The sequence below is a fragment of the Phoenix dactylifera genome, chromosome 7 (assembly GCF_009389715.1).
Source record: "Phoenix dactylifera cultivar Barhee BC4 chromosome 7, palm_55x_up_171113_PBpolish2nd_filt_p, whole genome shotgun sequence".
NCBI classification, from domain to species: domain Eukaryota; kingdom Viridiplantae; phylum Streptophyta; class Magnoliopsida; order Arecales; family Arecaceae; genus Phoenix; species Phoenix dactylifera.
This window is the reverse complement of record NC_052398.1, coordinates 12,112,658-12,183,191: the sequence shown is the minus strand read 5'-3', so window position 1 is coordinate 12,183,191 and position 70,534 is coordinate 12,112,658. Positions and strand designations below refer to the sequence as shown.

General features: G+C 39.3%; 7 protein-coding genes and 1 non-coding gene across 15 annotated transcripts in view; 5 read left to right on the top strand and 3 right to left on the bottom strand.

Moving 5' to 3' along the window:
- The first annotated feature begins 2,268 nt into the window (after window positions 1-2,268).
- On the top strand, window positions 2,269-3,627 carry LOC103717184 (leucine-rich repeat extensin-like protein 3). The gene has a single exon (XM_008805473.4). The coding sequence runs from the start codon at window positions 2,472-2,474 to the stop codon at window positions 3,279-3,281; it is 810 nt and encodes a 269-aa protein (XP_008803695.2). The 5' UTR covers window positions 2,269-2,471; the 3' UTR covers window positions 3,282-3,627.
- Window positions 3,628-6,173: 2,546 nt separating this feature from the next.
- Window positions 6,174-8,037, bottom strand: LOC120111428 (chromatin assembly factor 1 subunit FAS2 homolog). Its single transcript, XM_039128485.1, has 2 exons — window positions 7,745-8,037; window positions 6,174-6,641 (listed from the first exon to the last, which is right to left on the bottom strand). The coding sequence occupies exons 1-2, from the start codon at window positions 7,856-7,858 to the stop codon at window positions 6,438-6,440; spliced, it is 318 nt and encodes a 105-aa protein (XP_038984413.1). The 5' UTR covers window positions 7,859-8,037; the 3' UTR covers window positions 6,174-6,437.
- Window positions 8,038-9,442: 1,405 nt separating this feature from the next.
- LOC103717185 (cell wall / vacuolar inhibitor of fructosidase 2-like) lies at window positions 9,443-10,539 on the bottom strand. The gene has a single exon (XM_008805474.4). It carries the CDS (start codon window positions 10,291-10,293, stop codon window positions 9,769-9,771), a length of 525 nt encoding a protein of 174 aa, XP_008803696.1. The 5' UTR covers window positions 10,294-10,539; the 3' UTR covers window positions 9,443-9,768.
- Window positions 10,540-15,867: 5,328 nt separating this feature from the next.
- Window positions 15,868-35,231, top strand: LOC103717170 (probable ubiquitin-like-specific protease 2A). 8 transcript variants are annotated; one of them, XR_005512568.1, is made up of 10 exons: window positions 15,868-16,144; window positions 28,410-28,602; window positions 28,682-28,850; window positions 28,954-29,085; window positions 29,185-29,266; window positions 29,340-29,450; window positions 29,568-29,635; window positions 32,851-32,942; window positions 33,133-33,549; window positions 34,037-35,231. XR_005512568.1 is itself a non-coding variant. In XM_039128322.1 (9 exons), the coding sequence occupies exons 1-8, from the start codon at window positions 16,048-16,050 to the stop codon at window positions 32,876-32,878; spliced, it is 876 nt and encodes a 291-aa protein (XP_038984250.1). In that variant the 5' UTR covers window positions 15,868-16,047; the 3' UTR covers window positions 32,879-32,942; window positions 33,133-33,563. The 8 variants fall into 8 exon arrangements, 1 of the variants encoding a protein (XP_038984250.1); XR_005512572.1 differs by lacking the exon at window positions 34,037-35,231 and adding an exon at window positions 19,503-20,094 and having other exon boundaries at window positions 33,133-33,563; XR_005512571.1 differs by lacking the exon at window positions 34,037-35,231 and having other exon boundaries at window positions 29,165-29,266; window positions 33,133-33,563.
- A 1,008-nt stretch (window positions 35,232-36,239) lies between these two features.
- Window positions 36,240-36,311, top strand: TRNAT-UGU. Its single transcript has one exon. It is a non-coding gene; the product is annotated as a tRNA-Thr (tRNA).
- Window positions 36,312-40,165: 3,854 nt separating this feature from the next.
- LOC103717186 (pentatricopeptide repeat-containing protein At3g21470) lies at window positions 40,166-42,570 on the bottom strand. The gene has a single exon (XM_008805475.3). The coding sequence runs from the start codon at window positions 42,543-42,545 to the stop codon at window positions 40,860-40,862; it is 1,686 nt and encodes a 561-aa protein (XP_008803697.3). The 5' UTR covers window positions 42,546-42,570; the 3' UTR covers window positions 40,166-40,859.
- Window positions 42,571-51,263: 8,693 nt separating this feature from the next.
- LOC103717172 (lysine--tRNA ligase) lies at window positions 51,264-63,945 on the top strand. Its single transcript, XM_008805460.4, has 17 exons — window positions 51,264-51,540; window positions 51,635-51,710; window positions 51,897-51,965; window positions 52,114-52,279; window positions 52,389-52,482; window positions 54,145-54,230; window positions 56,719-56,837; window positions 56,955-57,035; window positions 59,626-59,751; window positions 59,844-60,126; window positions 60,365-60,461; window positions 60,559-60,715; window positions 61,114-61,257; window positions 61,349-61,417; window positions 61,572-61,715; window positions 61,823-61,874; window positions 63,666-63,945. Exons 1-17 carry the CDS (start codon window positions 51,458-51,460, stop codon window positions 63,668-63,670), a joined length of 1,851 nt encoding a protein of 616 aa, XP_008803682.1. The 5' UTR covers window positions 51,264-51,457; the 3' UTR covers window positions 63,671-63,945.
- An 836-nt stretch (window positions 63,946-64,781) lies between these two features.
- LOC103717173 (GDP-L-galactose phosphorylase 1-like) overlaps window positions 64,782-70,534 on the top strand; it is a 6,721-nt gene continuing 968 nt past the window's right edge. The window contains exons 1-5 of the mRNA XM_008805461.4: window positions 64,782-67,727; window positions 67,857-67,972; window positions 68,080-68,382; window positions 68,472-68,657; window positions 68,781-69,038. Coding sequence (XP_008803683.2) covers window positions 67,622-67,727; window positions 67,857-67,972; window positions 68,080-68,382; window positions 68,472-68,657; window positions 68,781-69,038 — 969 coding nt within the window. The 5' untranslated portion in view covers window positions 64,782-67,621. The remainder of the gene's footprint in view (window positions 67,728-67,856; window positions 67,973-68,079; window positions 68,383-68,471; window positions 68,658-68,780; window positions 69,039-70,534) is intronic.

Sequence of the window (70,534 nt, the reverse complement as noted above, 5' to 3'; positions counted from 1 at the left end):
AGAAGGGGAAGCAGAGGTGGCGTAAGTCACGTCCAATGGTTAACAAAATTGGTGGCAAGCCCTTTCCCATCCCACGTGCATGGCCTCGTGAATTTAAACATACCGAATACTGGATACCCAACCTATACCACCGTGCGAAGTTTCCCGGTTGTTTCCTTCGTATATAGAAAAATGAGTTTCGCTGCATGGCTTTCTAAAATCCATTCAAAATAATTTTTTATACGGATAATTAATTTTCCATCCTCCATAAGACCGTCGTATAACAAAAAGTCCCCGTTGATCATAACTTAAATCTTCGATCCAACAACTTCACTAAATTTATTTTCTAATCCTTGAGAACATTTTATTTTAAATAAAATACCGAAAATGCCTCTGCTCCTACAATGAGGAGGTGCTAATCCCCTCATTCTCACAAAAAAAGAGGAAGAAAAAGAGGGTCCGTCGCAACGGCCAGGCTGCAGCTGCCGTGGCTGTCGCAAGCGTCGCTGGCCAGCCACGGTCAATGTTGGCCATGGCCTGGCCCTCTCTCGAGCACTTCGACGAGAGAAGTTCTCCCTTGAGTCACGGATAAAGGAATTAAAGAGAAAATGAAAAGAAAAGAAGAAGAGAAGAAGAAGGGAGGCCGGGTCGCTTTCGCCGCGGCTGCCGCAGGCGCCACTAGCTAGCCATGGCCCAGCCCCCTCCTGGGCCCTCTTCCGTGGCCGCCGCAGTTGCCGCAGGCATCGCTGGCCTCACGGTAGGAGAAGAAAGGAGGGGAAGCACGGCTGCCGCAGGCACTGCTGTCTAGCCGCGGATTTCGCATGCGCCACCGGCCAGCCGTGGCTACCGCATGCGCCACCAACCTCACGAGAGGAGAAGAAAGGAGGGAAAGCGCGGCTGCCACAAGCACCGCTGGCTAGCCGCGGTCGCTGCCGGCCACGGCCTGGCCCTCTTCCAACGCCACTAGCCTCGCCCCTTCCGACGCCGCCGGCCTAACGGGAAGAGAGAAAGGAGAAGAAGCGCGGCTGTCGCAAGCGTCGCTGGCCGGCCGCTGCTGGCCACCTTCCGGCCTTCTCTCGGACCTCCTCCCGCGGCCGCCATGGCCTGGCTCCTTTCGGCGCCGCCGGCCTCGCGAGAGGAGAATAAAGGAGAAAAAAGAAGAAGGAAAGAAGAGAAGAAAAAAGAAAAGAAAAAAGAAAAGATAAATAAGAAGAAAAAGAAAGAAAAAAGAAGAAAAAAAAAAAGAAAGCAAAGGAATATATATATATATATATATTTCAATGAAATAAAAAAAATTACATTGGCCAATAAAATTACTTTTTTTAATTCATGCATAAATTATTTTCTGATTCCTTAAGTTTTAACTTTGAAAAATATATATCTTTAACTCAAAGATCATCAACGAAACCCTCAAAGATTTGATTATAATGAAACAGACAGCAACAAGTTGTTGGGTGACTTGAGCCGAAGCCTACTAAGATTTTAAGAGATTTTAACATTTTGTCTGCCATGCTAGAGTCAGGCATACTTGGATCAACCTACTAGAAATGCAAATTAGACCTAAAAAACATTAAAATTTAAGAGCCATGAGTTCGGCATAAATCTCAAATTAAGACCCGATCCCAATCATATCATAAAATTGCACTTGACCCAATGAAACCCAAATGGGCTGAATTCAGTATGATAGAAATTAGCCTAAAAGTTTATGTGTAGTGTCTTAAACTTAGTCATGAACCAGATATAAGGTGAAAATAGATGAAACCCAATTGAACCCTACTGAGTGATGGGTTGGATTTGAATCTAAATTTTAGAATAAATCTAATTTAAGCCAGGTTTAGGTCAGACTAGGGCCAGACCCGACCCTATCTCACCCCATTTATGGGTTTAGGTGCGTATCCTTGGCACGAAAGAATGAATATTTTTTTTTTATGCAGCATCAATTATTGGATTATGCTTTGTATAGATCTCAAAACAATCTGAACTCTCTCTTCCTATGCATGCAGACATCGCGGCTCTTTAGCAATCAACAACTCATCTACTTATTCTACTTTTTCTTCCCTTTTTTTTTTGACAAAAGCTTTTTTTTTTTCTTCTGACAAAGGGGAGGAGTAGGCATTCCAAAGCCCTACAACTCATCCCTGCAGATCAGGCAATCGAGAGTTTAGGTGGAATCCCATGCAAATCTCCATATTGACCTTGTGTTTTTTTTAAAAAAGAAATAAAATTCGATGATTCTAAGTAGAGGGGCATGCTCCAGCTCCAAGTCAGCTCTACTCCAAGGCTGCTAAAATTGCTGGACCAAACAAGAAAGTCCTCATTCCAAGCAACACATTGTTTGGAGGTAACCCTCTAAAAGCCTTAGCATGGGAGCCAAGTCATTTGCAACCTAACACAGTCACCATCCCATCCCTGCAATACAAATACCCACTCTGTTCCCATCTTCTCCATCCCTCCAACTCCTGTCTTCAGCAGCTGAATCCCTTCGAAACACAATGTCTAACATCCCCTCTCCCCAGAGCTTTGGCTTTCCACCGTTCTTCCCCCCACCACTCCCTCCGAAGGTAGTGGCTCGACCCACACCACCTTCATTCCATCCTCACCGCTCCTCCCCGCCTCCTCCAAAGGTGCCTCCACCCGCACCATCATCCCCACCACCTCGCCGCTCCCCGCCTGCACCCAAGATGCCACCACCCACACCGTCACCGCCACCTCGCCGCGCCCCGCCTCCACCTGCACCATCACTACCACCTCCCCGCACTCCGCCGCCACCCTCACCTTCGAAGCTCGCACCGCCACCGCCACGAAAGATGGCTCCACCTCCAACAACGCCAGCTTCTCCGCCTCCTCGCCCCTTGCCACCACCAATTTCGCCACCACTTATCCCACCGCCACCACCACCACACGTCGCTCCACCGCCGCCTCCCTCACCAATCCCCCACCACACCGTCATCATCATTGTGTTCGCCTCTCTCGGCAGCATGCTCTTCCTCGCATTCCTCGTAGCAGCCCTCTGCTGTTCCCTCAAGAAGAAGAAGAAGGAGATGGCTCAAGAGACAGAAGTTGTGAACGTCGAGGACAACATCCACGTCCACGAAACCATCATCCCAGGCCCCCATGGCCAACAAGTGGTGGCCATGTCGGTCGACGAAGATATAAAAGTTCAGGAAGTGATGAAGAAGAACGAATTGGTCGAAGAAGCCTCGGGCACCAAGCTAGGGTTGCAGCCACCTCAAACAAGCGATGGAGATGCTGCAGTTCCTATTGGCTCCAAGCACCACCACCTTCTTGAGCACAAGGGCTAGCAGGGATACATGCTTGCTACTGCTTGCCGAGGGACGATACGTTGCTGTAACAAGGATCGGCTGTTCAAATACGTGCATGGAGTACTCATCAAGAAAAAGAAGTGCATGGAGAGTGTTTGTGGAGTGTTCTTCTAATTTCTTCACTTAATTAAAATAAGATGCCTTTGTAGTTGCATTCTACTGCAAAGGATTTGATTTAATGTACCCAAGTGTTTAACGTGCTCTTGCTCTGAAGTCTGAATCACCAATGACTGCATTATTACAAAGTTTTCATCCCAAGGCCGTCCAAGTGGACTATGTTAGGATTATATATTGTTATTTAATTGATGCTCCTTTTTTTTTTTAATCCAGATCCAGCACATACAAATAAATATTGATCTTGGGACTTCTTGTTGAATGGAGTGGCATAACAAATGACTGCCTAAGATAGTGTAACTGCAATTTTAATGTTAGGGAAGATGTTTTTCAGAAGAGGTATATATATATATGATTAATTATTTGGAGAAACAGAATATATGAGATACAAAATTTCAATACTTCTGGCTAAGTACATTTTAGACTGGAGACCACCTCATCTGTGCCGAGTCATGCATGTAAACAAATTGAAGAATTAGAGCGCAGAGGACTGAGGAGGCAAAAAGGTAACTTTCCATGTATCATTTTGGTCTTTGATAGGTATCATCAACCCCAAAGACAAACCATAAAAGGACTTAAGATAGCCCTTTTGTATGCCTGACAAATTCCATGCATCATGAATTGGAGTTATGTTGATCCCACAACAACTACAATATATCTGAAATTTTTGTATCTACTGTCTATGCGTAATGGAAACATTCTATGGTGGTATGATCAGGTATCTAATAGCTTCGAAGAACTTGCAGTGAAATTAAATGGCCTATATCTAAACAAAACCATTGTGCAAACCGAACAGCAAACTGTACAACTGTCACTAGATATTTTCACGAATGTACCTTTTTTACTAAATGCATTTTGTAAGGATTCGTGCAAGCATTTGTGTAATCCTATATTAACTCTATACTATGTAGATCTTGGGTACTTGTACATAGCAAAGAAACCCAAATAATATCTTAAAACTAACTTTTTTAGATAAAGTCCTAGGTTATTACAAAAGTATCATAGTGGACTTAAAACATAGTCATGTGGACTAGAAGACTGCAGCACGCACTTATTTGAGCCGACAATGTGTTGATCGTGGTATTAATTTGTAATTAGATTTATAATATTTGTTATTGGATTTGACCCTTAGCCTAGTGAGGATGCTAGAATTTAAATAGAGATAGTATATAAACATCCATGAGGGCATGTATTTAGTCCCACGTCAACTATATATTGAGTATATCTTGAATACGCATATAAGGCCAAAAAATCCAAATAATACTTTTTGGCTAGTTTTTTGGATAAGGTCTTGGATTGTTATGTACTTGCCTGAACTTAGCACACTTATCCATTTTTTTTTAGAGAGAGAAATTAAAAAAATAATGTAGCAATGAGATACCGGATGCACAACTATTTTTTTGATATATATAATCCTCAAAATATCTTGAAACCATGAAGTTACAACCATCTCGTCCTGCTTCCTCCTGTGCATTACAGATACTTGCTGCTGTTTGGATCATAGCATGTCAATTGGATGCATGTATTGTGGCTAGATTAAAATATGGGTGACAGCAACAATTCATGTCCTCAAATATTTCATGGATAGATCATGCATAATTCATGAATGTTTTAAAAATTATATGTACTGTTACATGCACATGCCACTAGTATTAGATGAATATATTAACATTAAGAACTAGAAAAATTTTAGGATTTGGCAAAACTTTTGGGATTACTGTACTGCTTAGCATGGTAAATTTTTACATCTGTTTACTAGGTATCCATGGGCCAAACCAGCCAAAGTGGCTTACAGGAATGAACAAAGAAAATTCAGGCCTGGACTTAAGTGTCAGGCTGTAAAATCCAGCTGGCCCCAATTTGAGCCCATGCTAGCCAAATAAAATGCACAGATTCCGGCACGATTGGTCTGGCACCCTTAGTCCAGTTTTTGAACCAGGCTGGCCTTCCTTTAGACATCTATAGGAGATATTCCCTCCTCTTTGTACTATTTACTTTCTCGTGATCTGGCAGGATGTACTCACTTTAGAGCTATATAATTTGCCGTTTTTACTAAAAAAAAAAAAAAAAAACAGGTTGGCCTCAAGAATGGGGTTTAACACCGCATCAAAATCAGGCCCTGGCTTACATTCTCCTTTTATGGAATATGTACATATTGCCTTCTAGAGTGCTATAAATACAATTGAACAACCAGACCATGCATATCAAAAATCTTGGTAGATTGACACAATGATTAAACCCTTCATATTCCCATCCTCATTATTATGCAAAGATAACTGGATAATGGGAGAAGCAATTGTGATGAAACAAGAAGACATGATAACAAGCATCAGAACTTTGCAACACAATTAACTATAGCACATAAAATATTTCCACACAAAGATTTACTTAAGCTGTAAAATCCTACTGGCGCAATTTGATTCCATTCTAGCCCAATAAAATGCACAGACTCGGGCAGTCTGGCAGTCTGGTATCCTCAGTCCAGTTTTGAGCCAGGCTGGCTCAAGAATGGGGTTTAACGCCATGCCAAGGCCTTGGCTTGACCTAGCCCGTTGATTTCTCTAGTGCTACACATTCCCTTTTTAATCAAATAAGTATATATGGTCTTCTAGAGCGCTATAAATACAATTGAACAACTAGACCGCACATATAACAGTTATTGAACCTTTCATGTGCCAATCTTCATTGTTATGCAAAGGTAACTGAATAATGGGAGAAGCAATAGTGATGGAACAAGGAGACATGATAACAACTATCAGAATTTTGCAACACAATTTAACATAGCATATACAATAATTACACACCATGATCTATATTTGTGCATCAATTTTTTTCTGAAGTTGGCTCACATGAGCAGATACATCCACTGCAATAATATGCATTTATTTGGTCTAAGCATAAAATTGTACACAGAATCTGTTAAACCAAAGAAAAGGAAACTACTTTTTTGAGAAGAAAATGCAAAAGTTGTGCAGACTGCAGAAAAGGATTGACTAACAAAAACAATTCCATACATATATATTAAGCATTCTGGCTTGAAACTTCATTCTCTATAACAATGTTGTTAACCAGATTTTGAATTCTATCAGGCAGGCCAAGCAGAAATTTCTCACCAGAAAGAGAGAACCGCAAAACATTTACAGCAGAACTATGATAAGAAAGGCTGTTTTGATAGGAAACTGCTGGAAGTTTCTTTTGTGATTCATCTGAGGTTACAACCCAAAGCTGCAGATAAAATATGAACACATCCATTAAAGGTCAATAGGACAAATAACAATGTGTTGATCAAAGATTTAAAAAAAATGATGGCAATATTTTAGCAAGAGTAAGCAGCCTTTCTTTCACCAATATAAATATGAACGAACTATAAGCTGAAATATCAGAAAACATAAAAGGAACCGTAAAAGGGAAAGGCAAGTCCCAAGCTACATTGTTACTTTTGAGGTAGAAACTATCATTTAAAACAAGGTTTTCCCTTAAAATGGAAGCTCACATTTGGGTGTCATTTTTTTTTTAATGACTCATATTTGTTTTTTATTATATTTACTTGAGGATCAAAACAATCACAAGGAGATTATGAATCAAAAAGTTCTCCACAAGTAACCACATAGAGAGAGATCTTGATAAACTGGGCATACAAAAAAAAGTCGCCATAACTCTCTCAGTACAAAACAGTTCGTAACTATGCCCTTAACCTGATGAACATGGTGGCATCTTTTCTGGTTCAACGTTAAAGTTGGGAGCTTTTATATTTCACAATTTAAGAGAATCGAGAATAAGTATTACAGGATTGCTGGATCTTTACAAAGATAAAAAGGTTATACTTTAAATATAGTCCTGGTCTCATCGCTACAATTCAATTTAATTCATCATAATACATGCAGTCAACGAGTCAAACAGTCTTCTAGGATCAAATCGCTAGTTAAAACTTTTAGTTATTAAACTTTCACAACCATTTTGCACCAGCTCTTCGCACTGATATATTTACTTGTAAATATTTCACCATTCCAAACACTACGAAATTGTAGATTAAATGAATCACTCCTGGTGAAACAGTGGCAGGTTGAGCCTAATATTTTTTTAAAAAAAATAACCATATGTTTTCGGTTTTTCATCATTTCACGTGACCAACCAAGTTGGGGGAGAAAACAACCAATGTAGCCTCCGGCAGTGAACAATTAGGGAAAATGAACCTATAAAATCCATCTAATCACCCAATTACCTCAATTGTTGCACGATTAGTGAAGCGCATTTGTTGGAATCGATCAAAATCCCATCTTTTCGAGAGCAGAGTAAAGTCAGAGCAAGGAGGAGGAAGAGATTTGTACCTTGATGTCGTGATTGGCCCCGCCGGTGGCGAGAAGACGAGTTGTGGGGTGGACATCTAGGGTTAGGACAGGCTGGGTGTCGTGCCAGTTGATACGAACCGTCCCTCCTCTCATCTTCCACTGGATTTCCTAAGGTTTCTCTCTCTTTCTTTCCCCCAATCTCTTCTCTCCGTCGAAGAACCCTAAAGAAACAGGGTTGGGAATTGGGAAGAGAAAGATACGGCGCGGCGTTGGTTATTTAAAGGCGGGAAACCGAGGACTGAGATGAAAATACTGCTACCGAGACCAGTGCACGTGTGATGCATGTGAATTTCTTATGATGGCTTTTTAGGGGAAAAAAGAGGGGGCTGGGGGGGGATCTAGACTGATATCAAGGCAACAATGTGCTTGGTGACAAGAAAATGTCTGAAAATTTATTATTCTAAAAAAATTATTTATTTATTTTAATAATTGTGAAGAATTTATTTTTAGATTCTTGAAGAAAAATAATATACTCTCTTCTTCATGGATTCTCTAACCACCAAATATATCCTCAACGTAGCCTCGGTAGTTTTATTTAGAAACTAAGAGAGACTTATTAATGACATAGACTAAAGGCCATTACACTGCTTTACAAACCAAAGCATATTATGGCTAATTTTGATATGTTAGGTCAAGAAAAATTTTCTTGATGCAGCTAATAAAAAATATACTATCTTAGGTGTTTGTCCACCCAATCTTTGCAATTCAAAACAGGGGACATGACATGGTCAATGGACATTAAGGAGAAAAATAAATATATTTATAGGGAAAATTAATATATTTATCAATCAGAAGTGGTGTAGTAGGTTGATATAACAATTTGTTTCCATTTTTAGAGGATTGTTGAAGCTCATTTCCTTAAGTATAGTCCTCGAGCATAATTCATTCTAAGTATTTTATTTGATTTCTCAAAGAAAATCACATCAGTGATCATATATGTCAAGGTTAATTTTTATCTTAGCTGGAAATACATATCACTATATCAATATCAACACCCGCGAATATAATACAGATATCAATCCAATCTCTTAATCAATCTTTTACCTTTCTTGAAATTATTTTTAATATTAAATACTCAAATTTATGTTTTAACTCATGGTTAATTTTAAATTTACAATGTTTAATGTTAAGATTTCCAAAATAATAATAATAATAATAAAAGCAAGGGTTGGTCTAGCAAGCTGGAAGAAATCCTTAAAAGTAGTACTCCAGATGTCATGCATGATTCCCCTCACCAATTTGAGCCTTCCCCCCCTCTCGCAATATCCCATCCCTAGTGAATATCTTAAATCATGCATTAAAACTTGATTGCATGGCCAATGTGTTATCTCAAGGAATTAGACTACATACTTCTCCAGCCACATACGTTCTGTTCATGATTCACTAAAACAAATTCCAGCCACCTGTATGATGATAAATTTTGCAGGAAAGATCTGCAAGGGATTTTGTAGGAGGAATAATTCCACAAACATATTTAATATCAAAATTCTTAATGAATTTAATATATATATATATATATAGAGAGAGAGAGAGAGAGAGAGAGAGAGAGAGAGAGCCAATTAATAAAAATTAAGAAGCCATTTTCCAAAAACAAGGGCAATCACCTCAAGGACTCCCACGTTTCCCTAATTTCAGACATTTATCTGCTCGGATATTTCAGCAACCACAGTCTAGCTTCTTCATACTCCATCTACCATGCATTTCATTACTAGTTAATCAAACATAGCAAATAAGCCATCCTAGAGCCATTTAGGAACAGAATGCACTTCTCCAACATGTAGACATTAAGCATCCAAGACATCAAACCTCTCTAAAGCATAGAAACCTCTAAACCGAGAAAGACAAAGGCTACCCTATCTTTACAAGCCGAAGAGGCTAGCCACAAAAGCTGAAAGGACCACCCAATCCATAGACCATACAAGGAAGGAAAACCCATGTATGAGGCCCAGTTAGGCCCAGTTAGGCTAGCCACAAAAGCTGAAAGGCCCATATATGTTTCTATATCAGCCAAGAAGCGATATAATTTCCAAAGCTATGGTGCACAAGTGCTCCAACACCTCCTCCCTCCTTGCCATCTCTACCGGGTACGGCAGCCGGGGGTACTGCCGGAACAAGACACGGCAGACGTTGGGATACTCGGCGGCGGCGCTCACGTGGACAAAGGCATAGTCGTAGGACTCGGTCGACAAGGCGTCGAGCGACCATTGCAGCGCCTCGCCGGCGTTGCTGTACTTGGCGGCGCACTCCCGGAGGACGGCCCGGAGCGAGGGGTCGGCGGCGGAACGGGCGAGGGTGGTGGTGTAGGAGGAGGTGTTGGTGGCATTGGAGATAGCGAGGTGGATGGCGATGGTGGAGAGGCCCCTGACGTCGGCCTTGGGGCTCTCAGGGTCGGACTGGAGAGAAGAGACGCAGAAGTCGTAGTAGGTTGTGGTGCTGCACGTCTTTTGGATGAGGGTGGGGGTTCGGGTGGAGAGGGAGAGCGCGAGGAGAGAGAGGAGCAGGAGGAGGTGAGGAAGAGTGGAAGCCATGGAGTTCGGAGAGAGAAGAGAGAGGGAGAGAGAGGGTGGCGAGGTGATGGGGGATGGGTTTGGTTTGGAGGCTGTGGTGGACCGTGGAATGGTGCGGAATATTTCTATGGTGGTTTTGATTGTTTATGAGACTGTGCGTGTGAGTTCAAACTTTTTTGGGCTCATTGTCCTTCGCTAACACGTGAACGGGCCCCGCAGTGGGTCCATTTTTGTCTCTCGTTGGAAGGGTCAAGACGGGTCACGTGCTGCCGATGTCTGGCACGGTTGGACCTCAGTAGTAAAGTGGATGAAAGGGGAATTTTACTCGAAATTCAGAGTATCTTGTTAAATGGGCCGAGGTTATAAAATATTATTAAATAATATCAATTTTAAAATTACACTTTTTATTGTTTGTTATAGTATTATTAAAGTTTAACCATTATTATAATAATCATTATTTTAATACTAAAATTTTGAAATCACATGCAAAAGCAGCCTATATAATCATCGGAAATGTCAACGTTTTTTTTTTATTTCAGAACAACCATAAAGGCCACATATATATACAACTCGCAACCTTACATGATATGACCCAGATAGATCATGAATAGAAATGTTATTGAAATTCTTCAGGTCTCCTAATATACTACAATCACCTTCGCTATCCCGCCAATGAACCAACCACTTGGGAACATAGATCCTTCTATGTTAATCTTGAACCAAGTAGGAGGTGAAGGTTCAAGGAAGGGCATCAAAGGGCAATCCAAAGAAGGCCTGTGAGCGACATGTGTCCGGTTTACCCATGGCCACAGGTCGATTGTAGTGAAGGCGTCTGTTAAAGCTATAATCATTGGAAAAAATTCTGACACTATCCGCCATGCCCAAGTTCTAGTTTATGACGACGCATGTTTGCGTCGGAAAAACACCATACGCCGACGCTTTACTTGGCATCGGTAAAGCTATACCGACGCTTTTGCGACGCTTTCATTAGCGTCGACGGTCTTTTTACCGACGCTTATAAGCGTCGGCAAAGGCTATAAAAAATGTCGAAAAAAACTTATTTTTCTGTAATTGTTACCTGGCAGCAAAGATGGCCTATAGGAATGGCCACATGAGTTCCATGTATCCCCATGTCGGTTGTAGCATAAATTGCCTGCAGACTACAGTAGCCTTCTCGTAACGTGATTGTTGGATCCGATGCATCCAAGGATGCCTCATAAATAAATAAATAAATAAATAAATAAATAAATAAATATATATATATATATATATATATATATATATATATATATATATATATATATATATATATATATATATATAATAAGTGCCCCAAAATGAGGAGGTTCTTGGTATTAGAGCAAACCTGAATTTGAGCCCTACTCTGATCCTATTCTACCGGCTAAACGAAGGTCACAAAAAGGCACGACGATCACAAGTCAGTTGCAGTGGAATGTGCCTATTCTCTGGCAGCATAGATCGACTGTAGTAATGGCCATATGAGTTCTGCATATTACCATATTGTTTGCAGCATAGATTGCCTGCAATAGCCTCCTCGTTGTGTGACCGTTGGATAGAATGCATCCAAGGATGCCTTAGAGATAAAAACAGAAATAATAAGTGCCCTAAAATGAGGAGGTTCTTGATAGTAGAGCATAAGTAAATTATAGCGTATATTGCTTAACTCTTTACAGTATGATTTCTCAAAAATTTTGGCAAATTAAAGCGTATATTGCTTGATGAAGTAGTTTAATGATTTCTGCATTTGTCTGATTTAGATAGCCAATCATGTTACTTTTTATCTCGAAAGATGATATAAGAACTAAAAATGGATTTTATATTCTGAAAAAAAGTTATTCTAAACACATGACATGTTGAAAATGAATTTTGAAGGTATCATGTGAAAATTACTTTTACAATTATATGTTTAGAATGACTATGATCTGATTTGGCCCGCCAATGGAGATAATACACTGGTCCTATCAACTTGCAATATAAAAAACTAGTTTTGGAAATAGTGGTTATTTGAGGATCTGTTATCTATTATCTAATTAGATATCTGTTATCCGACCCATGCTACTAAGTCATGTGGCCATAGCTAAATGTTAGAATTAGTATCATTTCATGAAAAGTATGCTTTTGAAAAGAAAAAGAGTTGTTATTCTCTGATATTTGATAAGTATAAGATTTTGCCTAGTTAATGATATGCATTTGATTTGTTGTGTTAGCACACTCTGACCCATTTTGAAATGTTTCATCACTTACTCGGCTGGCCAGCTCACTGTTCTTCTTATTTTTCTTTGCTTTCAGATTCTAAACTGTGATTGCATGTGGGACTTTGGGAAGCGCTCTAGTTTGCTTGTGAGCATTTTGTAAATTTTAGTTGTTTTGGTTATGATCCGTTCAGAGAGAAAAAGAAACATGGGAGGATCTAAAGTTTTCTCAAAGTGATTAGAGGGCTAGACTCTAAGTTTGTTGTTGCAGGAGAATCTCAATTATTTAAAATCACTGTTCCTAGTGCAGAACTGAGAGAAACATGGGAGGATCTCAAGTTTGCAAGGGTAGTCCAGAGAGCAAGTCACATTTACCTTGAAGGTGATTTCTCCACTGTGATTAAGTGAGTGTTAAAATAGGCTTAGCAAGTAGACAGTCAACCCCCTTTGATGGGTATATGGAGATTAGTTAGTCAGCGTGTTTCTTTTCGATGCTAGGCATGTCTATCAGAAAACAAATAGCATGATAGATTGGATAGCTTCATATGTTACAGGTCACTCTAGTGGCATGTTTTGGATATATTCTTCTAATTTACTTTTACAGTTTCATAATGTTTTATTTTCTGATTTATGGGATGTATTCATACTAGATATATGTGATCCATCCCAAAAAAAAAAGAGAGAAAAATTGTTTTGCACATTAAGCCTGACCTTGATATTACCTATTATGTATCAACTACATGAAAAATTGAAAACAAATCATATAAGGCATGCACCAAAGAAGAAAATATGGGGTAGACTTTCTATTTTTCCATGTTTCCCTTAGAGCCCATTTTAAAGAAGAAATTTAAAAGTTAGAAACTCCTACCAATAGAAATGCCAATCCCATGATTAAGAAAATAATAAAAAAAGGAAAATCGCACACAACATCTTCTTTCTTTCTCATTCTAGAATATATTTTTTATCGGTATATACTACATGACCAGGTAATACACTATAAGCAAATTAGTTATCTAGCAAGCTAATATACACCTCTAAGTAAATCGATACATAGTTTTTAGAACATGTTGTTCCCCAATACATAGTATATTGCTAGGTGATACATACTTAGCAGATAAGTTAGCAAGTCAATGCACACCTCTAAGCAAATTGATACATAATTTCTAAAACATTATGTTCACTAATACACATTACATGGTCAGATGATATATATTCATCGACTTTCTGATATATACTACAAACTTCTTTGATACATATCCAGTAGTGATATAATACACATCTCTAGATAAATTGATAATTAATTTTTAAAATATACTTTTTACTAGTACACAATACATGACCAAGTGATATACACCAAACAAATTAGTCATCTGACAAACCAATACACACCTCTAGATTAAATTAATACATAGTTTTAAGAACATAGTATCCATCAATACCAATACATAATGCACAGTTTCTTAGGTTTGTCTAACATGGAAAATTATATATATATATATATATATTATTCTTTAAATATTATGATTTCTTAAATGCAAAGATCGTAAAAAAAAGAGTAGAATTTGAAAAAGTATTATTCTTTAAATATTATGAATTCTTAAATGCAAAGATCGTAAAAAAAGAGTAGAATTTGAAAAAGGAGAATAAGAAATTATATATATATATATTATTCATTTGATTTAATGAATTTTTATATGCAAAGATTCTAGAAAAGAAAAAAGAATCGGAAGGAAGAGAATAAGAAATTATATATATACTTGTTGTGGTTCAAACTGGCCTGAGGGTGACCACACCGGAGGAATTGAAGGAGCTGCCGGAGTACAGAGGACGACGAGGGGAGCCACCTCCCGCGACAGATTGGGGGTTCCTGCATAAAGCCTTATCGGTGTTTCCGATGAGGACCCTCCGACGATCAAGTTAGAGTGGATTTTAGTAGGTTCAGCCAAAAGTTCCTTCAATATTACCTGTCGGGAGTTTTTATAGTCCCGGTAGGGATACTCAAGTAGCGGAGGCATGGCCCGTTCCCATCATGAGGGAGAGTGGCGCGCAGCCAGAGCTTGCTTGTGGCGCGCGGTGGAGTCCGTTCCTGGGAACGGTGAGGCGTTGACAGTCGTAGCAGGGTATGGCCGGAGTAGCATGGTGTTGTCCTTGAACTGCCGAGGGCCAGCAAGAAAAGTGTGGCGTAGTGGCGTCGCGATGTACGGCCACGTAGGAGGGCATGGGCACGCACATGGGTGCTGCCATCGGTAAGGTCGAACTTGCTGAGAGGTCGTATCATGCATTTGGCGAGGTTGGCTTGACAAGTACCGAGGTGTGCCCGGCGAGGTGCCCCAAACTCAGGGGTCGGGGCGTGTAATTGGAGAGGGCGCCCCAAGCTCGGTTGGGGGCGCGTTGGCAAATAAGGAGGGCGCCCCAAACTTAGCCGAGGCACGTCGGCGAATATCCGAAGTTGGAGGAGCTTTTGGTGAAGTCCGAGGTCGGGCTGATTCTAGGGCGAACCGAGGATACGTCTGGTCGACGTTGGTATCTGTTGGGCCGAAATTAGGTGGCTCTTTTGTTATGGGTTGGATGATCCATTTCTCCCCCCATTAATATTTTTTTAAAGATTTTATGAACTCTTAGGTGTAAAGATTCTAAAAAAAGGAGAGGAATTTGAAGAATGAGAAAAAAAATCTAGACAAAGAAAGATGTCACGAATGAAAGAGATGGTTTGATAAAAAAATGGATAAAGGCTACCGAGGTGGTAGCTCAATGGGAGCGTGATCTTACTTCCAACCAAGTGGTTCCAAGTTCGAAACGCACGGGCGTCGATTAAATTGTAGAGACCGGATGCTCCCTGCTCGGACATGGGGTATGGAAGGGCGTATCGCTCTGTTGGTAACCTCGGTAGTGCCAGGTGTGACGTACTCACACGTGGTATTTGTACCGGAGCCCAGAAGGGTAACCGAGCCGGCCCATGGGTGGGGAGGGTATGAGTAAAACCGGCCCGGATGCCCAACATACGGTCATTTCTGTCCACATCGAACATTCTCCTTGCGGGGTGGGGGCCCAGTGGGTGCTGCTACGCGGGGGTGGGCTTGTTCCTTCCTCCCCCTTCCTCTTTTTTTTAGCAAAAAAAAAAGATGAAGAAACTTGACGAGAAAGAAAAAGAATGCCGCATATATATATATATATATATATATATATATATATATATATATATATATATATATATATATATTAGTTTTTTTTTTTTATCACAGGTCTGATAACTCCGAGTATTTAATTTTTGGATTTTTTTTCCAGATACGGTAAAATAGAAAATCATCTAATGTTTTTCCAAAAAAAATAAATTATTAAATAAGGGACCAACTCAGGCTTGTAACCCACGTGGCACGTCGTCATCGATCTCGCATTAAACGCTCTCCCTCCCAATGGAGATCGAGTGAAGCCCTAAGCCTCTCTCCTCTTTTGCCTCGTCCTCCGACTCCCCGGAAGCTGACCTCCGCCGGCCGGCGACGGCGATATCGCCGCCGACCTCTTCCTCCTCCGCCATTCGCTAGCCCTCCTCGCTTCCGCCGGCATGAAACCCACCGACCATCGTTCCTCCAGCAACATCGCCGACCGGCTCCGCCTCCGACCATCCAAGCTGACGGTCGCCTCGGATGACCACCGACGAGGTAGGTTCCTCGCTCATTCTCTATATCTCTCTGGGATCTTTCCTACTACTAGCATGATCTTTGACAAATCTTGTTCAGAGATTAAGAAGACATCTAAATTTAGAAATAATCAAGGAATCGACCTTTTCTTTTCTTCTTCAAGAACCTAAAATTGATTGGTGATCTTTCATTCTGTATTCTGCCCACGGGACATAGATCAAGCTGTTGCTTCAATTGGAATTAGAAATGTCCTCTGATCCTGATTTTTTCAGATCTATTAGCCAAATGTCCAATCTGACATACTGGGAACTAACAACAACTTTTCAACAAATACATGTAATTAAGATTGGCCTCACCCTCGCAAAAGATCACCATAATTTCATCAGTAAGTACAAAAACTCATTAGATTACACAACATGATATATAAATTTATTTCGGAACCACTTTCAAAATGAACCTATAAAGACTAGCAGAAGATGGTTTCCAGATCAGTTCTGCTTGTGGTGTGTAATTTGATTGGTCAAAGAGCTCTTCACAACTTAGTTTGTTATCAGATTGACATAACTCAAGATTTTTTCCAAAAAGACTAGCTAGAAGGTATTATTTGGATTTCTTAGTCAAGATGTTATATGAATTCCTTTATTCTGTATAAATACTTATGGTACTGCATAAGTACTCAAAATCTGTCTAGAGCATAGCTGATGGGGGACTAAATATTCACTCGTCTGGGTCCTCACTCCTCCCACTTCCTCATCCCCCTCGGTCCATGTTTAAGCCCTAGTATCCTCACCAAATTAATGGTCTAAACCCATTCAAATCCAATCACAAACACAATGATTAGCCCATGTTCAACCTAAATGGGTCCATGTTGCAGTATTTTCTAGTCTATATGTGCTATGGGGCCGATTCGCTCTGATACCATTTATCAGAACCAAGTACGTCACTCAAAAAAGCTAGTTAAAATGTGTTCTTTGGGTTCTTTGGTCTTATATAAGTACCTAAGATCTATCTAATGCATAGCCGATGTGTGACTAAATATATATCCGCTCAATCCTCATGCAATTAGTTGTTATATTTTGTTTAAATGCAATGTTACATATGAGTATAATTGTTCTTGTAAATGGAGAAACAAATGCAATTTGACAGATGAGCATAATTGTTCCCGTAAATGGAGAAACTATGTAATGACTGTGAATTGATGGACTAAGCATGCTTGAAGTTCCTAAAGGACAAGTGCAAGCTCTCCCTAGAATTTAGCTTCTAGGACCTGATACTTATGAAGAAGAAATAAAATCTTGAGTCCAAATCAAAAAGGGATAATTTTCATAACATAACAACTTGTTGATCGCCACCATTGATTTTTGAAAATTGCAAAGGAAATGTTGTTGCTAAGAATTAATTGGCCCTAGGCACCACGGCGAGAAGCGTGACGATGCTGGAGAGCTCGATGGTCGGCAGCTCTGGTCGAAATTGGAGGAGGCGAGCGACGCTCGGTCGCTGCAGCCGAGGTCCTTGTCGGATGGCAACCCTCCGACCTAAAACAACATAGACCAAAGAAGTCCTCTAACTGTAATGTATCCGGTGGGGGACCCTTTGATGTCTAAGTCAGTGTGGTAATTAGAAAATAGGAAGATGTTATTTTTAATCTTTTAGGGCATTCTTCTCCTTGCTTACCTTCTCTGCCCCCCTGTTTTATGTATATCTGGTGGAGGAGCCTACCTATCACCAAAGAATTAGCACATATGGATCGACCAGAAGTGATTGGCTCGAGTACGATCTGAACATTGGGCGATGCTTCACGTGCGGATGACGTCCTGCTTGTCACATCAGTGGGATCTCGATGATTACTAGGTCCTCTGGTTAAGATGTGGACAACTATGGAGAGCTTCTGATATGCAAGCTCGGCGGTATGGCGCTCGGCCCGCCCAATGGCCACTCCCGATCTACCACATATTGGCGTTGTGGTGTGTTTTAATTGGCCAAACTTTCTGGTGAGTTGTAGCTGGTTTGGAGGTGTATCATTTTTTTCCACTTCTGCAACCAAGCTGAGCTATCCTAGTCTGGCCGCGGAAGTAGTTTTTCTAGAAAGGTCGCTTTGATGAAGATCGCCGAGGAGCCTTTTCATTGAAAAAACGAAGATTTTCTAAGTCTCATATTTATGAAGGGTGTGGCATTGCTGTCCTTCCCGAAGCGGCGTCATCATGGGTGAGGTGTTCGTGAATTTAATAGGCGTCTGGGTCTCGACGACGATCCGAATGGGCCATCTTGGGGCGAACGCCCAAGAGACACGCGTCCAAGGCTAGATGAAGCGTCGCCTCGGAGGAACTTGCTTAAACCCTCGATGAATAGGGAAGCCTGTAGCTATAGCCCATTCACCTCGTTCTTTTACTCTCCAGAATCTGGAGAGAGAATGTGTGAAGTTGCAGGGCATGACTTGTATGCTTTCGTTGCAAGGTTCTTGTCCCGACTAGAACCTTGTCTTTGTTTCTTGGTGGGTTGTTTTGCTTCTTCTCCCATGTTGTCTTCTTCTCCTCGTCTTTTTTTTGTTTAAAGGATATTTATGGACCCATCCACTAGAGGTCGGTCTTCCGACGATGAGATAATAGGTCTGGGTTCTCCTGACCAGGTCTCTGTGGCCTCGAAGAAAGTTCTTCCTGAGGTACCTTTAGGTCCAAATACTGAGATAAGCCTTATGGAAAAGGCTGACCTTGATCGGATTCGGATGGCATTTTTTATTTCCAAGGACTTTGTCCTTGAGCGCCTCGGTCCTTTGGATCGAGTGACTTCGCTTAGGGAGAACCGGATAGTCCTGTATAAGTTCTTAAAAGTGGGACTAAGGCTCCTGATTCCGTCGGTTATCATCGACCGTTGGCCTAGTACCAACTTGTCCCCACACATCATTCCCAATGCTTGGAGGATGATTATGGGCTTTTTTTGCTTTGTTCGGCTTCAAGGGATCACCCCTACATCAGAGACGCTTCGGGCCTTCTTTCAAGGGAAGGCTCATTCTCGAAATAAGGGGTGGTGGTATCTTTCTAGTAGGAAGGGTTACAACGTCCTTCCTCCTGTTCCTTCGTCCATCTAAAGGGTCAGTATTTTTGTATGTTTTCGGCAATTTCTTGGGGTTTTCCGATCCCGTGGAGGACACCCAGGAGGCAAGCCTTGAGCCTCTTTTCGTTTTTGTCAGATGAAGAGCTGAGCCCATTAATCTTTTTCGTCTGATGAAAGCTCCATCTTTGGTCGAGTTATTTTGGCAGTTGGCCTTGGTTGATGCTAGCTCGAGTCCTGTTCCGTTTGTCGGTATATTTTCTTATCTTATTCTGTTTCTCTTTTGTCGATCTGAATCTATGACTAACTCATTCCTCTCCCGTTCTTGCAGCCATGAAGTTTGAGGTGGAAGAACTCTTCCGCTCCTTAAGGAAGAGGTAATCCGGCAATAGCCATTCTTCCTCAGATAAAAGGGGCGTACATGTGGGACCAGTTATTAAAATCAAAGAGGAGCCCGTCAGGGGACTATCATCGGAGGTGGAAGTGATTATTGCCCTCTCCATTAATGTATCATCATCTGCTCCAGCGGCCGCTTTGGTTTTTGGGATAGCTTCTGCGACTGTTCTAGTTTTGTCGGCTGCACTAGAGGCTTTTGATCCTTCTTCAGCTCCGACAGAGGGACCGCATTCTTCCATCGATTGCGTCCCCACTGGGCTACCGACCGAAGTGTTCGAGCCATCCTTCAACCCTCCTGCTAAGGGTGCGCGAGCGCCGACATCTTCACTCCAGCCAGTTCCACAGAGCACAGAGTCGGGACCTTTGTACCGAATTGGTCGGTGAGGGTCTCCGACTCAGTACTACACCAAGGCGATCCCCAGGTGATGTGGGAGATCGTCCATGGGTTCATGGTCCCTGGTGATGAGAAGCTGCAGCGGAGACCACTGGAGAGCGTGATCAACTTGTCCTACCGCACCATCGTTGAGGTAATCAGACTGGTTCTTCCATTTATTTGTTTTTTTTGAATAATCAATCTTTTCTTTGTTTTTGTAAGGAGTGTACGCCACCTGCGTACTTATTAAGATCATCCACTCCCATTAGTGGAGGTTGGAGGTCTTTGACCGCCTCCTTCGAGAGGCGGAGAGTAGCAAGGCCTATGCCGAGGCGGAGGCCGAGAAGAGAAGAGAGCAAGCCGAGGCGTAGACTCGCTTTCTTCGCTCCAAAGCCGAGAGTTCCCAAAGGGAGTTGGGACAGATAGCCGCTCGGCTGCGGGAGATGCAGCAGACCATCAACGAGGAAGGGACCCATGCGAGGAAGAAGGTTGACCTGAGGGACGCGATTGCTGCAGCTGAGCTTCGAGCCTCCCAAGTTGAGGAGAGGTTTACTTGGGCAGAGGATAGTGCTGCCCAGTCCAAGAAGAGGGCCGACCTCGCAACCAAAGAGGTTGTTTGGGCAAAGGAGGCCTCCCGTGCCGAAGAGAGGGCCCAACACGCTGTTGCGGATTACAAGGTTTCTGTAGAGTTCCGCAACGAGATGCTGGAGGCTGCCAAGAACTCCTTCAAGAAGGGATTTACCATCTGCTGGGGAAGAATCCATAAGGTGGCCCCTAAACTTAACCTCAGCTAGGTCACCTTCTCAGGCGAAGTGCTCGGACGAGGAGGCCAAGGAGTAGGGAGCAAGGCCAAGGAGTAGGTAGCGAGGCCAAGGAAGAAGAAGAGGATAAGGAGGAAGAATAGGAAGAAGAGGAGAGGAGAGACGAATGATTGTATTCGCCATTGTTGGTCTATTTTTTTCTTCTTCTCTCTTCTTTGTTTTTGTTTGTGTTGGCTCGGCGATGAGCCATTATTCTGTACTTCTCTTTCTTTTCCCGATGAATGAAATGAAAGTTTGCTCGTCTTTTTGTTTACTTGATGGCTCCATTTGAATCGATGTACTTTTCGTCTGAAAGGTTATTCGATTAGGTATAGGGATGCTCGGTAATCTTGCTATTATGCCCTTTGTTTCTCGGGATGATTGTCGAGGTTCCCACCTTGGTGACATAGCGGTTCCTGCTTGGTAGTTGCCTTTCATTGCTCGGGATGGTTGTCGAGGTTCCCACCTCGGTGACGCGATGGTTCCTATTCAGTAGTTGTTGTAGGGTAGGGTCCACTGTTTTCTTGGAAAGCTGTGCGTCATCATGTTGACCTATGGCCAGGGTCCAATGCGTCTTTCCTTAGCAAGGCTCGAACTTCAGTGAGGCAATAATCCCAAATGTTGCGGAGGCAAGTAAGGGCTCTTAGGAAATCCCATAATTGAATGTGGCCTGGCTAAAGGTTAGACACACATCCTTTAATCGGAGCTTAAATGCTTCGATTCCTGCAGTGGATCTTGTCTATAAATGGAATGAGATCAGTCTTTTAATTCTGTACCGAGGCAGGTACTTTGCTATTGGCCTTCACTCAGCTCTGGAGAGGTTGTAGCTTGGGCTCGTAGGAGTTCTCCACTAGCGGCTGGCCATCGATCCGGTGAGGATGGAGGCAGAGTCGAGAGTAGGAGCGACCTAGGGTGCGGAGCTGCATCATAACCTCCTTGGGTCAACAGTGGGATCGGAAAGTATGTCTCCGTGCACATTGGAGGACGAGGGCAAGGCTGCTTCTTCCTTAAGACACGGGTCTTCTACTATCACAAGACGTGAAAAGGTCGAGTCCTCGCTAAAGGACTTCGGTCGGGGACCATCGTGCCATCCTTCGAGAGAGCTGTGGCGGAAAGCAGTGGTTAGACTCCTTCTGGATGTTCTAGTCCGCAAAAAGTTCGGTCACCATCAGATTGCCCATGCTCTTGTATAGATAACCCGATTTTTATTTTTGTGTAAACACGCCTCCAGTTGGTTTGTGGCCTCCACTATAACTAGAATAATGAATAAAGACTCTCTTTTGCTTCGTCCTCCTTTTTTTGTTTTCATTCCTGTTTGCGCTTATAGTGCTTCTATGTATAGTGATTGTGTCCACTGTTGAATGGTTCTCTGCCATTTTGGTGCGCCGTCTTTGTCAATCAAGACATCAAGCTGTCCAGATGGGAGATCGCTCGCAGGACTGGTGCTGCGATTTTAACAACTTCTCAGGGCTTCTCCCATTTTCGACCTTTGGTGCAAGGGCTGGCCTTTTGCTAGGGTCGTTGTCAACCTAGAGAAATCGATTAGCATGCCGAGCGTTCGACGCAGAGGCCAGTCTCCTACTCGTGCCGTTTTAGACCTAGAGAGGTCAGTTGACACATCGAGCTTTCAGCACTGGGGCCGGTCTTCTACTTAGGCTGCTTTCAATCTAGAGAGGTCAGTTGGCACGCCAAGCCTTTAGCATGGGGGTCGACCTTGTACTTGTGTCGTTTTCGACCTAGAGAGATCGGTTGGCACACCAAATCTTCGATGCAGGATCCGGTCTTCTGCTTGGGTCGTTTTTGACCTAGAGAGGTTGGTTGGCATGCCAAACCATTGGCGTGGGGGGCCGGCCTTTTGCTCAGGCCGTTTTTGACCTAGAGAGGTCGGTTGGCACATCGAGCTTTCGACACGGGGGTCGGTCTTCTGCTTGGGTTGTTTTCGATCTAAAAAGGTCGGTTGGCACGCTAAGCCTTCGACGCGGGGGCTGATTTTTTGCTTTGGCCATTTTCGACCTAGAGAAGCCGATTGGCATGCCAAGCCTTCGACGCTGGTGTCGGTCTTCTGCTTGGGCTGTTTGCAACTTAGAGAGGTCGGTTTGTACGCCAAGCCTTCGAAGTAGAGGCTGGTCTTCTGCTTAAGTCGTTTTTGGCCTAGAGAGGTCGGTTGGCACGCCAAGTTTTTGGCATGAGGGTCGGTCTTTTGCTTGGGTCATTTTAATGTAGAGAGGTTGGTTAACACACCAAGCCTTCGGCGCAGGGGTTGATCTTCTACTATAGCCGTTTTCGACTTAAAGAGGTTGGTTGGCATGCCAAGTCTTCGGCGCGGGGGTCAGTCTTCTGCTTGGGCCATTTTCGATCTAAAGAGATCAGTTAGCACGCCAAGCCTTTGGCATAGGGGGCGGCCTTCTATTCGGACCGTTTTTGACATAGATAGGTCGGTTGGCGCATCGAGACTTCGGCGTAGAGGTCGGGCTTTTGCTTGGGCTATTTTTGACCTAGAGAGGTCGGTTGGCACGCCAAGCCTTCGGCGCGGGCCAGCCTTCTGGCAACCACCATGAAATGCTTCCTTCCAGGGTGACAGAGTAAGCGATCTTATTAGATAATTTCAACTTACAAGATCGCTTCGTCAAGCTTTATTGATGGTACATCCAGAGGTTGGCAGAATTCTATGTTCGGGGAATGGTTGTTCCCTTCAAATGTTCGAGGTGATAAGCTCCAGGTCAGACGACTTCAAATATTTTGTGGTCTCTCACAATTAGGTGAGAGTTTGGCTCTCTCGGTTGGCTGGGAGACTTCGGCCCTCCTTAATACCAGGTCCCTAGGTTGGAAGAGTTTAGATTTCACCCAAGAATTGTAATATCGGGCTACTCGATGCTAGTAGGCAGCCATGCGGATCTGAGCTCGTTGTTTGGTTTCCTCCAGCATGTCGAAGTTGACTCATATATGCTCTAAGTTCTGCTGAACCTCTAGGAAGTCGACCCGGTGCAATGGTAGTCCAATCTCCACTGGGATCACAACCTCGACTCAATACGTGAGTGCTAAAGGCGTCTCTCTTATCGAGGTTCAGGGTGTGGTCCAGTAGGCCTAGAGGATGTTGTAGAGCTCGTCAGCTCAGAATCCTTTAGCCCTTTCCAGCCGTGTCTTCAGGCCTTTTTATAGAGCTTTTCCTCCAGCAAGACATAGCGTGCGACCTGACTCTTTAGTCGTTGTGCCTCTCGCCACTCCTGCGGAAGTTTGTCGTCTCGGAGGTTGTCCACAATCGCGTCCATCCAGCTGGGCTCAAGCTCGGCCTGCAGTATAGAAATTCGTTCCTCAATGCTCAGGCAATCAAGCACCTCAAGGTAGGTGGCTTGATGGAGGTCAGGGTAGTCCAAGGTAGCCCACTTTGATAACAGGTCGGCTTGGGCACTTTCTAACCTCGAGATTTGCAAAATCTCAAGCGCTTCAAAGGCTGAGGAGGCTTTTTGGACTTTCTGCAAGTATCTTTCCATAATCTGGGACCTTGCTTCGAAATCTCCTCGAACTTGCTCCACTACTAGTTGGGAATTGGTGAAGACTTTCAAGCATTGAACCCGAAGCTTTTGGGCGAGCTTTAATCTGGTCAGAAGAGCCTCATACTTTACCTCATTGTTCGAGGCTTTGAACCCGAAGTATAGTGCGTATTCGTCTACGACCCCTTCCGGGCTAGTTAAGGTCAATCCTACCTCACTTTTGTTGACGTTGGAGGATCCATTCACGTGAAGCGTCCACGAATCCCCCAACTCATGGGGCGTCATTCATGCTGGGCTCCCCAGATGCTCGGGGACTAAGCACTTAGAAAGTTTGCGATTGGCAGGTTAAGAAAGTAAAAAATTTTGGTAGTTATGGATTTTATTATGGTTTTTTTCTCAGAGGGAGATGAGAGAAGGGGTGGTCTTTGGTGAGTGATTGGGGTGGTGATGGTCACTAAAAAAATAAGTACTCTCAGAGGCTTAGGAAAGAACATGGGAAGGTGGCTTTTAATTGCTGCTGTTTTACTTTGATTCATGTGATTTGTAGAGATTATTTAGTATGGAGTAGAATGTTGAATTTTTTAAAAAAATTAGAGTCTTTTATATAATAAAACTTTGTATAGTTTGATTACCTCCTAATAATCAATAAGAACGTGATTATGTTGCAGAAAACTATAACATAGTGTGGCATTTGCTAGTTAGAAAGTTGTTTCTTTTATTCTAACTGAGAGAATATTAGCATAGTTGATATAGCATCAATCACTGTAGTCTGTGCGATTTTATTAAGACCTTTTCAAGCTTAGTATGTATGCATGAAGGTCCAACCTTGGGCTAATTAAGCCTATGAAGGCTTGCTGATATGAGGAAATTTCTGTTTCTGAAAAATGACAAGCTTATTTCTATGTCTATCAAAATTGAATGGAGTTCCAACCTTGAGCTAAGTTAGATGTATACCCTTTTATTTTTGGGTTTTTTACGTACATACCCTCCTAAATATTAGAATCTGCGTAAATACCCTCCCAAAGCTTTGCGTACAAGCTTATTTCTATGTCTATCAAAATTGAATACCCTTTTATTCATGCTGCAATACTTTGAATAGTGACTGGCGCCTAAAGCTTTTCATTTAGGAGCATGGAATGCCGTACCGGCCGGTACGGGCTGGTACGTACCGGTCCGGTCCTAGACCGGTACCGGAACGGCAAAAAAACCGGTATTTTCCGGTTTTTTATCCGTACCGGCCGGTTCGGGCCCGTACCGGCCTCGTACCGGTGCGAACCGGCCGGTTCGCACCGGTACGAGGCCGGTTCGGTACGATTTTTTTTTTTTTTAGAACCACAGCGCCGCGCGCTGTGGTTTTTGAAACCACCGCGTACCGTACCGGTACCGGACCGGTACGTACCGGTCCGGCCGGCCACCGGTACGGCGACCGGTACCGGTACGGCGGACCTTGTTTAGGAGTTATAGTTTGGGTCCAGAAAGTTTCCCAGTTGGCATTTCTTAGATAAAGATTAGATCCTAATTTTAAGTGATTTTAGTTGGAGGCAAATTAGTGAGAAAAAAAGAAGGGTGATTGTTGATTTGCTTAGGAGATTCATTTTCCAAAAGTGCTTGTTGGAAATAGGTAAGTTGAGAGTCCTTTTTTGAGTACGAAGTAATGTTTTCTTGTTGTTTTGGCCTTTTTAATTAAGGATATATATAAAGTGAAGAATTTGAAAGTTGTAGTGTTATTTGTTTGAAGAAAAATATTTTAGCAAGGTTTAGCCTTGTCATTTTCTCTGTCTCCCCTTCTTAACTCTGAATCTCTTCTGTCTATGATTTGCTAAATGTGTGATCTCTTTTCTTTACTTTAATTGCACTATATCCAATATATTGATATAGAGAACTTGCTGTGTGCCTATTTTGCTTTTAATTTGATCGAAAAACTGATGTTATTTGATTCTTTTTTATCATAACTTACAAAACTTCGCCCCCTGTCCTATTTCTGCAAATTGGACTGGAAGCTGAATGTTTGTTCGTCTGATCTTCCATGCATATGTAGTCTATTCCTAAGTGTCACCTTTTTTTGGCTGCTAGAGTTTCATAAAGCTGAGTTTTGCAATATTATCTTGATAATTACAATTTGGTATTTGCCGTGATGAACCCTTATGCAAAGATAGAGTTGTATTCAAGGATATCATGGTAAAGCAATAATAATACTTATGGTTTGAATAAAGAAAGTCTCTGGCATTCTAGCAAGAGATAGCAAAGTTAAGGATTTTGCTGGACTTGATATAATGTAGACTGAATTATTAAATGAGAATTAATGGATCATAAGCTCTGTGGGAAAAGCTCAATCTGAAGAATGATTTGCAATATATTGAGACAGTGGCATTCTTACAAGGGAAGGATGAGGCCTGCCAAGCTAGAAATATTCTTTCATTTTGTGTTGTTCCTCCAATGTAATTTATGTTCGCTTGTGGTTTGATACTTGAAGTTAGTTGACTTCAGTTGGTTTAATGCCATATAGTTATCAACTTCTAAGGTGTATTTTTTAAAAAATCCAAAACCCTGATTCTTCTCTTTTTCTTTATTCAATATTTTTCAATTAATAGAGTTGAGATTTTACAAAATATCATGCAAACATAGAAATTTAGAATCCCATGCTTCTACGATTACATTGAATATGATTTTACATTTTTTACTTTTGTTTAATCATTACTTGTAATTTCAAAAGCAAAAAATTAGAAGTACGTAATCATCACATATCATGATTTTGTAATACTTCCAAATGTACCCTCATTTGTAGTGCCTGTAAATCATAATCAGTATGCTTTAGTTATCTTCATCAACACCAAAATACATTTAATTTATTGATCTATTGATCTTATGATGTGATTCATTTGATCTGTTGATCTTATGATGTGATTCATTTGATCTATTGATCTTGTCGTTTAGGTATTTTTTTTTTAATCTCATTAGTTTCTGATTGTATAGTCAGTAGAAATAACCTTGCATCAGAAGCTGGGACCTTTCAGAGAATCTGCCGTCATATCTGTGCGACATGTTCCTCATGGGTGGGACTTGGGAGGGATTGATAACATGAGACGAGAGGTTGGTGAATCAGGAGGGAAAAGGCAGGCCAATCTTCAAGTTCAAGGCTTTTAAGATGCTGGAAAGCACCTTTATTGGGACATAATGGTACCCAAAGTAGTGAAATTTGCAGGATTGATGGCCTTCCTAATCCAGCTTGCTTCTCCATCTTCTTGCCTCACTGCCTCAGCCCTTGCCACTTCAAAGGGACATATTGCAAGAAATTTAGATAGGCCCTAGAGTCTAAATATCCCTTTGTCCTGGCCATTCACAAAATTGCTCATCTTTCTGTACCAGAGCATGCCTGTATGAAGAACATGGTGCAATATTGTTCATATTCTTTGTAATTGGACATGTTGATGATGCCATACATCCTTGGGTCCAATAAAGTATGATGTGGAAGTTGCATGAAAAACGTAAGACACAACTTAATGGACATTGGTGAATGATAAGAGAGTCACTGGTTGATGGAAAAAGTAGGCCTAGATAGGAACAACTGGTCAACTCATAAAATTCAATGTCAAAAGCATGGGTAATGCTATTTTGGTAATACCCATGGTTATTTGGTGTAACCCTAATTCTTCATCAAGTTATAGCTTGGCATTCCCTCATCCATGATCTTAATTTTTTTACAATGGCCTACATCAGAACTAAATTTGGTTAACATATTGTGAAGAAAGCCAACATATTTATGCCTTCCATTCCATAAATTCAAAGATAAGATTTCATCAGTTGCTATTCAATTTTTAGTTTGTTCCTTCTCTTACCAGAGTGCTGGGATCTCAAGATTTGTGATTTTCTGCTCAATAAATTTAGCAAAATAGAAAGATTAACATTTCTTATTTTATTGTTAAAAAAGCATTAGCATATCTTGATAGCAATTTCATTTTTTATAGCAATGCTGAGATGCCTTTTTTTTGTTTCTGTGTGATCTCATGTTTGCAAATGTTCTTATCAGAAAACTGACATATAGGTTTGAACCTAGTGAACTGTTTTATCTATAAGGATATATGAGGGAAGTCCCCATTTGAGATTAGTTCACCCTTTAAGGCAAAACAGTGCGGCACATTCTAATGATGTCTGTGTATGTCATTCTTTTGTTGTTGCAGTATGTAATCGGAGCCGTTCCAAGATCATAACAAGGCAAGCAGCTAAAATGTTAGAAAGCTCCGAAAATTCCAAAGAGTCTTTCTATGATTCCCTTCCTCAATACAGGAGGTCCCGAAGACTTAAAAATGTTAGCCGGACCAACTCCAGCAATGACAAGAAGCTAGATACCAATGTGTTTGAGTCCTACTTAGAGTGAGTTCCACATCCGTAACAGAAGCAGCTTGTGCATGATATCCACCTTTCTGTAAAAATGTTGTTTTTTCCTGTCTAGGGATCTATGGAGCAGGATATCAGAAGAGAAGAGGAGCTCCTGTACATATATTGATTGTTTATGGTTTTCTTTGTACAAGGATAAAATGACAAAAGAAAAGGTGCTTAGGTGGATTAAGAGGAAACAGATCTTTTCAAGGAAATACGTTTTTGTCCCCATTGTTTTGTTGGTGGGTTTTGCTTTCTTATAAATATTTCTTTCTTATTCACTAAAAAAAAGTTCTTTCTTTTAAAACTAGTAAAAACAATTAATATTTCTTGACATTTTAATAGGAGACACTGGAGTCTTCTTATTTTATGTAACTTTGGAGAAAAAAAACAATCAAAAACAAAAAAACCGTGCATGTTGTTGCTTGATTCACTTCAAAGTACGGAACCAAAGAGGTTGGAGCCACACATAAGAAGGTTTGCTTTTGTGCTCTATTTTTGCTCCTTCAGACACCATAAATAATTGAAATTGTTCTTTATCTCTCTCTAGTGTTAGTCTTCTTCTTGTTCTTTCAGGTTTGTGCTCGACATTTATAAATCAGAGGGAAGAAAAGAGGGGGATGATTTTATATCAAAAATTCCTCTCTTAATTCCTAAGGTAATGATGCCACATTATGGTCTTTTATGGTAGTTTATGGTTTCCCAATCATTGTCACACAAGTGCTTTGCAGGTGCCACAACAGACAAATGGTGAAGAATGTGGCACATTTGTACTTTATTTTATATACCTCTTTCTCCAAAATGCTCCTGAGAATTTCAATCAAGAGGGATACCCTTACTTTGTAAGTTATACTTTAAACATCTCCTTACACTTTAAACATCTCCTTACTTGGTACATTGTCTTGTGCATAGATTAGAGCAAGTTTGTATCTTATTTTTTTTCTTTCTTTATCCTTCAGCTAACAGAAGAGTGGTTTTGTTTGGAAGACTTGGAGATCTTCCGTAAAGAAATTTATTCAGTTTGGATGTAAGTTTGGAGTTTGTCATCTAGAGATTTAACATGTATAGGAATTGTTGATTTGTTAGCATGCATAGTTTCCGTGGTTATCAGCAACTTGTAGTCTATTAAACACATGGAGTATTTATATCAGCAACTTGTACTGCCATTAATTTAGACTACTTCAAGTCAGCTGTCTTATTATAAGTAGCTAGAAGAACAGTTCAGCTTGGTTAGTTGCTTGCTTTAAATGCCTGACTTAATTTTCTTTTTTGCTGAACTATATACTAAACATTAAATCTTAAGTAAAAGATCTGATAGTTCTAAATAAAAAATGGGTCATCTAGATCTGAGGTGCTCACTATTGATGTTGATACACAGCTTCAAAAATGCCAAGAAAAGTCTTATCTTTTGGAAATCTCTAAGCTATGCATCAAGCAGGTGCAAGAATGGATGATGTCCATTGTGTTGGTGTGCTAAAACATATGATAAGGCATTTAAATTGAGAATCCTTTTTGTTTTAATCATGATCTATATTTTTTTTTTTTGACGAAAATGATCCATGCATCTTGAAACAAGTATAAATTGGAAAAAAGAGGAAAAATTACCGGAACACCCCCTCAACTTAGGATCATTTTCACTTAGTACCCCTTGAGTTTTAATTTGGTCTTTGAAATTAGTTAAGTGGTTCTATGTGGTCACTCCATTTATCTCTATTTATTTGAGCTCATTGGATTCCATCAAGTGATGGTCATATGACATATTTAGGGCTAAAATGCCCTTGAAGCTATTATCCACATAGAGGAGGAGGAAGCCCAAAATCCAAGAAAAAGATAGCAACAAGAACAAGAAGAGGAAGAGGAAGAAAAATCCTACTAGAAGCCGACCTAGGAAAAGAATCCCTTGCTTGTCATTGTCTTCTCCTTTCGATCTAACAATGGTTACAAGTAGATTGAGGACAGAGCTGGCTTCCTTCTAGAAGTCGACCTAGAAAAAAAAATCCTACTAGAAACCAACCTAGGAAAAATTCCCTCCCTTGTTTTCCTCCGTGATCAGGTTGGTGAGGACCTTGAGGGTACAACGGAGATGGCCCACATGGAGTGTCTTGTGGGAAGGATCAAGGGTGACAAGGAGAATCTCGAGTGCTTTCACTGTCGGATTTGGTCGATCCCATCCCTAATAGCATTGCAGACATCGAGGGCTTTTGATTCCTCACTCGAGGAAGTCAAAGATGAGGTAGTTGAGAGGGGTGCGTGGGGGGATTCCCTTGTTGTTGAAAAGGATCAAGAACTCTTCTGGGCAATTGAGGAAGGTGTCCAGGAGCTTCCAGACCCAGGACAAGGAGAGGAGGTCCACTTTGCCATCGGCGGAGGATAGGTGGAGGAGAGGACTATGGTAATCCGATGGCAAGTGGAAAGAATTGATAGATTTGTGCTTAATGGGACTGCATTTAATGCCGCCGACTCTCAGCACTTGGTGGAGATGGGGGATAGGATCTCATCTCATAGAGGGATGGTGAGAAAGGAGAGAGAGAGGGAACTTGGGAGAGGAGGGGTGTATTTTGGGAAGAAACAAAGAAAAGAAGAGATGAGGGGTAATTATGACCTTTTAGAATTTAGACAATATCTTAACAATAATGGATGTCGAGTGGGGCTCGAGGCCATACTGAACCACTTAACTAACTTCATGGACCATATTGAAACTTTTAAGCTCTATGGGTACAAGTAAAAATGACCCAAAGTTAAGGGGTTTCAAGTAATTTTCCAATAAATGAATTTCGATCCTTCGATCATTGCATATAATTTTATTATATTATTAAAGTTGTCCATTTTGGCACCTAGTTGATGATAAATGAGAGACCACTAGAACATTTGATTTTTGGTTTTTTAAAATGTTAGGGGTGCATATCACAATTAATGGTGTGCATCTTCAATTTCAAGGGTCTATCGTTGATTTTGAAGCTTTAAATCTTTAACAAAGATAAAATGTTTAATGTGTGTTTTAATCTTTTTTTCTTCAAGAGAGCTAAAACTTTTAGTAGTGCAGGTTTTGGGAAAATTGGCCTTTTAAAATTGTTGAGTGGTTATACTAGAATTCTAATTCTAGCTTAGCAACCAGCGTTGAATCCCCAAGTGGTAAAAAATGTGGACCTTAATAATGAATGCCCTAGAACTGTCAAGATGTATCATAGTTCTTACTCACCATCAACGTCGACGAAACCGGCCGATTCCGCCCGTTTCAAACCGTACCGGTGGCTCATCAGTACGGTTTTGACTCAGAAAATTGGATGCCATCCCGGAGACGGAGGAGAAGAAAAGAGAGAGCGGGGGAGGGAGGGAGAGAGAGAGGATGCCGGCGGAGGACCAGCGAAACCCAGTGGAGGGCCGGCGCTGGAGAAGAAAGAACCCTGGGAGAGGCAAAACGAGAGAGAAAAAGAGCGAAAGAGAGCAGGGGAGGGAGGGAGGGATGCCGGCGGACGGTGGCGGAGCCCGGTGGAAGCCGGCGGAGGCTGCGAGGGGGCCGGCCTCGGGGAAGAAGGCCGCTTAAGCAGTCGAATCTTGTTTTGTTCGAAACAGGGGTCATCCGCTTAAAAAATTTGAAGATTGGTGTGGTTGAGGTCTAAATTAGGCTTAGTTAGTTTGCTGGTTGTATTGGGTCTTAAGAGGTAGGTATTTCTTATTTTCTTACAATTCTCGTACTTCATTTAGAGATATTTTCTTAGTGCATTTCTGAGTCCTTTTATGAGAAGGACTATAATCTAAAGGCTCTATTTTAGGTCTAGGTTAAGTTAGGAATGTTTTAGACTCATTAGGCTTGTGATTTGGAAAGATTTTGTTGGTCTTTCATGTGGAACCCAATGGAGTTACGACTTTAATGGAGGCTTTTGTTGGTTAGGAATCATATTTTAAGTCAAACTCCTTTGTCCATTATGGGTAAGCCAGAAGTTTTTTTATGATTAGGAGACGTTGTTTTAGGGTTGTTGTTTATCTAATATTTCTAGTATTTTCAGATAATATGGTAAGTAATATGTAATCCAGAAATGTTATAAATACGGGTATTGTTGCTTGAGTTTTGGAAAATATGCTGAGTAAAATGTTTTTAAAATAATTTAGTTGATACATGTGTAATGTGAGTATCATATGTGACTTTACTATGACTTGTTTGCTAGTCTCTAAAATTGTCTTTAATCTTGTTATCGATGCTCTTGGTGCGGCGATCTAACATAACTTTTATTTTTCCCACAGGAGCAAGGGTATTACTCATGTTCAATAACCAAAACATCCTCAGTCCAATCTCTTATTTCTGTTTGATTGAGAAGCATAAATGGCATATTTTGGTTAGAACAATCCAACCCCCGTCATCTCTTTACTCTGGCGCCATACTTAGTATTTTAACAATGATGGAGATACTTTTTAAATATGTTTCTTTTTAGCATGCTGTAAACCTGCTGTCATACATTTTTTTCAAATGTTGTGGCATGTGCCATTCTCATGCATCTAACAGTATGCCATTCTTCTGCATGCCAGTTTTTCTCATGATTGCAATGGGCCAATCCATGCAATGGGGACTTCTGAAACACCGGAAAAGTTCTCAAAGTTATAAAGGGCTCCTTTCGCACTAACCTATGATTCCTTCCAAACAACTGTCACCTTCTTGGTGATGATTACCCCGTAGGGGTATGTAATGAGCTCAAGTTTGTCTATACTTTGTTTGTGCACATATAAATTCAGAGATTTTCTCAACAAATTTGTTGGATAAATGTTTGCCTGATTTTGCTGTGGATTTGAGCCATGTCGCATCTTCTATTATATGGTGGAACTTGAAGTTTGGCCTATAGTATGTATACAAATATGCGCCAGCCTCCGCATGAGAATATGCTGCTGTGGATTTGGGCTTGCTGTCTTAAGACAGGTTATCAGCTGCTGTGATATAAAGGCAATCATGTATGCTTCTGATGCTCTGCAGCGTATGAAGTCTTGATTTATCTTGCTTTTGACTGCATAGTTTCTGTATAAACCTAAATCAAGGAGAGATTGCATCTCAAAGAAGTGGATTGTGAAACCTGGAGGGGTTTCATTGTTTGGATTCTGCCCATACTAACTGAAATCACATGCTGTGCCTTTCCGCCTGGATCTGATTCATACATCTGAATGCTGTCCATTATCATGTTACTTTAGAAAAATCTAACAAATTAGAAACAATGTGTCATAAGATTGTGCATGGTAAATTCATCACATGTGATTGATTCAAGAGGAAGGTGTATTTGACTGATGATTAATTCCAAATGAAATATTGGAACTAGGTTTCTTTTTTGCTACTGGAATTTCAGGCAATAAATATGCTCTCTTTTTTTTCTGCATAGACTTTTCAGTAAGGCATCACCCTAGACGGTCTGTATTTACTTCTTCGACTTCAACTGGCAATGTGCAGGGAGCAAGAGAGTTCAAGAGTTTTGGCTCTACCGGTTCTTACTCGGGAGAGGCCAGACGACTAGTCTGGGTGCCGACAGGGAGGTCGCAGGTGCACGCCAAGGATATTTATCTGTTGATGAGCCGAGAGCCAGGCCGGCAGATAGAGGAGGGATAGATTTGGAGGATATGGATTCATCCGCGTGTGGTGCTCTTCATCTGGAAGGTGGCATAGGGCTGTCTACCGATCAGGAACTTGTTAGCATGGCGTGGGATGAGGGTCACTCAGGGTTGTGAGGTGTGCATAGATACCGAGGAGACTATTGGTCATGTTCTACTGCAATGTCCTAAAGCTAGAGAGATTTGGAGGAGATCATCAGACCTATTGCCCCACTCAGTCGAGTTGGTACAGGATTTGATTCATTGGTTGAGGGTTTCCATGCGGAAGCCTAGTACTGTTGAGGCAGGGATTCGCTGGGCATATTTGGCTTATTATATTTGGTTAGACATGAATGCTGGCTTGTTCGAGGGCAGGAGGTTACCACCGAGGATGGTGGTGGACAGAGCGATACGTCATACGAGGAAGATCACCACAGCTGCTGCGAGGTTCTCTTCTGGGATGGCCGGGGACATCTGGGGTACTCTTTTCGCTGTCACAGTGTTCAGGTTCGCCCTTGTTTCTTGGGTACCCTCACCCTCCGGTTATCTCAAAATGAACTTGATGGTAGTATGTCGGTGGATGGATTGTCCGGAGGTGTTGGTTTTGTGATCAGAGATCATCTCGAGAGGATGATAGTAGCTGGTGGCTATGGTACGCCTGGACTTACTGCTGTTGGGATGGAGCTACGAGCAGCTTGGGAAGGAATATCCTTTGCCAGGCAGGTACTGGGTGTTGAGCGTCTATGCCTTGAGGGGGACTCCTCTGTGGTGATTGACTGGGTTCGAGGATTGGACAGAAAAAATGGTGATGGTCATCCTCTTATCCATGACACTCGTAGGTTGGCTCAGGAACTGAGCGATTTTTAGGCTTTACATGTTTTTCAGAAGGCAAACAATGCAGCAGACTGGGTTGCCTCCTATGTTGCCTGGCACTTCAGAGGATTTTATGGACATCGATATGAGAGATACCTCCTACTCTATATTCTTTTCTTTTTTCTGATATGGCTGAATGTACTTACGTTAGAGCTATATGAAATGTCGTTTTTACCACACAAAAAAGAGAGAGTTCAAGAGTCTCAAAAATATTTTACTTGCAGCTTCGAAGTTAGAACATTTCTCGTACGGCAAGTTCCTTCTTTGGCTATATTAAAACATAAAGCTACTGCATTGCCCCTGAACATATATTACCGTTTATTTAAATAATTTTGCTTTATTACTAGGATTGCTGGGGGGGGGGGGGGGTGGGGTTGGATTAGGGATTGGCACAGTCCAAATTCAATCCGTATCTAAATATGGTCAAAAATTGAATTCAAATGTAGTCCAACTCCATTCAAGTGGGATGAAATTAGATTTAATGTTGATTTTATCAATCCATCCAAATTTGAGTCACATCAAGCCAGTAATAATCAACAGATGAGCATAAGTAAATGGAGATAGATGAGAGCAGATATGGTTATTGAGATAAAAAGAGGAGGATTAGTTTGGGTGAGAGGTCATTCTATTGATTACGAGAGATATTTATAGTGAAGGAGGAGAAGGAGGTTTATATGATTCCAATTTTAGATAAGGTCAAATTGGGTTTCAGTTCGATCGGGTCTATATTTATCGATCCAAAGTAAATTTGGATGATATATGGGTTTGGCGGGGTCAAGTTGAGCAATACAAAATCAGATTTGATCTAGATTTTAGATTAGGTCCAATTTTTGAATGGGGCCCCAATCCACGAGTATTCAAATATATATTGAGAATTTGGTAGGGATCAGGTTGGGTCATAGGTCAGCTATATTCTAGATGCACAATAATGAAAATCAGTTATATGCTCTGTGAACTACAGATTTTTATAGGTGGCCGATGGTTAATTAATTTCACCTTGAGTTTATGAATCATGTCATCTTTGGCTTGATGTCTAAGTTCCCATCTTGGATGTCAGCCATCAGCTTTATGTAAGTGGCCATAATATAAGTTGTTTATTCACTGGATTAATTAAGATGCTGGTTAATTGCTATTAGCAGCTCGTTGTGCAGTTATTTTCCTTTCTAATAAGATGGTAAAATTTAAACATTATGGCCCCTATAGCTCAGTGGTAGAGCGTCAGTCTTGTAAACTGAAGGTCTGTAGTTCGATCCTGCATGGGGGCAGAAATTTTCCTTTTCATAAATAAAGCGTATATTTATCTAACTAATTTTGCATTTTTACCACAAACCCACATATATTTTTCAGTTATTTGTTAAATCAAACTATATCCAAATTTAAATAGTTTTGCTTTGCTAGTGGGCAAATTTACATTTTTATTTTTTTCATAAACATGCCTTATACTCATCTAAATAATTTTGCTTTTAACCATAAAGCATATAATATTTTTTCACTTGTTTGTTAAATCAAACCTTATACATATTTAAATAATTTTGCTTTATTACTAGGATTGCAAGTGGCTGGGTTGGATTGGGGATCGGCAGAATCCAAACCCAGTCCATATTTGAATAATGCCAAGAAATTGAACTCAAACCTAATTCAATTCCATTCGAGTTGGATTGGATTGGATTTAATATTAATTTTATCAATCCATCAAAATTTCGAGTCAAATTGGGTGAGCAATAACCTTAACACAATCCATAATCAATATATATAAATTTATTACCTAATTGTAGCATAAATATATTATATTTATAACAAAAGTATGCAAAATGTAAACATTATCAAAATATTTATATAAGATTTGATTGCAATCACATATAGTTACAATTAACAACACATTATTGACTAACTATATGACAAAAAGAAAACTGATTTGCTATAATCAAGGAGGAATTTAATGTATGTATGTATGTATTAGTTTAGGATTGGTTCGATTTAGTTTGATTCAAATTGGAAATATGGTAATCTGAAAAGCCAATCCATATTCAAATAGAGTCATGATTTTGAATCCAAGATCAATCTAAATAACTTTGATTCGGGTTGAACTAGATCTATTTCTAATCGGATTTAGCTTAGAAACTAGTCAATCAAATCCATTTACACCCTATTTATTACCATGAGTATGAAATATGTCTTTCTCATCTTCCGTGGCATTTGTAAAATTTTAAGGATTGAGAAAAGTTGTGAGGCCCGGCCCAGCTTCCGAACACAGCCCGTTGAGCACGACGAAGGAAGACGAGTCCTCCTCCTCCTCAGACTCTATCAAAGACTAGAATTTAGTCTTCGGTCTATTTTAAGCTCCTCCCCATTCCTCCACTGGAGGTCCAACCTTGATCAGAGCTCTTCACCGGAGATTTTGTCATTTTTCCTCTTAGAACACTGAATGTTGTTCGTGCGCGCCGCCGCATCTGGACTAATATTAGAATTGTGAGACATTGTAGTTGAGTTAGTTAAAGAAATAAAGTTTGCATATTATTAGTTAATTATTCTATTGCATATTTATGATATCATGTTGAGATGCCTTGCATGCTTATGGAGAGAGATTTCTATGAGCATGCGGCGGTTGATGCGACCCCTAACTCGCGATCTCAGGTCGGAGGTGTGACAAATGCGGTTATTGACAAATGCAGTTGACACCCACTTTCACTTATATACATATATATACATATGCTTATACACATATATGCGTATATACATATACATATATATTCATGATGCATTTGTACATTCATACATACATACATATATACATAGATACATGCATTCATGCATGCATGCATACAAACATACATGCATATATACACATGCAAACATACATATGTCTGTATTTATATATACACACATATAGTGATAGTCTCCTCTTCTTTTGAGAGGATTGACCTCAATCCTACAAACAAAAATTATTGATGAACATTTCGAATTTAGAATCGATACTATTGAATATGATCTATATAACAAAAACTTAAGATACAAAAAATCGTGTTTTAAGACTTTCTACTCATGCATCAAGTGAGAACAAAAATTCATGGTGATACTAAATTAGTGTCCCAAGCTAGACTATTGATCATGATTTGGATATTATAAAATACGTAGAAACCAAAATTCAATAAATTTGGATGCTTCTAAACCATAAATCATTCAAAACATCAATATTAAACAATTAAAATAATATTTTTTGAACCATTTGATGCATGGGTATATGACCTCTATAACATGATTTTAGATTTTGTGATAGTTTTATGATGTAGATTATAACCTATGGTATTGATCCTCCATATGACATTTCTGTCATTGATTTTGTATTGGTAGAGTTGAGGTCTCAATCCTTCTGGAAGAAGAGTAGACCTATGTAATATACATACATACATACGTACTAAATCATGTATGTATGTATGTATGTATGTATGTATATTTGTATATGTACGTATCCATTTATATGTATTTGCTATGTATATGTTGGATTCTTTTTTTAGTGGTAGCATGTAATACAAAATTACACCTTTGTAATATCTGGCATGGGAATGACTTAGGTTATCTACAAGCTATCATAATTCTAGAGAGTTACTAGCAAAAGGCATGATAAAGTGTTGAAATCCAAGTTTTTAATTTTATTATGAACAACAAGGAAGCAATTTAGCCTTAACATACTTGTGAACATATTAAACTAGAGAAATTAATTCTATGAACAAATAAAGATGGAAAAAGAAAGGGAACAAACATTTTCAAGATTCAAAATTGCAACCTTGGTGTAGAATAACATATATATTAGTATTGTACATTTTCCGAGTAAAATTATGTTTAATCTAATATGTGAAATAGGTCATATAATCTTGATGAATTATTTGGAATTACCTCTCAACAAAAGCGTACTACTAAAGTTTTATTTTTTCTTAAGCAAAAGATAAGTTTTTCTTCAATTCCACTTCCATATAATGAATTGGTATGAAAAAATCCACTCAAATTTTGCAAGAAAAGGTTGGTTTTATTACTTTCTCTGAATGATATAAGTCTAAAGGTATGTGGATGATTTTGCAGTTATGTCTAAGTACAGGGTGGGTGATATTCAAATCTAAAATGCTCCATATACATTGGCTGAATACCAGATGTACATAGTTTAAATATTCAATACAAATTTATTTAGGTTACCACCCCTCTCATAGTTAGATCTAGGGGCAAAATTCTTAAGGAACCTTAAATATGTATCATTCTAAGGAAAAAAGAAAAATAAATTTGATTTTTGCTTGCACAACCAACAATTAAGTTGATTTTTATGCAAAATCCACAATCTGTATTTCATGTATATAAAAATAGTCAAAATGTTGCTTTTACGCAGTTGGGTACTTTTTACTGTTTTCTTGCATCTTTAGTGATCATTCTCAATAGAAGGTCCATTTTACTCTTTTAGCTCATTAAATTACAAAAGTACCTGTTTGTTAATCTTACAGTACTAGCTTTTTCATTTTTAAGAAAATTTTTGTCCTAGCCTATCGAGATAGTAAAATTCTTCAGCTATTACACAACAAAAATACTTATATTTAACATTAGTAGTGTCATTAAATATAGCTTTTTTAATTTAACTTTTAACTAAAAATAAATTTCATTCAGTCAATAGCTAAAACGAATATTTTTTAGTGAACAGTAACTTCGACAAATAGTTGCTTTAATTTTTCATTATCGATCATTATTTCATATTTAATGGTAAATAACAATCATTATAATCATTATTATTTTAATGCCTAACAATTATGTGATGTTTATTACAAGATAATGATAATGTTAAATTCTAGGATGTTAACAAGAGGATATAGGTTCTGTTATAAACGAAAAGAGTATAGAGTATTTGCACAACCATAAAGCAATGATGAATGGGTGATACGAAAGGGTAAAATACATTGTTGAGTATGGCGGCTTAAGATGCAAGAGAATAATAAGAGTGGCTGGTTGTGTAAAAGTGCTTTTTTTTAACATATATTTTTCTTATAAGGACATAAAACAGAAGCTCTAAAATGTTCTATTCAAGTAATCCCATCATCATATACTTCATGTAGCAAACAATTGTGGCTTAAACATGAAAACAGAAGCTCTAATTATGGAGGATAAATTAATGAATGTTTCTTGAAGATAAAAGTGAGGGAGGGAGGGAGGGAGGGAGGGAGAAGGGGGTGGGCAGAGTTCTGAAATAGTTCTCATAGACCTTCCCATGTGTTCAGCACTGAGATAATATGACTGAAATTAACAGCAACTGCAGTATACAACAAAAGAAGGAAAAGTACAATAATTTAGCATGCTAATATTGAATGACTTTCCAAAGTGCCAGTATCAAAACAAGTCATCACAATGCGATGCATTATGGCCAAATTTTTGAAGACTGCCTCTTGTTGACTGGAATCTGTGCTTGGTTAAACCTTGTTTACTGTGCTTCAATCTTGAATAAGAACTAGTATATCTTACACCCGTATCAGTTTCATTACTGTACTTGCTCATTGTGTGTAAACAATATCAAATTTTTTGATCTCATCTCAGCTCATTGCTTGGTATCCTGGTTTATCCAGTGATCTACTATCAAAATTAGTCTAAGGGAGAGCCAATACGTTCTTCCTTGCTTCAGCTCATATCCTAAGCTCAGTACTGAATAAAAACTACAAAATTCTCAAAGCAAATGTTTCTTGTGCAACTTGAATATTTTTTCTCCGAACTGTTTGAGTTTGGAAACATCCAACAATGCCAGCGTCCGCCGATTCTCATGATCCTAATACTTAAAATGTCTAATCCTAGGCTCCACATAGCATATGTGCTTGAGAATCTACAATTGCCCCAGCATGGAACTGGTAGTCTGTGTTACCTACCATAATGGAACTGCAACCAGGCATTTTTTGTATTCCATTTTCCACCATACTCCTCCTTATCCTCTCTGCTTCTTCCCATTTTTCTGAAGCAGCATAAATATTTGATAGCACTACATATTGTGCATCATTAGTGGATCCAGCACCAGAATTCAAGGTTCCAATCTCATGCACCACTTTGTCCGCAATTTCCATATCCATGTGTAATCTACACGCTCCTAGCAGAGCTCCCCATACCACCTCATTTGGTTTCATTGGCATCTTCTTGATCACATCATAGGCTTCAGCTAGCCTTCCTGCTCGGCCCAATAGATCGACCAAACATCCATAGTGCTCCACGCCTGCAACCAATCCGTACTTGTCCATCTTCTCAAAAATTTCTAGTCCTTCTTTAACAAATCCTCCATGTGTGCAGGCTGAAAGGATCACAAGAAAGGTTATCTCATTAGGTTTTTCTTCTGACTCCTCCATTTGATCAAAGAGCTTGAGGGCCTCTTCACTCTGACCATGACTAGCAAGGCCCGAGATCATTGAATTCCAACATACACTGTTCCTTCTTCTCATCCCATCAAAGATTTTTTTTGCTCTTTCAAGATCACCACATTTTGCGTACATGTCAACCAAACCATTTAAAACAAAATGATTTGTCTTTATTTTTTTGTGATTGATCAATTCATGGATTTTCTTGCCACAACCTAGCGAACCGAATTGTGAGCAAGCTGATAAAACACTCGCTATTGTAAACTCATCAGGTTCGATGCCACACTCCAGCATTTGCCTAAAAGCCTCCAAAGCCTCCTCGCAACATCCAATTTGTGCATACCCAGCTATCAATGCATTCCAATTCACCAAGTTCCGGACTGGCATTTGGTTGAAAATTGCTCTAGCCTCCTCAGCATCACCCTTCTTGAAATACCCAGTGATCATGGATGACCACACGAAGAAATTCCGAACTGGCATGCGGTCAAACAATTCCCTTGCAGTTTCCATCTCACCATTTACAGTATAACCATGGACCATAACAGTCCATGTCACCACGGTTCTCATCTCTGGTGGGGCCCTGTCGAACAACCTCCTCGCAGCCACAGTATCCCCCACCTTAGCAAACCCTTCAATCGTCAATGCCCAAGTGACAGGGGTCCGCGAACACATCTGGTCAAAGAGAATTGAAGCCAACTCCATGTCACCATTCATACAGTACCCTCCAATCATCGCATTGTATGTCACCACATTCCTCTCAGGCATTTCATCGAATAACTTACGAGCAACAGCGGGCCGATGACATTTACAGTACATGGAGACAAATGTGGTACCCACGAATAGCTCATGGACCATCCCAAGTTTGATACACTCTGCATGCAGGGATTGTCCAAGTGAAAGGAGGGAGTGGGAGGCACAAACTTTGAGAACAAACGGTAGTATGGGTTGGTGGATCCTATCAGGGAGATTTTGGGTGTATATGAGGAGAGCTTCCTCTGCAAAGCCATAAGAAAGGTAGCCTTTCATGAGTCTAGTCCATTTCAAGGGCTCCTGGGTTCCTCTGGTTACGTACAAAGCATGGAGCTGCCTCCAAAGAGCTGCCTTGGGTGGCATTTCAGTGATACCGACCACCATTGAGGGTATTATGGTGAAGCTCTACTGCTACTCTTCTTATGTACCACCAGCCCGGGGGTAGTTCTAAATACACCCCCCCTATTGCTCAGGACACCCCCCAAAAATTAAAAAAAAATTAAATACTCTCTACACCCCCCCATTTGCTAAGGACACCCCTAAAAAATTAAAAATTCCTAAATTACCCCTACCCTCCCCACCCCCCACCTCCCCACCCCCGCCTCTGCCTCCTCCTCCTCCGCCCCGCCTCTGCCTCCTCCTCCTCCCCCCTCCTCATCCTCCTCCTCCCCCTCCCCCTCTTCCCGCCCACCTCTGCCTCCCCCTCATCCCTCTCCCCTCCTCCTCCGCCTATTCACCCTCCTCCTCCTCCTCCCTCCTCCCTCCTCCTACTCCTCCACCCCTCTACCTCCGCCCCCCATCCCCATCCCCTCTTACTCTGCATCCCCCTCCGCCTTCTCCCCCTTCTCTGCCTCCTCCTCCACCCCCTGCTCCTCCACCTCCCCCTCCTCCTCCTCCTCCTCCACCTCCCCCTCCTCCAACTACCCCTCCTACCCCTCCCCCCTCCGCCGCCTCCTCCCCACCCTCCTACCCCTCCTCCCCTCCCCTCCGCCGAACAGAAGGATTCTGTTCGGTTGAGGGTTGCCGAACAGAAGCCTTCTGCTCGGCACTGGATCGCCGAACAGAAGCCTTCTGTTCGGCACCGTTCAGCCGAACAGAAGCATTTTGTTCGGCGTCCAGTGCCGAACGGAGCACGAAACGGAGGAGGAGGAAGGGGGGGTGTACTGAAAAAATTTCAAGGGCAATATGGTAATTACACTAAAGGTTAGTTTGGGTATTTTTTTTTAATTTTTGGGGGGTGTCCTGAGCAATAGGGGGGTGTATTTAGAACTACCCCCAGCCCGGGGGGGGGGGGGTTCCTATATATACCCCCCCTATTGCTAAGGACACCCTCCAAAAACTAAAAAAAAAATACCCAAACTAACCTTTAGTGTAATTACCATATTGCCCTTGAAATTTTCTCAGTACACCCCCCCTTCCTCCTCCTCCGTTTCGTTTTGAAAAGAAAAAAAAAAACACCCCTCAAACCCCCCTTAAACCCCTCGATCCATTTACATCGTTTAGGCGATCTTTGAAGGAGATTTAAGCCCCATTCGAAGCATGGACAAGCAACTAGTGATTTGGGACGAAGAATCGGCCGCAAAGGTACGTGTTCCACCTTGTTTCGAAATTTTTTTTTTTCACGGTTCGTGCTCCGTTCGGCATTGGATCGCCGAACAAAAGGCTTCTGTTCGGCTGAACAGTGCCGAACAGAAGCCTTCTGTTCGGCAACCCTCAACCGAACAGAAGCCTTCTGTTCGGCTGCACAGTGCCGGACAGAAGGCTTCTGTCCGGCACTGTGCAGCCGAACAGAAGGGTTCTGTCCGGCTCTGTGCAGCCGAACAGAAGCCTTCTGTTCGGCACTGTGTAGCCGAACAGAAGGCTTCTGGTGCCAAATCGCGTGCCGTGCTGAATTTTGTGCCGAACAGATCCTCTGATTCATTAATTCTTGGTGATAAATTATTTTATATGTAGGGCTATGCTACAACCGAATCGAGTATAATTGGATCAGAATTTGTACTGGATTACACAAGCGAATTTACAACTTACGAGGTATTATAATGTATTGTGCAATTTTGTATTAGTTTAGCGAGCTATTTTTACAACTGTGTACTTACATAAATGGAAATCATTATACTTTGTTGTAAATGGAAATCATTTTGTTGAGGTACTACGTTCACAACACTTGCGAATATTTAATTTTGCTTATTTAATTTTGCTTATTTATAATTTTGTAGCTATTAATATTTTCTTATTTCTAATTTTGAAGGTGTTCTTGTTGCCGGGACATTCCGTTCCGCCAGTAGCGACCAACTGGCGAAAATATCATCTTCCTTGTGCTACCGGATGGAAAAATTCATATGAAGCCCGGATTCAACAGTTCAAAGAGAGCATCTCACCTAATGTTATAATTAGCGAGACAGTAGAGTTAGATTGATTGTTTATATATGTACAATTTTTGAAAGTTGTAAATTTTTTTGGGCTCTTAGAGTCATGTACTGTGAAACTCCATCATCAATATAAATCAAAAAATATCTGTCTTCGCATTGTTAGATTGATTGTTATGTGCACTGTTATATTTGTGTAAAATAGAACGGTCCAGGCTTTACAAAGATTACACGTAAATGTACCAAAAATATATATTTTTCATTAATATCAACAGTTTCAAATTACACAAAAAAAAAAGTCGAAGCTACATAATCAAAATAAAGGCTCCATCATCAATCCCTATGACGCCGTCGTCGACGCGTGTACTGCTGTACGTCCGAATGAGAGGGTGCTGGATCCGAATGAGAGGGTGCTGTACTCGGGCCAGGCTCATCACCCAGAAGTAACTGATGCATCTGACAAATAGCATGAAATAGGTGCCCGGCACCTAGTGACGTAGCCTCTGAGGGACCCATCCGTACAATGTCGGTACTGATACCGAGTGCATCTGCAATACGCCGCCGGTGCATGTCAGCATCATCATGACCTCCCCTAGCTCCAGAATGAGTAGTCGGGAGAAGCATTCCTAGCACGACGTCTCCTAGCTGACGCCGTAGGTCTAACTCTAGAGGAACCGGGATCCATGTCTGAAAATATAGAAATTCAATGTTAGGCTATATCAAAGAAAATAATTCAATTGCATACATAAATGATAAATGATAAAACAAGCCAAAAAAGAAACAAGTTACTTCTTGGAATCTACATGATTGGGTTTTGTGATAAATAATTCAATGTTACTTCAATTGCATACATAAATGATAATTCAAAAGTATACGACTCGTAAACTCAAGACATAACTCAATAATAGACTTTACCTAAAACTATGCCGCAGTTCTTAGTTTTTGTTTTTAGTTTTTGTTCGTTAACTAATGTTGTGGTTTTATTATTTGATAGAGCATTTGATATGAGATAATCATTCCAAGATCAAGAATGACATCGATGAAGGTAACAAGATCATCATATTTGGATGCACCATGTTAATGCTATATGATAATGATTCTAAATTATCCCTACTTCTCAAATTACTATCTAATCTAGTAATGAAAAACTTGTCCTTGATGTTGGGTATCCAATTCACCCTAAGGACGTGATCTAGGCTAAAATTTGGGAATAAAAATAATCCTTAGTCTAGCAACAGAAAAAAAAAAAAATTTGGATTCGGCCCCATGGGGACCAAGATACATTGGGTCGGCCCCATGGGGCCGAACCAATATATTTTGGGGCCGACCCAATTGCAGCGGGTCGGCCCCATGGGGCCGAACCGAAGGAACTGGTTCAAAGAACCAGTGCCGAACGATTTGGGGAGGGGGGGGGGGGGGAGCTACCTCGAGGTGGTCGTGGAGGCGCCGGCGAGGTGCTCGTTGCTCGGGAGATGGCCGGGGAGGTGGTTCCGGGAGAAGCCGGCGAGGTGGTCGGAGATCGGGAGAATGCCGGCGACGAGAGGGAGAAGGGGGAACGGGGGGGTTTTGGGCGTTGGCGAGGTGCTTTGGGCGTAACAGTTCAAAGGGAGACGGAGGGGGTTTGGCCGCCGGCGAGGTGCTTGAGGCGAGGTTTTTTGGGCGGAAGGGAGAAGCCGGCGGGTGTTTTGGAGGGGAAGAGCGGGGTGGGGGGTTTGGGGGGTGTAGAGAGCAATTTAGGTGAGGGGGTGGGGAGGGTGGGGGGTAATTTAGGAATTTTTAATTTTTTCGGGGTGTCCTTAGCAAATGGGGGGGGGGGTGTAGAGAGTATTTATTTTTTTTTTAATTTTTGGGGGGTGTCCTGAGCAATAGGGGGGGTGTATATAGAACCACCCCAGCCCGGGGGCTCAAAGCAATGGACCATTACTCAAATACCCCCGTCATATAATAAAATTACGAAAAACGCCTGCTGGCTCTGAGGAATTTTATGTCAAAGTACTGAATACGGAGCAGAAGATGATTGAAGTCCTTAAAAAAAATAAACCCATCTCCAAATCCTAGTCCATGGACTACTAGGAGGATGCAATCATCTTCTTCGCAAGCTGATGGATCTCTCTTTGGCCTTCCCCTCTCTTGATCTTGCCATTCAAATCTCCACATGCTGTGGTCTTCAACACAATGATCAAATGCTTCATTGAGGAAGGGTATCAAAATGAAGGCCTTTTCAACTTGCAATAAGATGAGGGCTGTGGGAATTTTACTCAATAATTTCTCCTTCACCATCCTCCTTAAAGCCTGAGTCCTTGAGTCTTTGGAGTGAATCAAAGGGATCCGTGCACAGATGTATCTTTGTTTTTTTTTTGGTATAACGGCTGCTCACCCTACTCTAGTGTAGACTAAAACCTGGCTCAGATGTGAGGAAGGAGCCCCCGGGTGTGGCCAAAGTACCTCTTCAGAATGTTGCGCAGCATAGGATGCAATCCAGTCTGCGGTCCTATTCGCCTTCTGGTACACGTGCACCATCTGGAAGGCGCTGCAACTCTCAACATCAGCCTTATGTCTCTCAGTAGGGGACTGTCATCCCCCCTCCATCCCTTCTCCTATATCTAATCGATCATTGTGGCCGAGTCTCCCTCCAGAATAATGCGCTCAGCTCCTAACCTCCGTCTCGCATAGGAGACCCCCTTCCAAGCTGCCTTGAGTTCCAGTCCTGTAACTAAAAGCCCATCGCCCCATCGCCCACTAGCAACAATCAACTATGAGTTGTGGCCTCGGATCACAAAACCCATACTGCCCCTACCACCTGCTCCTGGGCCACTACCATCAAAGTTCACCTTTAGATAGCCGGGGGGTGGAGACTCCTAAGAGATAAGAAGCAACCTGGGAGCTAAAGCTGACGCTGAAGCTGCCGAGCGGGGTCCCAGATGTCCCCGACCATCCTAAATGAACTCAGTGATGTAGCTGATGATCTTAGCCGCCTAGAATATCTTTGCTCAAAATGCCCTTTTTCAGTGTCTGCTCCGGATGTAGTGGTTGGCGGCCGTGGCCCGTCAAATTTTCGATAATATGCATCAAAGAGATGTGGTTTCCTGGAATTCTATGATTAGAGCGTACATGGCATGCGGTGAGATGGCGGCAGGCAATGGCTTTATTTGAGTTGATGCTGGAAACGAATGCTATATATTTGAATGCTGTTATTAGTGGTCTTTCTAGAGCTGGAGACACGAAAAATTTTCTTTTTTAAAAAATATGTGATTGTTAAACAGTATGTCGACTGATGCATCGAAAAATTTGTTATCTGAGTTTACTGAATGGATTTTGGATACTGGCAATGGGGCAGTTCCTTCCATTGCAGTTCATGAAGACAGAGGCAGATTGGATATAAATTTTAGATGATTTGCTTATAAAAAGTTGCCAAAACTCTGTTCAACATATTGTGCAGGTAATTTATCAAAATTTTGAAAAGAAAATTGATGACCCTTGGTATTTAAAAGAGCGAGCTATTGTCGCTTCTACAAATGAAATATTTGATGTTATTAAATTACACATACTTTCTTTAGTTCTTGGTGAAGAAAGATATATTTAAGCTTTGATACCATATGTAAATATTCGTCGATAATTGATTCTTACAATATTCTTTATTCTATCGAATTTTTAAATTTTTTAAAATTTAGCGGGGTCCCGCATCATGACTTGCGGTTGAAAATAGGTTATCCTATAATACTTTTATGAAATATCAATCAAAGTGCAGGCCTCTACAATGGTACCGATTGATAATCACTTAATTGACTTAAAAAGTAATTGAAGATGCAACCATCGTTGGTAATCATATTGGTGTCAAAGTATGTATTCTCCATATTGTAATACAAGTTTCTAAAACAAAATGGCCATTTTATTATTTAAAAAAGACAATTTTCGGTGAAACTTTATTATACAACGACAATCAACAAAAGTCAAGGCCAAACTTTGAAACATGTTGGAGTTTACTTGCCTAAACTTGTATTCTCTCATGGACAATTATGTGTTGCTCTCTAGAGCAAAATCACGACAAAGATTGAACATTTTGATTGAAAATAATTCTACAATTTTGGACAATTATACAAGGAACGTTGTTTATAAAAATTTTTTACTGATCTACCTTCAAGTACTATTCTTTTATAGAAAAAATATTTTTTTGTAATTTATATGTATAAAAGAAATAACTTTCACTATTTATTATAGTTGTTTGATTAAGTGCTATTTTCAGTAAAAGCAGGTTGATAAAAAAATGGAGTACATTTTGTTATCTGCATTAGCACTAGAAAAACGTAATTGGAAAATAAAAGTAAGGCTTTCAAGAATTTGAGATTCTACAAACCCGTATATGGAAAATCAATTGAACAACGTTGAATATATATTCCTTGACGAAGAGCCTATTCAAATTTCTACATGATATTTTCTACATCAAATTGTTATGTATATATCAATGATATATTTCTTGAAATTTCTATTCAAGCATCTATATAGAAAGAAGATGCAAGTTGATTTAGAAGCCTTCTTGTCAAAGGGCATGTATGTTGTTTGAAAAAAATTAATATAGCATAGAATAGAAATTTTTGTAAGACAATTGTTCATTAATATATGATTTACATAAATAAATAGATGATTACACAACATGTGGACAGCCACATCGATGTTATACCTTTGAACAATTTTAATTTTATTGATTTTAGTGAAATTTCAGCAAGAAAATATATTGACATTTATTTGACAGGTATGCCTGCAAAATAACTATTTTATTCTTAACAAATATGGACACAAATACAATTATATAGCATCCCCCCCTCCCTTTTTTTTGTAGATGTTATTGGCCATTTCATGGTAGCCGGGTCTCTTGACTAGTTATGTATCAGAGAAAAATTAGTTTACAAAAGGAATCTAAAGATTAAAAAATTAAAGTAGGCTGCTTTAAGTTCTTTTTTTACATAAATATTAGTACTTCTTTAGATTGTTTCCATCTCTTTTGCATCATGCTACCAAACTCTACTTGACTAGCAGAAACAAAAAGATAGCTATTACTTTATGGGGTCAATTAGCTCAAGAATTTGATGAAGCTATTGATCACGAAAATGAAAAAGAAAGAGCTGTAATAATTACCTTGATCGGCATGATTGTAAGACAATAACTTTTTTAATATTTTTTTGTCTAAAAAAAATTATCGTTAGATTTCTTGATAGTAAATTTTTTATGTAATTTCGTTTATATTTAGAAAAAGATTATTTATCTGCTACTTCTGCATCAAAATATTACATGAATTCAAAAATTAAAAAAACTATCGATTATTGAAACAGGTTACAACAAAATACTTTTGTCCACTATTCAAAATATATAAAGCATGTTCCTTCTTTTACATGAATATAAATACGTATCAATATGTAGATTGGGAATACAAGTTTCTCCGATTATATTCATGGCACGGGAGGGAGAAGTCACTTTTGATTCATGTGAGGAACCAGTGACGGATAGAAAAGAAATAAAAGATTTATTGAAACTTGATGTGCAAAAATTTCAGGTATGATATGTAACAGCAAAAAAAAAATAAAATTAAATGCTTTGACATTTCAAACCATAAAATAGTTACCTTCGGTCAATCTGATTTTTTTTTTCAATACAATCCAAATGTTATATTTTATTTTAAAAGAAATAAGAAAGTATTTTTTTTTCAAAAAGTGAAATTTACATGCTAAGATGTTTTAAAAATAATTGATGGTAGCTACGGTTGATGGTATAAAACATGTTAAAGGTTTATGGAAATAATTTCTAGTGTAATCAATGCGGCAAAAATGATCAGCCTCCCACAGCATGGTAACACCATGTTTGCTCTTCTTCTTCATTTATTTTTTTCAAAAATAAATAATCCAACATAAGATTAATATATTTCTATTAACTTGCATATAGGTACAAGTTAAATGCAATTGTTGAAGATAATACCAGTACTACGAATTTTATAATATTCAGCAAATTGGACCAACAATTAATTAGTATTCTGACAATTAATCTTGCTATCGACAGAAGATCCGATAGATTCACTCTTCCTTCTGTTATTGGAAAAAATACTCAATATTGGTTATATATTCCAAAATATATTTGGTTTGCAAAACTTTGATGGCAATTCTGTTAGTTTTAAAGTCACAAATTTTTTTCAAAAAGAGAAATTACAAGTACCTCATCGGCATCTAACACTCAGTGCTGGACCTTCTACCTTCTAGCTTGTACTCCTAAAAAAATACATTGCCCGAGTAATGTACTTTTAATACTAATTATTTTTTTATGCACTATAATCATAGTTAGTTTCCAAGTATTAAACTCTCTTTCGGCTTTTTGATCTTTTATTTTTTTTGTTTTAAAAAATATGCAGGCATATACCCGATCTCTATTTGGTTAAAAAGAAGCGTACAAAATAATCTTTCATAGATAGATACATAGAGTTAGCATGTTTTCCTCTCAATTCCTAAATATATATATTTTTTAAAATTATTTTATGTTAACTAAAATATGTTAAGTTCTTCCTCTTCCTGTTCCTTGGAAAGATCGCGCACACGTTCCGTTGAAAATATAGAGAAGGGGTGAATAACTACGGAGAAATATATAATGCTCATATATCCCTCGAGGTCGATAAGGGTTGATCAAAATGGAATCATGAGGCACCATCGGTTCTCTTTTTTTTTTTTGGTCAAAGCGCCGGCTCCTTCCTAGTTTTTAAACAATTCGGAGAAGCTGGTTCCTGTAAATAGTAATGACACTTTGAACGGCTAGGATGGACTCTAGCCGCAAATCAACCCCCCCGAAGCATCCACGAGGGCAGAACGTCAAGACCCTCCGAAACCTAAAGCAAACGCCACCCTTCTCTCTCTTTTCCACGAACCTAAACCTTCGGCTGTCTCTCGATCTCTGATGGCGGACGGAGTCGAAGCAGCGGCGGAAAGCGTTGCCGGCCTCTCCATGGACTCATCTACGGCCGGAGCCCCCAGCAAGAAGTATCGCCTTTGTCGCCGTCTTCTTCTCTATAGAGCTCTTCTTCCATCCATTTCCCTCTCTTATTCCCTGCATCTCTTTCTCTGCCCCTTTCAGCGCTCTCAAGAAGGAGTTGAAGAAGAAGCAGAAGGAAGAGGAGAAGCGGCTCAAAGAGGAAGAGAAGAAGAAGAAGGTCCCTCCTTAGCTCTTCTTGATAACATTACTCTAATAAAAATATCTCCTTTCCTTCTTTAGTTCACGATTTCATGCGATCGAATGCCCCTCAAAATTTTTAATCCTTTCTAGGCTACTTTTATATAGTTCTACCGATTTTTCTCCAGAATTTCACTCGGTGCTGCTGTTTCTTGCTATTTTTCAGGCCGCGGTTTTGGCGGATTTGCAATCTCAAAAGCCATCTGCCGCAGAAGATGAAGATATGGACCCCACGGTTTGTTTTGCTGCACTTTCTTTCTGTTCTCTGGGAGAATTTGGGAACTTTTTTTTTTCTTTTTTGATGGTGATGATGATGAGAGTTTAAAGGAGTTCTTTCGGTCTGATAGGATGGGGATTTAAATTGTCCTACGGTTTGATTGCAGCAATACTATGAGAATAGGCTGAAGGTCCTTGCATCCCTGAAGGCAGGTGGAGTGAATCCGTACCCTCATAAGTTTCATGCATCCATGTCCGTTGTGGAGTATGTTGAGAAGTATGGAAGTTTGAGCGATGGGGAGCACCTCAAGGATGTTGAAGTCAGTTTAGCGGGTCCGTTTTTCATGGAATATTTACTTAGAAACTTGTTTGCTTTGCTACCTCCATCTGTTATATATATGATTTTATGCAATGCTAATGAAAAAGCTTTACCTGATGTTAGGGAGAATTATTAACAAGCGTACTTCTTCGTCCAAGCTTTACTTTTATGACTTATTTGGTGGTGGTGTTAAAGTTCAAGTCATGGCTGATGCTAGGTATGAATGACCAAGATAAATTCATCTATATGTTTTTTTTTTCATCTGTACATTTGTGTTGTGATATCATGAATCTAAGTACTAAATGTCATTAAAACAAACCTCTTTTTTGGAATTACCTGTGTGCCAATCATACTACTTTCTGTAACTCATCTTGCATTATTGTTTATAATTGCTACTTCTGCCCCTTGCTTATATACCATTTCCAAAGTTACACAGATATCATTTTCCTACTCATGTTGGTCTCTTAAAATACATTTACTTCAAATAGAAAGTGCATCTTGGCCGTTCAGCTTGATGAATGAATAACATGTTTAGCAGTTGTTGTGCTAGTATATACAATCATTTAGCAAATTTTGAATATTGTATTAACATATTTGACAAGCTAGTTTATAGTTTTCGGAACCATGGCATCGCGGTTACCTTTAGTTCAACATGAAAAACTAATGCAGCTCGAGTTCAAAGATCAAGATCATGATTTCTTTCATACTAGAGTGTTTTAATATCCCAATCTTATGAAAGATTATCATAAATCTAATTTTTCTTTTTTTGTGCTGGATTTCCACAAGTTAGTGCAACTCCTCAGCTCAAGAATGAGGTAAAGATTTAAAAGACCAATCAAAGGTGTGAAGAGGCATCTAATTGTTGTTTCCAGAAAAAGATATAACAATTATGGCCCACCGAACATGGACAGATGGTCTCTTCCTATAATTTTCATAAGAAAAAAAGACAAGATCGGGTAAATGAGGAAAAGATTTCATCAGGGGCTCACAGACAAGAGAATGGGGAAAAACAAGAGTTTGGCCATTATAATTTATCTCTTTTGATCTGCCACAAAGAATTGCAGTGGCCTTGACTATTATTAACTGGACATAAGAGGGCCTATAATTGTGATCCCATGATTAAAAGCCAGTGCACGCTATAAACAATGACCATCACAACTTGTAAGCTTAAACCTCTATCGTCTAAATTCTAAGAACCCAATGTTAGCAAATAACCCCAATTAGAACCTCAAGGTTAGTTTTAATCATTTAATTAGCAGAAAATACAATATTTTAAACTTGATTGATGATTCTTTTCTGTCCCAACTCCTCTTAGCCATCAAAACAAGATTTTTCCCCCCTTGACTACATAAAAAAAGCATCTTGAGTTTAAAGGCATCAGCACTTTTATCAGGTATATATGGTTCCCATAACACATTGGATTACTTCAACAAGGTTGCCTTGATGTTACATTTGGATGTTAGTCAAATATTTAGCCCTTCATTGTTTTTCCCTCTCCTGTGTCCATTTTAGCGATAACAATGTTATTGGTAATGTTATTTGCGAAGAAGTCTAATGGTATAAACCACAAGTGAAACTATTATTTGAATTACATGCATGCTATACGGTCACTTTTGCTTTATAACTCACTTCTTTTGCTGTAAATATTCAATTGTTGGTTTTGTTGTGTATTTTGAAATTATTACTTTATTAACACTACAGGCCGTGCTTTTCTATGTGACTATATTATGTTTTCCTGCAAATATAACTTACAAAATGGATGTTGATTCACCTTTTAGAATCCAATTAGTGTAGGTTGCTATATGGAAAAAAAAGTTATCTGAATGCTTGCTTTTCTTTTACATATGAATGTTAACCATATTGGCTTTATGTTAATTAGGGACTCAGACATGGATGAGGTTGAGTTTGCTAGATACCATGCTGGTGTGAAACGTGGTGATATTGTTGGTATATGTGGATATCCAGGTTTGTGAGTTTGCAATTACATTCTTACATCCACGTGTCCTGTATAATCACTATCATTTTAGTACACAGTAACATGTTGATTCAATACTTATGATACTATTGTGGCTTCATTTTTGGTATATAAAAACAATTTTTTCTGGTTACAACATGTAGGAGAAAAGGAATTATGCATAAACTTCGGTGTAGAGAATCCATTTTGAACTTTAAAATTTGCTGATGATGAAATTCATAATACAATTGTAGATTTGGCATTGTGGTTCTGTAGCAATAGATATCATACATATTTACTTTCCATGCAATAGATAAAGATAGTTTGTAAGGGATTTTGCATATATGAATTTCCAGATATGTTGATTAATTGTTCTATTATCACACTGACAATAACTTGCAAAGCTGTTTGGGGATGTGCACATATGTCAAAGTAAGATAGGTCTATTTGATTGTAAAATTCTCAAGTTCAAAAAAAAGTAATTCCTAACTCCTAGGGAATTTAGGTAGGCTTACATGTGAAGTTGAAACAACTCTTAGACAGCTTATATACGTAGCTTAGACTGCATTCTCTGCTCTTTGATTGGAATTCGTGATAATAGACCTCTGACAGTGCAAGTTTGCATGCATTTGGCTCTTCTCCCAGCTTTTGATTGTTTTCTTATGACACATTCTTGTTTTCTGTTTGCGGCTGTGAAAGCATTAAAAGATCATAAAATATATAAAAAAGTAGATTCTTTGATGTTAGCTAACTTCTATATTTTTATTTTGTTGCTATGGTAAGATTCTTCATTGTTGATGCTCTAGAATGCATTAATGTTCAATTGGGATCGCCAATGCTGGATTTATTTTTCCTTTTCCTTTTTAGAAATCTAAAAGTGCATCACAATGTTAAGCTGGTTTTGGTTAATCACAAGCAAGATTATCGTGGATAAACACTTATATTTTGGTTTCTAAATTCGCATCTAAAGATATTAGTATTTCTACAGAGTTATTATTATTCTAGCAATGCCTTTTGACAGAGGATGCCTTTTCTCATGGGGTAAAATATCGATTGATACTAGTTTTAGATTGTGTAGGAGAGGGAAAGATTTGGATAATCTTTCCAAATCTTATAAAGGCGTTGATCTTATTTTTCATCCTTAATATATTCTTACCCCTCTTGGGAACAGTTTGGATAATCTGGTAATCTTCAGTTTGCCTCTTTCTTATTTTGAGTGGATGGCAAGTTTCAAGTGCAGTATGTAGCAGTTCTCTGACAATTGTGTGGGAGGTAATAGGCTTAGGTGGAGTTGGTTTTTTGGACATAAGATTGATAAGATGTCTATGGCTTATCTAAGTGCACCATATTATGATTAAATTCTGAGGAACCATTTCTATCTTTTTGCATTAAGCTAGTTCCTTTTGCCATTTTTGATTCTTCTAGTAGCCTTCTCTTCTTGTTTGCCATTCTACCAATGTGGATAGAAATTCTTGTTTGTGAACAACGTAAGGGCCTAATGATGAAGCCCAGAAATGAGGAGATGATTCAAATACTGTAATGTAAACCTTAATCGAAGGTGGGGTGGGCTTTCTCTGATTAATGCAGTAGCATGTAATTGCCTGGTGTGTTATATATCCATCTTCAATTCCCTTGTCTATATTCTGGCATAGTTTAAGATTATTCAAAGGATTTCTTTCAGCAGCAAAGAAGGGGACAACGGTACCACCATAGTATGGATCTCCAATCAGAAGATACCATGCCAGTCTTTGACATCTCGATATATTGTGTCTGTTATTGGTTTATGCAGTCAGAAGACTATTGAGTGACGAATTTCGTCTTCATCTTCTTTTGGCAAACACAGATGCTACTGGATTTGTAATAAATTAAAGTTACAAAGGAAACTAGTAATTCTGATAGTGTAAATCATTTTAATGAAATTTTGACATCTTAACCAGTTAGGCCAAGCTATGTCTGTGATTTATTTTTCCGTCGATCACAATGTTTTAATTGATATACTTTTGTAAGTGCAAATACACAATAAGTATGCTATGTAGAATTAGTTTAACCTTTTTTACACGTCTTATTGGCTTCATAGGTTGGGAGTAGGAGAGAAATATGACACATGTAACATTGAAGTAGTTGGCTAAGCTATAACCTAATATTCTGGTGAATAGATTAGTCTTAATTGACTTTATACACTAGCCTAGTTGCCATGTCAGCAGCTATTACTTATTATATGAATAACTTGACCTTCACATGTTATGTACGTGACACATAATATGGGTGAAGAGGATTTTTCAATTTGCTAGTAATAGATCAGGGAAGTGAAAAATATAGTAACTGCGGCCACCATTAGTGCTGGAGCAATAGACTAGGCGATTCTAGGATGGACCATTAACTGATCAGTGCAGGAATTTTTCTTCTTTTTTTTTTTTCGTATTTAAGAGCTATGCTATCTTCTCCAAAGAAACATGCTCTGTTGTCATTTGACTTAGGGTCTTCTTTCTTATGCTACAGGAAAGAGTAAAAGAGGAGAGCTTAGTATCTTTCCAAAGAAGTTTATTGTCCTATCCCCATGCCTTCATATGATGCCAAGACAGAAATCTGCCCTCAGTGCTGATAATGCTGCTGCAAAGGTGCAAAATATGTAAATATGAAAACCTTCATGCTAGCATTTTATATTGCTTAATGGACTTAGTTGTCATGTGGATAATCCTTTCTTTTTATACAAATGATTTCAACTTGGTTTACAGAAAAATGAAGGGAAAACAACATCAAATGTGTGGGTTCCGGGAATGACACGGAATCCTGAAACATATGTCTTGAAAGATCAGGTAACTCTTATAGTCTTCCTTGTTTACTTGAAAAGTCTCCTATAATAATGCACTGAATTATGACATAGATATAACATCCTCTGTTTATTATAGAGGCCGATCCTTGGTGCAATGATAAGGTTGCTCTATTGTAACTGGGGCATCATCGGTTCAAAATATGGAAATAGCCTTTCCGCATGTGGGGGTAAGGCTGCATGCATCTAGCTCTCCCCAAATCCCTCATTGGTGGAAGCCTTGTGCACAGGAATGCCTTTTTTTTTTTTTTACTTATGACTACATTTGTGTTGATAATTAGGGATCATGAACTTAACAATGTCAAACCCATTCCATAATTGTACTCACTTCTGCCCTTCTCCTATTCCTGTTGCTTCATTTGACTGTGAGGAATGCAAAACCTTTCACCCTCCAGGGAATTTTAGTTGTCCTCTTGCTTCTGTTTCTGCCACTGGCTCTTTAGATTATGATACTGGACAGCATGATAGACTGCAGATGAAAGCTTGTGACACCGTGTCTATTTCTTAATGAAGAGTTGGGATACCACCTTCTCATTTAAAATACTTAATCTCGAAAAATTTGGCACGGCACTTCAACTATATTTTCCATGTAATTTCAGTATTCTCACAATTTGTACCATTTAGGGGCTGTTTATAGGAACCAAATATTAAACATTCTTAAGTTCGCAAGGTGTCTGGTACATGTTGGTTCTTGTTTTCAGGTTGCACAGAATTTCTGGCCAGATGATCTCTGAATGTGTCCTCTTAATCAATTTAGTTAGAACATATGCTTAATCCTTGTTTGCATGTTTTTGTGTTTGTTTCACGGCCTTGTGTTTGCTTTCTTTTCTTTTCTTTCTTTTTTTTTTTTGGGGGGGGGGGGGGTGTTATTCTTTTGGCCTCCCACTCTTGGAACGTTGGCTCTCTTTTAAGGGTTTGAATATCAGGATTATGCCTCACTTTTGTAATGGTACTGTATGCTTTTCCCTAAGAAAAGACTAGCCAAGTTATTTTTGACACCGGTATTCCACCAATTCTTTTCAGTGCGAATTTTTTGATTTTGCCGTTCTTTTGAATTTATTGATGTCATTTATTGTCCACATTAAGTTAAATCTTAAGGTCTTTAAATCATTCATCGCAGTAAAAAAAGGTTATTGTGCTTGGAATAGGTGAAGCCATCCTAAGAAGTTAGAAAGGTTGGATAAGGTTGTAACACAATTCTTGGGTGTAATGTTGACCTTATTATTCATAGTACATAATATAACCTTAATCACTTTATCTTATAAGATGCAGTAAAAAAGTTGTATATTTGAAATTTTAACTGCTTGCAATCTTAAGATTGAGGTAAGCTTGTAAAATATGAAAGTTATTTTATTAGCATAAAATAGTTCAGACAAATTTAAAGGATAAGGCTTGGCTTGATCAGGTGGTACTGCACTTCTTGAATGCAATTGTCCTTGCCACCATACGGCAGTTTTATTTTTTACTTTTTTAATAAGTATGAAACTAAAGATTGAGTAGTTCTAGATTTTTTGTCGAGACTTGATATGTTTAGCTGATCGGGAAGCTTGGACAATGAAGAGAATTTTGAATTGCATAACATGGGACAATAAGAGAGATGGAAGTTGTATATTAGATAAGATGGAATAGCAAGAAATGCACCAATAGAAATATAATGAGATGGAGAGCTATAATAGAACGGCAAACATTGTTGATTTTACCAAATTGATTCAAATCAGTGGGACAAAACTTGTCAGATATGGTTATTTCTTACGACGTGTTTGTTGTGAAAACTCAAATAGACTTGCAGTGCTTGGAAAACTTTACTGTGAGATTTTTTCCCCCTGTCCTGGCTGAGTCAAATATGACTAGTGAATTAAAGACTAAGCTGTATGAAATTGTCAGGAGTCTGAAGAAAGCATATCACACGTTGTGAATAGTCTTATGAAGTTAGATTTGTTATTAGATGCTCTAGAAAGTGGACTGTAAAATTCTGACAGCATAATGGAGATCATGCTAAGAAGCTTTTTCTGCTTTGGAAGCATAATTTTCTTTGTTATTTTGAACACCAGTCATGGTTTTCTAGATTGTCTTCCAAAGAGATGGGAAGAGGCACCATGTATAGCGAAGATGTTTTTGGATATTTTTTTTAATAAATGTTTTTTTACAATCACACTTCCTGGTGTAACTTTTTCTCATTATCTGATGACTAAAGTCAATCCGTAGTATATTGAAGTCTTTAAATATCAGGTCAAATGTATCATGTGCAACAACTTGGTCAGTTTGCCTTCTTTATCATATTCTCTCCAAACTCTATATCAATAGTTTCTTAGTGATCCTATATTATACAGGAGAAAATGTTCATCCATCTACATTACATTAGTGATGCTTCTTTCAGTTTCTTTGATTTTTTTTTTCATGCTGTTTTAGGAAGTGCCAATTACTACTGGAGTCTCACTGTTTTGGCTAATTATTCAAGCACGATTTAGAAATTCTGAATGCCAGGGGAATATCATCTTTGACGTACAATTCAGTTGCATAGTTAATCAATGCTTATTGATTGACTTCCATTTAAATATCTACTCTCTTTGATGTAGGAAACAAGATATCGTCAACGGTATCTGGATCTGATGTTGAACCATGAGGTTAGGCAAATATTTAAGACCCGAGCAAAGATCATCTCTTACATCCGAAGTTTCCTTGACAATCTTGGTTTCTTGGAGGTTATGTTCTGGACCTACATTTTCTTGTCTTGATATCATCTGTACTTTTCAGTCTTGTGTCCAGTTTTAAAACATTTTTCTTGTATTGTCAGGTGGAAACACCGATGATGAACATGATTGCTGGTGGAGCAGCTGCAAGGCCTTTTGTTACTTATCACAATGAACTGAACATGAAGTTGTACATGCGTATTGCGCCGGAGCTTTACCTAAAGGAGTTGGTTGTTGGTGGGCTGGACCGTGTTTATGAAATTGGAAAACAGTTTAGGAATGAGGGGATTGATTTAACTCATAATCCTGAATTTACTACCTGCGAGTTTTATATGGCTTTTGCAGACTACAATGATTTGATGACACTCACGGAACAAATGTTATCTGGTAAGCACTATGAGTGTTTTTCTTTTCTCTATTTTTCTTTTCTAATATATTGTGGATGCACCGTCCGAGACTTGGAAGTTGGAACTGGAAGCTCCTCCAAATGGAGGGGTATTTTTGCCACTAGGGCATCATGCGGTTTACAATAGTAGCCTCGAAAACTGTGCTCTAATTCACTGTGAATAGGTTAACTTCTGTGGCACTACTGTTATGGTTTACTTATTCAGAAAATTCCAAACAGGAATGGTCAAAGAGCTAACAGGTAGTTATAAAATAAAATATCATGCAAATGGGGTGGACAAGGATCCAATAGAGATTGATTTTACTCCTCCCTTCAGGTATGCCTTATAACCACATATATTATTATAATTCCAGGTTAAATCAACACATATAAGTGTCATCTAAATATGAAGTGATTGATGCTGTTTTCATCAGACGAATCGACATGATTGAAGGATTGGAATCTATGGCCAACCTCAGTATACCAAAAGATATTTCAAGTGAAGCAGCAAACAAATATTTGTTGGATGCATGTGAAAAATTCGAGGTCAAATGCCCCCCTCCTCAGACTACTGCAAGGCTGTTGGACAAGGTCTATACTTTAAGCTTTGTTATCTCCACATCCCAATCATCATTAGCTTTACTATAGCAATAGAAAATTTGAGATTCCAAGTGATAATGAACAACTGTAAAGAAAGGATTTATCTGAGCTGTCGAAGTATTTGCACTGTAATTATGCCACATTTTTTCTTCTGAAAGGGATGAGTGAAAAAAGGGCACAACCTTAACAAAAGATACAAGAAACCCATGTATACATGGTTCATATATTAAATCTTATATTCTTGAATGAATAAGGAAAATCTCCATTTCTATAAGAGAGTAATTTGCTGTTTATTCATTAAATTTTGATAAATTAATTTGCCTTATTTGTAGTGCTCCTAGTTATCGATCTAAACAAAGAGTAAAATTCTGCTTGTATTCAATTGGCAGCTTGTTGGGCATTTTTTGGAGGAGACTTGTGTAAATCCAACCTTTATTATTAACCATCCAGAGATAATGAGTCCATTAGCCAAGTGGCATAGATCAAGACCAGGCTTGACTGAGCGGTTTGAATTGTTCGTTAACAAACATGAGGTTTGTGATGTTAATTTTTTTCTTTTTTTGTGCTTGCAAACTCATTCTTCACTTTTATTCATGACTAATGCTATCTATATATAATATTCAGGTATGTAATGCATACACGGAATTGAATGATCCTGTTGTACAACGTGAACGTTTTGCTGAACAGCTGAAGGTACTGTTCTACATTTGAGTTATAAATCTTGAAAAAGGAAATGTCTGAAATAATATGGTAGTTTAGTTAATTGATTTCGCACTTCAGATTCTTGCTTGTTGATACATGAAATTGTCTATTACCTGTAGTTCTAACCTGGCAGCAATGGTTGCAGGATCGGCAATCAGGTGATGATGAGGCAATGGCTTTAGATGAAACATTTTGCACAGCTCTTGAATATGGGCTGCCACCAACTGGAGGTTGGGGGTTGGGGATAGATCGGCTTGCAATGTTGTTTACAGATTCTCAAAATATAAAGGTTGGCTGTTTTCATATTTGTCATGTTAATTTCTTGACTTCTGAATGTTTATAGGTGCTAATAATAGTTAAATAACACAATGGATATATTGAATTACGTGAATGCAGGAAGTTCTTCTCTTTCCTGCCATGAAGCCTCAAGATGAGCCTTCTAGCAAAGGTAATTAAGCAACACTTTGACTGAATCAGTATCACCTTTCTCTTTTTGAACATGAAAATGGAGATGAAGTGCTTAAGTTTTAAACCCTAAGAATTCAGGTTCAAAGGTAAGAAACCAACAGCCGCTCTGCGTGATAATTACCCTAGTTAGGTTTCATACCCCAAAGTGTTGTTTGAGATGATGACTTTAATGGAAGGATGTGGTCCTAGAGAATAATGATCTGCACCATACAAGATATACTGTTATTTTTTAAGGGTGGGGCACTCTGGTTAAATGTTACAGTTTTTCTGTTAGATCATTAGCAACTGTTATTAAAGAAATGTGGAGTTCTTGTTAATACTAATGCATTCCTCAATTAAGCTATGGGTTTGAATGAACACTTATCATTAATCAAGTAGGTTTGGTGAGTGGGACAGATCGTGGGAAGATGGTTCTTTGAGGAGGGTGGAAAATTTTTTGAATCTGATGAGCAGCAGGATTCTTAGATGAAAAGTACGGGGATTGGTACAACATCGATGAGTGAACCAACTCCAGTCAGCTGAACAGGATGGGAAGCTGTAAAGAGTGTAAAACTGTTATGTCTTGCTAGAATCAGGTGATTGAAAAGAATGTTCAATTGACTTGATCGAAAGGAAGTGGATACTATGAAAAAAATTCCAAATATTATTTCATGTTGGTAGTTTGCTAACAGAGTAAGAACTCTTGAAAGGAAGAAGGTTGACAATTATAACCTTGTTATAAGATTTTGCATGCATGCGTGATAGATTCTTGTAAGTTGTGGAGAGAGAGGGGGGAGTGAGCCATGTTTTTGTCTTCTGATACCTATGATGGACTTTTGTTTGATGATTGTATTATCCAAATGTCATTGGAGGGTTGATGATCTTATCTATGATGTGTTATGCCTGACCTTGTGTTGAGGAAAGGTGGCAGTTGTATGCATTTGGTTTTGTAACCTTTCTGGTGCTTTTCCATCTTTATAGATGGTGGACTATAGCAAATGGGGGTGCATGTGACATAAGACCTGCATAATTTTGCGGGAGAGAACGATGAAAGCACCTCAGGTTGTTTTTTAGGCTCAGTCATTGTACAAAGGGGTGGAGGTATAAAATGTCAAGGAGGAAGTAGTGGCTTTCCCAGCAAGGGGAATGATAACTTGGGCTATATCATTGGGTCCATGTTCTAAGGATGAGGGGGGCGGGGCAGTGATTGACAATGATTTTGTAGAACTTCTAGATGCCCCTGAGGGAAGGAACAAAGGAGGCTGTCTTGCAATTTGAGGGCTATATGGCAATTTAATGGTCGTTAAGATTGAATATACCAGTGACAGCCAAATGATGTGGGTGGATATGTGCCTAAGGAATCAAGGACAGTCACACTATGCAAGCAGGCAAGCATATTTGTGTTGTAAATCTTCATACCAAAAAAGAAAAAAACACATCTCTTGCCAATTTTTGGGGGCAGTTGGTCCATTATGCTGCATACGGTTGATATCTAGTGTTTTAAGCTGTGTTTATTTAAAAGCAGCCTAACCATCCTGAGTGCATCGATCTATTTTGGCAATTAGAGCTGTATTCCTTTCCACCAACTCCATTTTTCCTGGTATTCAAATGCTTGATCTGTGGATTGGAAGCAGAAGATAGTTAGTTTATCATGCTAAACAAGATCTTATTTCATCTGTTAGATGTTTGTACTTATGCTTCTCTCTTACAATTTTGAAAGACTAGCATGTTAAACGATCTCTAGAGTCATGTACCTTTGACCTAATGTTTTCAAAATGAAATTGGGCTGCAGCTTAGTTGGATCTCTATCAACCGGACCTGGTGCTGAAGTTTTGCTCAGATATTTATTTTGAGGAGGCATATGCCTGCCGGCACCACAATTCACTGCAGCATGGATAGGTAATATTAGAGTCTCCGGAGTCATCTGTCATGTTTTATTCATTTTTCTCAGTATAGAAACTGTTGTTTTGCTTCTTACACATCCAATTAAAATGTGTTCTAATACTTGTTACCTCACTTCTATTCAAGTTAATGTGAGCTGTTTTTACCCCATTGTGGAATATGTTTCTTTATACAAGTATACCATTTGATTTTATTTTTTTTTAATGCAATGCTTCCTTATGTGAAATAAAAGGACATTTCCCATTAGTAATTGGGAATTCACCCCACTCCACTGAATAACCTTTAAACCAACAGAAGAATGCTATGTATTCATTGCCTTGTAACGTCATGTAAATCGACATTTTACGTCGTTGGTGGTTAACAAGAAAAATATAGTTGCATACTGAGACTGGAGTGGATATGAAGTGTAAACGAGCAATGCTAACTAATACCCATACAGATAACCACTCTGAATGGTCAGGGGTTAGCGGCCCTAAAATTCTTCTTACAAGCACCTGCCATCCCTAAGTGCAGTTAATTATGCAGAAATCCTTTATTTTTGAGATTTGTCTGCAGTGTATTAGTTTAGAATGTGTTATTATATGTTGCAGGCAATCTGCTATTCAACTGCCTAATTTGCATTTTTTATTCAGGCTTTTTAGACCTAGTGTAGTATTTATTGCTGCAGGCAGTAGAGTTTTTTGTGTATGGAATTTGGATGGTAGAGCTTTTGCTAATAGAATTTTTAATGAAAAAATAGTTTGGTGTGTGGTAACTATATTTATAAAATGCTGAGAAACTTCAAGAAATAATGTTGTTAATATGAGAAAATGATAATAAAAAATATTACATAGTACTTTCTATTTTCTAACCGTATGTATTATTATAATTATTATTATGGAATATTTATTTGTTATTTTAATCAAATAATATAGTAAATGATAAATTTTATATTTATTATCAATATAATAATAAATATAATATTATATTATTATAATATGATATTATTATTTTAATAAAATATTATAATAGCTAATATTTTTGCAATAGAATGGTGAATGGAATTTCTACTCGAATTAGGCATGCTATTATAATTAGGAGTTACCTTACTTTGAACACAATGAACAATGTAATTCCTATGTAAATAAAAATTAAATCTTGAATGAAGATGTGAAATGGAAAAGAAACATGAAAGAACATGACATACTAGCAAGTTTAACATCTGGGGCATAGCTACCAAAAATTTAATCCAGAAGATTGAGATGAACACATGTACACGAGGAAAAATAGAGAGAAAAGTGAAGAAAAGAGCATATTGATATGAACAAATGATTCAACCTTATTGGACTTGTTCATTAATCTCTTCATATATCAAATAGAATTTTACATTTAATGTTTTAAAATGATCATGAGAGAGAAATAACTATAATATTTTGTTTATTCTTTAGAGGAGTTAAGATACAAAGGTGGGGTCAAAGCTCCTAAAAGACCAAAACCTACAAACATGGGAAATGAACTACGGCTGTATCCGCCGAAGCCGGAGTTCTTATTTAATGAATCTACGTTATCTAGCAATCTCACTGATCTATCCACAGGCTGATTTGCTTCTCTGGAACAACGCATCACTGAGGAAAAAAAAAAATCCAATGACGACAAGCAGTGATTGATATTGCCTGAAGGGGTGAATGTGCTCCAGTTCTGCATGCCCTGAGAAATGTTGAGCAATATCAGAGATCCATTTGATGACTACAGCGGAGTCTCCTTCCCAGCCATATTGGTTTGAAGCTAAGGTGGTGGCTGCCATACTAATAGCTCTCCTAAATCCAGCATGTATTACCTCACCTTCATAATTTCTGATATTATAGCCCAACCCCTGGATTGAGTTCATTCCAAGAAGCATCAAAGTTTACCTATGAAACCAATCATGGATAAGGGTTTAATAGAGCTTACCGAGCTGCCGGTATCCCAGTTCTGTAGACCCCTGATTTCCGCTGACTTCGACATATAGCTAAGTTATTCCTCTGCAAGGTGATGAGCTAGATTGTAAGCTCTGGAGGGATTGAAATCTTTGTTTTGGAATAGGTACTCATTTTTGCAGTTCCAAATTGCCCAAGCTTTGCAGGATATGAGTGTGCTAGGGAATTCATTAATAAAGCATTCATCGCATAATCCAATAGGCAACTGAATGGATGTAACTAAACAAATATTCTAGTATTGGCAAATGGCAATGCAATTCAATCCCGTTCGAGCAGCATGAGAACACTCAAATAAACGGTGGTGGATTTTCTCTGGATGTACGGTACAAAGCACAAGTTGTGTTTTGATCTGTAATGATCGAAATACAACTTGTGAAAACTGCAGCATAATTGTCCGTATTCTTGCATTCCAATGATCTGAGGTGCACTTGGCCAACCAATAAGAATATATACGGATTGGATGGCCTCAAGAACTTTTAATACTCCAAAGGAATATAAGAATAATTTGGAAGGACTTCTTTATTTTTATTTTTTCCTGTTTCTTTTTTATTAGAGAGTGAAAGAAAGGTTTCTTTCTATCAGTTAATTGTACTAGATATTATTTGGTATATATAAAATTGTCTAATCTAACTTAACTAAAATCAATAAATAAATAAATAGAAGAAAGGGATCAAATAAATTGGATGAACTTCTTGGTAATTACAAATTATTGATCTAAAATTTCAGTAACTATACCAAGTACATATGTATTCAAAAAGTAAAAGTCGATCCTATTTTATCCATGCACAGGGAACAATATTTAGATCTAAAAAAGTTGCACTTGGTAGTATCAAATGTCTGGACTCGGTCAAATCAATCGTTTGGCTTGTCAAATTGAGGAAGATTTGGAGGGACAAACCCTACATCCAAACTAGCAAACAAGCGAAGCTTAGACCCAATCCATTCTCAAAGTTTAAGGACATTGGTGCAATATGGTTGCAAGCTAAGATCCAAACTCTAACCAAATCAAATATGATTTTTACTGGATGAAACATAGTTCAATCAAACATGAAGATGACCTAGAAAAATTGATTCAACAACCCAACTCAAGCCCGTTCAAGCATTCAAGTTTGAAAATAATTTGCCCAACCTAACCCATATGATAAATAGGTCGGGTTTAGTCCCAATTCCCGAAGACAAATTGATGAAGCCAAGCAAACTAGAGTCTCAACCATTGCAACCCTAATCGGACCAATGTCCCAGGAAAAAAAAAAAAACTGAAAGGAACACTCAATCTCCCCCATTACAAAGCAAGCACCAACCATTCTTAACGTCGAAAGTGAATAAAATCATAAATTTATCAAATCGACTAACATAATCATGAGACAGAAATCACAATCTCCATCAAATTCTCCTCACCAAATGTATCTTGTACATAACATGTGCAAAGATCCAGTACACAGGCACTTTAAAGATTGAATCAGACGAATTGGACGGTCCAGATTCCAAGTCTCTTAAGAATCAAACACCACCACTAACGAAACAGAGAAGCCCTGAACCAAATCAAAGAACACAAGAAGAGGGGGGCACTATGGCCAATTCCCATCCAACAGTATAAACCGTTTCCCACCCGGACTCCAACTGCCTTTCCCCCCATATTCCTCCCCTCCCTCCGCTCCCCCCTATAAAAAGCCCCCAGCTCTCACGGCAATTCTCCAACAAGCCCGAGTGGAGAAGCTCGCGACCACCAGCATCGGAGGCGGCCACCGCCTCCTCTTGGACAAGAAGCGGCGCCCTCCCCTCCGCCGGCGGCAGCCACTCCGACCTTCTCTTCCTCGCCGGGCGGTGGCTCCCTCAATCCTTCTCTCCTCTGTTCTGTTTATATATATCCGTGTATAGGTTAGAAAGAGAGATGCTCACCATCAAGAGGGTTCCGACGGTCCTCTCCAATTACCAGGAGGAGGATGCCGAGCCCCTCGGCTGCGGCCGCAACTGCCTCGGAAACTGCTGCTTGCCTGGTATGTGACATTCTCCGTCCAAAGTCGTTCCTTTTCCACGGATTTTCCTTTGTTTTAAATGTGTTTTTAGATTTCTTGGGTAGTTTTTAGATGAATGTATTGATTTTTGGTTCGTGTTATTGCCTACAGTCTCGAAACTTCCCCTTTATGCCTTCAAGCGCGATTCTACATCGGCCAGTGGGTCTTCTTCCAACTCAGAGGATCCTTCGCCAAACTTTTTTCTCCAATCACTGGTGCTTCGTGAGGTATTTGTTCAAGAATTGATGCTAAAAATCCCTTCTTTTTGATTGATTTGTTGTTTTCTCTGCTGGAATTGTGTGATTCTATGGGATTTTGTATGTGGGATTGCTAGTGGGAGGATCGAATGAGCCAGGGCCTGTTTCGATACGATGTGACAGCCTGCGAGACCAAGGTGATCCCTGGAGAGCTTGGATTTATAGCTCAATTGAATGAGGGCAGGCACCTCAAGAAGCGGCCCACCGAGTTCCGGGTTGACCGTGTTCTCCAGCCCTTCGACTCCAACAAGTTCAACTTCACCAAGGTGGGGCAGGAGGAGGTGCTCTTCCGCTTTGAGGCAGGTGGTGATACCAGGTCTCACTTTTTCGAAAGCGCCCCTGTCGGTGCTACCGAGCCTCCCAATGTCGTCGCAATCAATGTAAAAAAACTATCCTTGCATATTATTGAATTGTTGTAATCTTTGTTGTACATTTTCATATAGATTTGTGGTGTTTTCAATGATTATAGGTGAGCCCTATAGAGTATGGCCATGTGCTTCTGATTCCCCGGGTGCTCGAATGCCTGCCTCAGAGGAATGATCATGAGAGCTTCTTGCTTGCTCTGAACATGGCTGCAGAAGCAGGAAGCCCTTACTTCAGACTGGGCTACAACAGTTTGGGTGCTTTTGCCACCATCAATCACCTCCACTTCCAGGTCTAACTTTGGTTTCTGTACTTCATAAACATGTTTTACTAATCTGGGTTAGCTATATATTTTAGAGTATTTGAAGAATCTCAGTTGTGATTGGTCAAGGAATGTTTTGTTTCTGGGGTGCAGGCTTATTACTTGGCAATGCCTTTTCCTGTAGAGAAGGCTCCGACACGAAGGATACCAATAAAAGGTCGGTCGGAGAGTGGTGTGAAGGTTTCAGAATTGTTGAATTATCCTGTCAGAGGCCTGGTCTTTAAAGGCGGGAACACCTTAAAAGATTTATCTGATGTAGTTGCTAGCTCCTGCATAAGTCTTGAAGAAAATAATATCCCATTCAATGTGCTTATTTCTGATTCTGGCAGGAGGATCTTCCTCTTTCCACAGGTATCAAATGTCAATAATCTTGCTCTTATTACTTATGTTGCTCATATTACTGAATTTCCTCTAGAACTCTGATACAAGAGTCTGCCATTTCTAGGTTTTTAAAGAGTTTGATTTATTAGAGGTAGTTTATCTTAGTTTGCTGTTATTCTCACTTTATGAATAAGGGATGCAAGTTACAGCTACAAAGATCAGTAGCTTACATGATATGATTGCCTGGTCTTTTTAGAAAATGCAGTGGTCTCTTTTTTAGTTTCCATGGAACAATTTAAAAGTCTACCATGAACAGCTCCAAAACCTTGTATCTGCTACTAACTTATCATACTAAATAATTTTAGGTTTCCGAGACCCTTGATTCATAGAAATTAATGACTGTTAACAACAAATATTGTATGTGATAATGAGACCTATGTAGGAAAAATCTGGTGGAAACCGGCAGCAATGTGTCTTGATTTTATTAATGAAGTCTATATGCACATATTCTGTGATGTCATTACAAGTATCGATTGTTGCTTTTCTAATAAGGAGAGCCCCATCTGCCAGTCTATATACATTTCCAAAGTCACATTTAAGTGATATTTTGATATTGGTTGATTTCCTCCACTTAGTAAGGCACACACTTTACAGCAGACTTTACTAGTAGAATGTCTTAGAATTTACTTGTTGTATAAACAGGTATTGATCCTATTACTCTCCAATGTTACAGTATGACTGGCTGCCAAGACATTGATGCAGAAATTACAAAAGTAATCTCCTTAGAGAAACAAAAATAATCACCTCCTTAAGGCTGAAAATGTCATGAGTATTAGCCGCTCACTATCCTCATGCATTTTCTTTTTTGCCTCATACTATTTATTTTTCAAATATTTCTGTTGGTTCCTGTCTCAGTATTTTTGGTGTCCGTAGGCTTTTCAGTACTTGTACCTCAGGTAGCAGAAACTACTTCAATTTTTCTTCTTTCTAACCTGATGATTCACCACTACTTTATAATTATCTTCCCTGAGAAATTGTTTACACCTTTGCTATTCTCAACATTATTGAATTTAACACTAAATCAAGCAAATAAATTTGGAAGGGAGAGAGACTTCTTGCTTTGTATACTATAAGGCTTATAACTTTAAAAATACATCATAACTTATCAATGTTTGTTTTGGTGTTGGGCTTGACACATAATTAATGGGGAACCTCTGTTAAATCTTATACATTTTCAGGGAGAGTAATTTCATTGAGAAGAATCTCGCACCTGTTCCTAATGGCATGTCCAAAATTAGATAATTTATTTTTTGCCTGTGGCATCATCAAATTTAAATGGAAAAGCCTGTCCTTATTTTAAATGTTCATGTCAAAATTTGAAAAGGTAACAACTATTTTTTCTTCGATTTAGTAAGAAAAATATATTTTTGATATGATATGAACTTTTTTGGTTTGTGGCATTGTACTTGAATTTTATTTACGCATATATATATATATATATATATATATATATATATATATATATA

Coding starts and splice junctions, on each gene's coding strand:
- LOC103717184 (XM_008805473.4), top strand. CDS start 2,472: ATGTCTAACATCCCCTCTCCCCAGAGCTTTGGCTTTCCACCGTTCTTC.
- LOC120111428 (XM_039128485.1), bottom strand. CDS start 7,858: ATGAGAGGAGGGACGGTTCGTATCAACTGGCACGACACCCAGCCTGTC. Junction 6,642..7,744: donor GGGCCAATCACGACATCAAG/GTACAAATCTCT, acceptor TTTTATCTGCAG/CTTTGGGTTGTAACCTCAGA.
- LOC103717185 (XM_008805474.4), bottom strand. CDS start 10,293: ATGGCTTCCACTCTTCCTCACCTCCTCCTGCTCCTCTCTCTCCTCGCG.
- LOC103717170 (XM_039128322.1), top strand. CDS start 16,048: ATGAAACCCACCGACCATCGTTCCTCCAGCAACATCGCCGACCGGCTC. Junction 29,267..29,339: donor TTCCTCTCTTAATTCCTAAG/GTAATGATGCCA, acceptor AGTGCTTTGCAG/GTGCCACAACAGACAAATGG. Junction 29,636..32,850: donor GAAATTTATTCAGTTTGGAT/GTAAGTTTGGAG, acceptor TTTTTCCCACAG/GAGCAAGGGTATTACTCATG.
- LOC103717186 (XM_008805475.3), bottom strand. CDS start 42,545: ATGGTGGTCGGTATCACTGAAATGCCACCCAAGGCAGCTCTTTGGAGG.
- LOC103717172 (XM_008805460.4), top strand. CDS start 51,458: ATGGCGGACGGAGTCGAAGCAGCGGCGGAAAGCGTTGCCGGCCTCTCC. Junction 60,462..60,558: donor GATTTTACTCCTCCCTTCAG/GTATGCCTTATA, acceptor TGTTTTCATCAG/ACGAATCGACATGATTGAAG. Junction 61,716..61,822: donor CAGATTCTCAAAATATAAAG/GTTGGCTGTTTT, acceptor ACGTGAATGCAG/GAAGTTCTTCTCTTTCCTGC.